This window comes from Salmo salar, chromosome ssa06 (assembly GCF_905237065.1).
Source record: "Salmo salar chromosome ssa06, Ssal_v3.1, whole genome shotgun sequence".
NCBI lineage: Eukaryota > Metazoa > Chordata > Actinopteri > Salmoniformes > Salmonidae > Salmo > Salmo salar.
The window spans coordinates 77,053,822-77,125,910 of NC_059447.1; the positions used below are offsets into that span (position 1 = coordinate 77,053,822).

General features: G+C 43.3%; 2 protein-coding genes across 3 annotated transcripts; one reads left to right on the plus strand and one right to left on the minus strand.

The window, feature by feature from the left end:
* Positions 1-45,438: 45,438 nt before the first annotated feature.
* On the minus strand, positions 45,439-46,049 carry rs29 (40S ribosomal protein S29). The gene is given in 1 exon segment (NM_001141118.1): positions 45,439-46,049. A coding segment is annotated over 1 exon segment (180 nt). The 5' UTR covers positions 45,866-46,049; the 3' UTR covers positions 45,439-45,685.
* A 4,860-nt stretch (positions 46,050-50,909) lies between these two features.
* LOC100195434 (mannosyl (alpha-1,6-)-glycoprotein beta-1,2-N-acetylglucosaminyltransferase) lies at positions 50,910-56,150 on the plus strand. Of its 2 annotated transcripts, none has more exons than XM_014205813.2 (3): positions 50,910-51,118; positions 53,939-54,277; positions 54,621-56,150. In XM_014205813.2, exons 2-3 carry the CDS (start codon positions 54,221-54,223, stop codon positions 55,989-55,991), a joined length of 1,428 nt encoding a protein of 475 aa, XP_014061288.1. In that variant the 5' UTR covers positions 50,910-51,118; positions 53,939-54,220; the 3' UTR covers positions 55,992-56,150.
* The last annotated feature ends 15,939 nt before the right edge of the window (positions 56,151-72,089 follow it).

The window sequence follows — 72,089 nt, forward strand, 5'->3', positions numbered from 1 at the left end:
CTGTCTGTCTGTCTGTCTGTCTGTGTGTGTGTGTGTGTGTGTGTGTGTGTGTGTGTGTGTGTGTGTGTGTGTGTGTGTGTGTGTGTGTGTGTGTGTGTGTGTGTGTGTGTGTGTGTGTGTGTGTGTGTCTTTCTTTCTGTGTGCAGGTTATAAATGTTTATTGTCCCAGAGATAATTCTGAAATTGCGTTGGGATGAGAAAGAGTCACATGGGCTTGCAGGCTGAATATTGGATTTTCCAAAAAGTCAATAGAGGGCTTGATCATTAAAGTAAATAAATATTCTCTCCCCCTCAAACCTGTTCCATGTCTTGTATTTTCCTATGGCTTTGGCTGGGGCATTTCTTGTTATTTACAGTATTGTGCTGACACATACTCTTCTGCCGTGTGGTCTCTCTTATGAAACTGAAAGATGGAAAGATGGCAATAACATACAGACAGCTCTATCAAAACACATTACTTTTCCCACTTTTTCTCTCCTCCTCCTGACTCTCCAAGAAAATATTCAGAAATATAGTTTCTGTCAAGGGTTTTTTGCAAGAGCTGGACTTTTGAATTTAATTCTATAATTTTCCTTGAGGTTACATTTTAGTTAGTCTATAAAGCAAGTAGTTGTCACGCCCTGACCTTAGAGAGACTTTTTATTTCTCAATTTGGTTAGGTCAGGTTGTGATTTGGGTGGGCATTCTAGTTTTTCTATTTCTTTGTTTGCCGGGTATGGTCCACAATCAGAGGCAGCTGTCTATCGTTGTCTCTGATTGGGGATCATACTTAGGCAGCCTTTTTCCCACCTTAGTTTGTGGGATCTTGTTTTTGGTACTGTGCTGTGTAGCCCTACTGAACGTTACGTTTTCGTTTGTATTTGTTTTGTTTCGGTGTTCATTTAATACATTTAAGATGTACGCCTACCACGCTGCACCTTGGTCCAATCCTTCCATCGACGAGCGTAACAGAAGATCCCACCACAAACGGACCAAGCAGCGTGGCCAGGAGGAGCAGACATCCTGGACATGGGAGGATATCTTGGATGGAAAGGGATCCTGGACGTGGGAAGAGATCCGGGCAGGAATGGATCGCCTTCCATGGGAGCAGACGGAGGCAGCGAGGGAGGATCAACAGCGACTTCGAAGTTCACGACCACAACGCAGCCCGAGAGGCAGCCCCCCCCCCCCAAAAATGGGGGGGGCACACAGGGTGGTTGGCGGAGCCAGGTTTCAGACCAGAGCCAACTCCCCGCACTCGCTTTAAGGAGCGTGTGACCGTTCAGGCACCATGTTATGCGATGATACGCACTGTGTCTCCAGTGCGCATTCACAGCCCGGTGCGCTCGGTGCCAGCTCCTCGCACTTGCCGTGCGAAAGTGAGCATCCAGCCAGGTCGGGTTGTGCCGGCTCAGCGCTCCTGGTCTCCAGTACACCTCCTCGGTCCAGGATATCCTGCGCCGGCCCTACGCACTGTGTCACCAGTGCGCCTTCACAGCCCAGTTCGTCCTGTGCCAGCGCCCCACACTTGCCGGGCTAAAGTGAGCATCCAGCCAGGATGGGTTGTGCCAGCTCTACGCTCCAGACCTCCAGTGCGCCTCCACAGCCCAGTATATCCTGTGCCGGCTCCACACACGAAGCCTCCAATGATGATCCATGGCCCGGAGTCTCCAGCGACGGTCGGCAGTCCAGAGTCTCCAGCGACGGTAGGCGGTCCAGAGCCTCCAGCGACAGTCGGCGGTCCAGAGCCTCCAGCGACGGTCGGCGGTCCAGAGCCTCCAGCGACGGTCGGCGGTCCAGAGCCTCCAGCGACGGTCGGCGGTCCAGAGCCTCCAGCGACGGTTGGCGGTCCAGAGCCTCCAGCGACGGTCGGCGGTCCAGAGTCTCCAGCGACGGTCGGCGGTCCAGAGCCTCCAGCGACGGTCGGCGGTCCAGAGCCTCCAGCGGGGGTTCCCAGTCCTTCCGGCGACAATCCCCGCACCAGAGTCACCACCGAAGATGGCGGATCCGCGAGCAGAGCGAGGTCTACGTCCCGCACCGGAGCCGCCACCGAGGCTAGATGCCCACCCGGACCCTCCCCTATAGAGTCAGGTTTTGCTGCCGGAGTCCGCACCTTTGGGGAGGGGTACTGTCACGCCCTGACCTCAGAGAGCCTTTTTATTTCTCTATTTGGTTAGGTCAGGGTGTGATTTGGGTGGGCATTCTAGTTTTTCTATTTCTTTGTTTGCCGGGTATGGTTCCCAATCAGAGGCAGCTGTCTATCGTTGTCTCTGATTGGGGATCATACTTAGGCAGCCTTTTTCCCACCTTAGTTTGTGGGATCTTGTTTTTGGTACTGTGCTGTGTAGCCCTACTCAACGTTACGTTTCCTTTTGTATTTGTTTTGTTTCGGTGTTTATTTAATAAATTTAAGATGTACGTCTACCACGCTGCACCTTGGTCCAATCCTTCCATCGACGAGCGTAACAGTATATGGTAAGAATGGGGTTTTGCAACATAAGCTACAGTCCATGTTAAATACCATCCACCTCATACTCTTTAGATTCCCTTTTGATTTTCAGACATTTCTCATTTCTCAAAGTTTGATAAATTGTCCAAATCTTTCAACAAGCATTTAGAAACCCACTAACAAACAGGTAAATGCCAAAATAAAGGAAACACTGACATAAAGTGTCTTAATAGGGTGTTGGGCCACCAGGAGCCATAACAGCTGAAATGTAACTTGGCATAGATTCTACAAGTGTCTGTAACTCTATTGGAGGGATGCGACTGCATTCTTCCATGAGAAATTCTATAATATGGTGTTTTGTTTATGGTGGTGGAAAATGCTGTCTCCAGAATGATCACTAGAAATAGACGTTGATTTCTGATGTTTGAAAAGGTCTGTGAGAAGCATGGACTCTACAAGGTGTCGAAAGCGTTCCACAGGGATGCTGGCCCATGTTAACTTCAATGCTTCCCACAGTTGTGTCATGTTGGCTGTATGTCCTTTGGGTGGTGGACCATTCTTGATACACATGGGAAACTGTTGAGTGGGAAAAACCCAGCAGCGTTGCAGTTCTTGGCACAAACAGGGCACCTTGCACCTACTACCATACCACGTTTCAAGGCCCTTGCATTTTTTGTCTTGCCCATTCACCCTCTGAACGGCACACATACACAATACATATCTAAACTGTCTCAAGGCATAAACATCCTTCTATAACCTGTCTCCTCCAGTTCATCTACACTGATTGAAGTGGATTTAACAACTGACATCAATAAGGGATCACACTGTAGCTTTCACCTGGAATCACCTGGTCAGTCTGTCATGAAAAGAGCAGGTGTTCTTAATGTTTTGTACACTCAGTGTACACCTACGCTCACCCCAAAAATAACGCTCAGAGCCAGAGTGCGCTACTTAGACCACTACGATACGGCAGTTCACAATGCTTTAGCAAGCCGCAAGAATACTGAAAACACTGATGATGCCTGATGATACTGAGAATACTGATGATACCTGATGATACTGAGAATACTGAGAATACTGATGATACCTGATGGTAATAGTACGTTGTTTTTTAATTATTTTGTTTTAAGCCTTTCGCCAAACCATAGCCCTAACCTTAACCACTCGGAATGAATGCCTAAATTGTTAACCTTTGAATGTTTCTGTTTTAACCCTGTAACTATGCGGAATTAACCCTGTAACCATGCAGAATTGCGACAAAAATAGATGCTCACCAATAATACGTTGAATTTTGAAGAGAAACTATGAGATGTTATTGCTACAGAATCTCCTGTAACTGTTCAATTGGGTTGAGATCTTGTGACTGAAATGGCCATGGCATATGGAAACATCGTTTCATGCTCATCAAACCATTCATAGCACCTCTTTAAACCTAATTCCACTGATGTGCCTCAGCCTCACGTTCCAGTATCTCTTATCATTCCCTTCAATGACCACTGAGGTGGTGACTGTGCTGCTGCTGGTAGGCAGTGGTACATCTCCTATCTGTCAGTTCATTGAAAATATATCTCCCCCTCCATTTGCAGCTCCTCATTGTCTCTCATTATTTACCGAACAGCAAGCCTCTAAACCCAAACAGACAGGAGAGATCTGATTTGTATTCTTCTACGCCTGTGCAGTGAAGGGAGAGGACTAAGTGTGTGTGTGTGTGTGTGTGTGTGTGTGTGTGTGTGTGTGTGTGTGTGTGTGTGTGTGTGTGTGTGTGTGTGTGTGTGTGTGTGTGTGTGTGTGTGTGTGTGTGTGTGTGTGTGTGTTAATGCATCTATGTATGTTTAAATGTGCATGCTCTCCTCCCTTCTAGTAGAGGAAGCAGTAAAGACAGTTCTATTCTCCACGCCGGCCATGCCAAGACCAAGTTAATTACTTTATTTATGAGGGAGGGTGGCGAGAGGAGCGAGCGGTGAGACTTAGCATTGTTACTTACCCAGCTATTAACACAATGGATAGGGCTGGGTAGCGCTGTCCTGGATTGATTACGCTAGAGATAAGACTGAAGCTCAGGCACACACACACACACACACACACACACACACACACACACACACACACACACACACACACACACACACACACACACACACACACACACACACACACACACACACACACACACAAGCACAGAAGCACAGAAGTTTCATTAGTCGTATGTACAGGATACACATGGTATACACCGTCCAATGAAATGCTTACTTGCAGGTTCCTTCTCGACAATGCAACAACAATAAGAAATAATAAAAGTTAAGAACACGAACAAAGTAAATGGCTCAGTAGAATAGAATAGAGATTTTAGTCCAATATCAACACATGTATCAGGGAAGTGGGGATTGTGGGACAAGTGTTTAAATTGTGCAGTATTAGCAATAGTAAATAAGTCTGGTAGCAGCTGTTGTGATGTGTGTGTAGCGTGTGTGTGTGTGTGTGTGTGTGTGTGTGTGTGTGTGTGTGTGTGTGTGTGTGTGTGTATGTGTGTGTGTGTGTGTGTGCTTTCTGCTAAGGTGCTGATATTGGTCAGTCCAGTTTAAGTGTTCAGCAGTCAAATGACTTGTAGATAGAAACTCTTAAACACATGGAGTTTCTCTAATAGTTATTAAAGACTGCAATTTGGGCCCATTTAATTTCCTTTTAATTTTATTGTATAGTCCACTCAGTAACATGTGCCACTGTTGTCCAGGCAGACTTTTTACTGCTCAGGTCACGTCATCAGTCATCACCAGCTGCATCCCCTCAAACGTCTTGTCTCTGATGAAGGTCACTATCCCACCATCCCCTCAAACGTCTTCTCTTGTCTCTGATGACTGTCACTATCCCACCATCCCCTCAAATGTCTTCTCTCTGATGACTGTCACTATCCCACCATCCCCTCAAACGTCTTCTCTTGTCTCTGATGACTGTCACTATCCCACCATCCCCTCAAATGTCTTCTCTCTGATGACTGTCACTATCCCACCATCCCCTCAAACGTCTTCTCTTGTCTCTGATGACTGTCACTATCCCACCATCCCCTCAAACGTCTTCTCTTGTCTCTGATGACTGTCACTATCCCACCATCCCCTCAAACGTCTTCTCTTGTCTCTGATGACTGTCACTATCCCACCATCCCCTCAAACGTCTTCTCTCTGATGACTGTCACTATCCCACCATCCCCTCAAACGTCTTCTCTTGTCTCTGATGACTGTCACTATCCCACCATCCCTGTTTATTGTAAAGCATTGAGCTTGTGAGGCAGGCAGCAGACAGGACAGATGCCTCTCAGGGGGCAGTATTCACTGTGGTGCTGTAAGAACAGCAGGTACCCTGATTTAATATTCCATATTTATTCTCGAGAGGAGGCACTGGCAGACACACACACACACACACACACACACACACACACACACACACACACACACACACACACACACTGACTCAGAGGTGATGTCCCTGAGGGGATCTCTATACAGAGAATGCTAACTGTGTGTGTGTACATGGGTGCGTGTGCCTGTGTGAATGTGTCTAGACAAGTGCATGTGTATGTGGTTATGTCACTAGTACCTGAAGATCGCCACTACATCAGAATGAATGACACCGCCGTCAGTGCCTGACCTTCTCATAATTCTGGGCCGTTGAGAGGCGGCTTGGCTGAGAAATCTGCTGTGGAATTATTTTATGGAACAACTGCCGAAGCGTCGTTATCCTGCCCACTTTGATGTAATGGGCTCTGATTCTCATGGTCCGGGTATTCACATGCAAAATGTACAGGGCCAGTGTAAGACTAAATCTGCTCTCTTGTTCCTCAACGTGGCAATTTTGAGATGTAAGAGATGGAGCTTGTAGCCTTGTACATCAAGCCTACATCCACTCTGAGTAGAAGGGAGTCAAATGCAGCAAACACTTCAATATGAAACCAAGTTCTCAGCCCCCTTAATTTAGCGCTCCTGTGCTGTCGCTGTCCTGGTTATGATGAGTAGAAGCAACCACAGACGCTAGCTCGCTCACACAGACAGACAGACAGACAGACAGACAGACAGACAGACAGACAGACGACAGACAGACAGACAGACAGACAGACAGACAGACAGACAGACAGACAGACAGACAGACGAAGACAGACAGACAGACAGACAGACAGACAGACAGACAGACAGACGAGACAGACAGACAGACAGACAGACAGACAGACAGACAGACAGACAGACAGACAGAAGCATATGGACCAATTTACTACCTCGGTAGGGTCGTCGTCCCTGGGTCCTCACGGCACTGCTGAGTGGCTCCTTTTAAAGGCCTGCATATGAATAAAGAAATACAAAGAAAACGGGCATGCTGTTTACATCTTTAGCCATGAAGATGTAGTACAGCCATTTTGTTTTCTCCAGGCACAGTGATTGGATCACACAACGTAGGCCCTAACAAGTGATGTGCTCATTATGAAGACTTGAGGTGCTAAATATGCTTTCAAATGGTCACCTACTGTATGTTGATGGATGGATACATGTTGCCAAACTGACCCTTAGATTCCTGTAATTCTCTTTCTCAAAACAAACCATTTCACGATCAGTTATGCCATCATCGGATCATTACAATGGGATTTTAGTTTCCAATAAGTGTGTACCAAAGAAAATAAAAAATGGTGTTTGGCACACACACTGAACACTGTTTCATCAATCTTATGACTCTCCTTGGATATCCTGCAATAATTGGCTGTTCAAACTGTTCTGTATTTTTGTTTTATTTACGGTAATTCACTACAAAGCTGTTTTACTGGGGGGGGTAGATCAGCTTTAATATTACAGACAGAAGCCACAATCTATCAATGTAATTGTCTGCATCATTCCCAATCCCCCATATATCTATATATTTTTTTGTAAATAGATTTTCATTCTTTATTATTTTACCCTAACCCTACCACCCCTCTCCTAAGTGGAGTAAAATATTTAGCCTTTATACTTTGTATTCCCCAGGAAAGCCAGTATAGCCAGTATTGAGTGAATATGGCCCTTAGTCTCACCAAACCATTATAGAGAGTCAGATGTGGCTCATGTGTCACGTTTACAGAAGCAGTAGTCATGAGGCGGGACATACTGTGTTATAGTGTGTTACACGCTGGCTCGCTATAAAAGCCATTGTACGACCACGGAGCTTAGATGGCTGTACTGTCTCATTCCAATAGTTTATTGGCCAGGTGACTGTTATGGAGACTACAGGCCTATCAGATCCTACTGGGCAGTGGAGAACAGTTAGGAGGAAATGCAGTGGTCAGGCCTCAGTGTGTGTGTGTGTGTGTGTGTGTGTGTGTGTGTGTGTGTGTGTGTGTGTGTGTGTGTGTGTGTGTGTGTGTGTGTGTGTGTGTGTGAATTAATATCCAAACGTTAGAGTCGATTTCTCTCTGAGAAGCAGATGCAATCAGGCTCCACTGTAAGCTGCTGAAGCGACATTTTACTAAAACCCTCTACAAATCAGCTGGCTAATGCTAGCTCAAACACGCCGTGACACCTCATAGCCATCGCAGTGGGTGAAGATGTCACTGTGGACTGTGGGTCCAGTTTAGACTGGCTTTTCAATTAGCCTACCAATAGTCTTTCTTACTTAGCCGTGAGTCTTGAAGCACATTAGTACATTAGACTACTACAGCTGATGGGAAAGTGGTTCCAATGGCTCAGTCCATTAAAGCACGGTGTTGTTTGCAACATGTTTGTGGATGTAGTTCTCAAATAAGCTTGATCATATGCTGTAGCTGCAGTTGGGGTCGGTGCCATTTAAGATGAGGGAGGAGGATAAAAAAATGATGAGCATGGCCTTATTTCGATTACAGCATATTAGATGACTTCCATTCATATTCCATTCACCCAGCTCAATGTAACGTTGATAGGTTTAGGCTACTACATGATACTCACATTTTCCCTATATCCATCATGAAGTTGCTACAACCTGGCCTATGAATGAAAGTTTACAACGTAGGTGAACAGGTCGAGAGAATTTTGCATAATCAAGGTGACAGACAGTGACACATTCAATACCGCCTTGCACACTCTTGCCTGTATCTAACTGATCTAGATTGTAATCATCAGTCCAACAGTTGCAAATGTGAGTTTCTATTGGACAAATTCAGGTATGTTTATCCCCATTTCGTTCCATTTGCTTCCATTTTAGAAACGTTTTTCAACAGAATCGGTGGAATGAACACACCCGGATCACACGCAAACACAGTTCACTTTCATAGCAGCCACATAAAAACAGCATGATCACTTTACTAGTTGTATATATAATTCCTTCTCACAACTATCTACACACTTTCCTCCTCTCACCTTTTCCATTCGCTTGTGGACTTCAGTGCACAATACATCAGCTGTCTGTGACCGTGCAAAAAAAAAACATTCCAGGCCAAACCATATCATGACTGCTAACCGCTACACACAATCTACATCATTGACACGTCATAGTCAACTAGAACTACTACAACTAACGCGTTAGTAAACAGTCAGAAAGCAGTTTAGCAGTTACACCGGCTGCCCCGGTGGCAATAAATGAATAAAGCCAAAAGCTTACCTTGACTTGACTTAGCTAACATTGCATCCCTCTCTGTTTGAAATAGGTGTTATATTTTTTTCCTAAATGTTTTATTGAATATTAAAACATGCAATCTACCTGCAGTGAAGTCGCTCAACATTTACATTTGTGGTGGATGAATCAGAATTAGTTGGGTAACATAGATAATTAAGATGTTTTATTAGTATAATATGCTTATGTGAGATACTTGTCATTAGAAAGTGTCCTTTGGACTCTGGTTTCTTTCAGTTGCACTTTTCCCTTAGCTGGGGCTCAGTCACTTGGGGCCCAGAGAGGGGAGAGGTCAGACTTGTTTTTTACATGTCTCTGTTGCTATGCAGAATATCAGCAAGAGAGGAGGACAGAATGAAATATTGTTTTCACATGTGAATGTCTTTACCTATTCTTAAACCATGTGAAGGGATGGCGTGATTAACCTGTTAGGGCTAGGGGGCAGTATTGACACAGCCGGATAAAAAACGTACCCGATTTAATCTGGTTACTACTCCTGCCCAGTAACTAGAATATGCATATAATTATTGGCTTTGGATAGAAAACAACCTAAAGTTTCTAAAACTGTTTGAATGGTGTCTGTGAGTATAACAGAACTCATATGGCAGGCCAAAACCTGAGAAGATTCCATGCAGGAAGTGGCCTGTCTGAGAAGTAGTGTTTCATCTTGGCTCTTTTTATTGAAGACTCAGGATCTGTGCAATAACGTGACACTTCCTACGGCTTCCATAGGCTATCAGAGCCCGGGGAAAAAGCTGAACGATATCGAGGCAGGCTCTGGCTGAAACACTTTATCGCTTTTGGCAAGTGGCCACTCAGAGTACTATGGGCTTAGGCGCGTGTCCGCGTCGACCGAATGCTTTCTTTTCCTTTGTCTGTTTACCTAAACGCAGATTCCCCGGTCGGAATATTATCACTTTTTTATGAGAAAAATGGCATAAAAATTGATTTTAAACAGCGGTTGACATGCTTCGAAGTACGGTAATGGAATATTTAGAATTTTTTTGTCACGAATTGCGCCATGCTCGCCACCATTATTTACCCTTTAGGATAGTGTCTTGAACGCACGAACAAAACGCCGCTATTTGGATATAACGATGGATTATTTTGGACCAAACCAACATTTGTTATTGAAGTAGAAGTCCTGGGAGTGCATTCTGACGAAGACAACAAAGGTAATAACATTTTTCTTATAGTAAATCTGACTTTGATGAGTGCTAAACTTGCTGGGTGTCTAAATAGCTAGCCCTGTGATGCCGGGCTATCTACTGAGAATATTGCAAAATGTGCTTTCACCGAAAAGCTATTTTAAAATCGGACATATCGAGTGCATAGAGGAGTTCTGTATCTATAATTCTTAAAACAATTGTTATGCTTTTTGTGAACGTTTATCATGAGTAATTTAGTAAATTCACCGGCAGTGTTCGGTGGGAATGCTAGTCACATGCTAGTCACATGCTAATGTAAAAAGCTGGTTTTTGATATAAATATGAACTTGATTGAACAAAACATTCATGTATTGTATAACATAATGTCCTAGGGTTGTCATCTGATGAAGATCATCAAAGGTTAGTGCTACATTTAGCTGTGGTTTGGGTTTATGTGACATTATATGCTAGCTTGAAAAATGGGTGTCTGATTATTTCTGGCTGGGTACTCTGCTGACATAATCTAATGTTTTGCTTTCGTTGTAAAGCCTTTTTGAAATCGGACAGTGTGGTTAGATTAACGAGAGTCTTATCTTTAAAATGGTGTAAAATAGTCATATTTTTAAAAAATTGAAGTAATAGCATTTCTAAGGTATTTGAATAACGCGCCACAGGATTCAACTGGCTGTTGAGTAGGTGGGACGCAAGCGTCCCACCTAGCCCATAGAGGTTAATGGGGAACCAATTATTTGTCTCCACAATGTCTGTGCGCAGGTCACTCCCCTCAGTGAGCTTGTCCAGGAGTGGGGTCAAGAGGGGTTTGCTTGAGATAGGAGTATCTAGAGTTGACGATTGATATATGCCATCAGATGAAATTGTATTTTTGTTCTATGAAGTATCAGGAACGAGATTAGAACCTCGTCATAGGGATCAAACGGAACGATAATTTATAGCGAAGGCTATCTGGCTGTAGATACTCCTCTCTAAAGTAAAAAGTCTTTCTTTGTGAACCGTTCCTAAATGTCTGTGGTTTGTCATGTCAAAGGGGGGGGTGGATATTTGCTATAAAATATCTCAGTAGTCATTGTGTTGGAACCTTCCTTTTTCAATGGCATCATTGAAGGTCAAGTGCTTTTGCAAAAGTATCTTAATTATTAAAGATGTAGTTAACTCGGACTGGTGTGTTTGTAACTCTCCTCATTTGGTAATGCAGAAATTAGCCACCACACATTACATTCAGTCATCTAACCGTCTCCCGTCCAGAGCGACCCACAGGAGAAACCAGGGTCACCAATGTCGACAGATCTCCCACCAAGTCAAAACGGGGACCCGAACCAGCAACCTATCGGCCACCACCCCAAGCACCCAACCGCCAGGCCACCAACCATCCAAGATCCTCCCACAGTTCCCCAAGAACTGGTCCTCAACCATCCGAGACCCCCCCACAGTCCCCCCCCTAAAAATAATAATAATAATAAATAAAAATCCTCCCTCCATTCCCCACCCCAAGACCCGTTCGAAAGCGAGTGTGTGTACTAACCCTAGCTGTAGCTTATGCTTTCAGTACTAGATTCATTCTCTGATCCTTTGATTGGGTGGACAACATGTCAGTTCATGCTGCAACAGCTCTGATACGTTGGAGGATGTCCTCCGGAAGTTGTCATAATTACTGTGTAAGTCTATGGAAGGGGGTGAGAACCATGAGCCTCCTAGGTTTTGTATTGAAGTCAATGTACCCAGAGGAGGACAGAAGCTAGAAATCCTCCGGCTACACCATGGTGCTACCCTACAGAGTGCTGCTGAGGCTACTGGAAACCTTCATTGCAAAACAGTGTGTTTTAATACATTTTTTGGCGGAGTGAATATATTTTGTATAGTTATATCTAAAAAGGAATACTTTTTTCATGTTTCCCTATTTTTATTTTTATGAAATTCACTGAGGATGGTGCCCTTTCCTCAGTGTTGTTGAAGACATTGGTGTCAGCTATCGTTCCCGTGCTAGTTTGGATATGTAAAACGTATTTTCTTAAAGTTGTCCCCAGTTAAGATAATAACACCAATTAGGTATTCAGGTCCAGTAAGTGAGCTGATGAGCTGTTGTTATCGCCACGCATTAACAAGGTTTCTTTCTCCCCAGCTCCTTCATTAACAGGCTACACACAGTGGGCTGGCACACGCAGAGACATGCATCTGTAGCTCAGATAAGAAGACACATAGGCTGTACACACTCTAATGTCTTTGCACGTATACAAAGACACGTAAACAAAAACATGTATACAAAGACGTGTCTACTGATTTGACACAGTCCGCACCTACAGATCCACACAGCCTTGTCCTGGCATGCAAAAGAAGACATGAGAAACTACAAACACGGCATCTTGGCACAGACAGACACACATCCATAGCTGAAACACTACAAACATCCCTGCAGACCGGTCAGGACCTTTATTGCACAGCTGGTTGTGCTTCAACCTCACCACTTGGGCCTCAATATCTTTTTTACCAGGTAAGTTGACTGAGAACACATTGTCATTTAGAGCAATGACCTGGGGAATAGATTATTGGAAGCTGGGGATGAGTAGGTGTCCGTGATGGTATGACACCAGTGTTAACACCCCTACTCTTACAATAAGTACCATGGGATCTTTATGGAGTCAGGACACCTGTTTAACGTCCCATCCAGAAGACAGCACCCTACACAGGGAAATGTCCCCAATTACTGCCCTGGGGAATTCGGATACTTTTTTTAGACCAGAAGAAAGATTGCCTCCTACTGGCCCTCCAACACCACTTCCAGCAGAATCTGACCCTCCATCCAGGGACTGACCAGGACCAACCCTGCTTAGCTTCAGAGGTAAGCCAGCAGTGGGATGCAGGGTGGCATGCTGGTGTCTTAGACATGACAAGAATCCACCGCTCTACAGCAGAGAGCATACATCCAGCCCAGATTATCCCTCATTCTGTCCAGGCTCATTACCATGTGCCAAGACTACGAGAGAGACCAGAATCATGAGCTGGAAATGACTTGTAGCGTTCATGGACATCAATGAGAGACTGAAGCAGAGAGAATCCACTAAAGCTGCTCGGACACCACAGGTTTTTAGCCTAATCTATGGGCTCCCAATCAGCTCGTGGCACATTTTTCCAAAATCAGAGCAAACTCTGAGTAAAACGTAACGCCGCAACCCGTAAGTACCCCATTTGAAGTTGATGGCTGTCACAAGCTCCTGGCACTCTGCAGGCACTTACGGTGTCCTGATCATTTTCAAACATGTTGAATATATTCGGCCTCAAATTAGCCATGATCGCCAAGTGTGAACAGTGCTCAGAGCAGATGTGAGTCATGCCCCACCGTCAGCCAATCAGCATCTCCGAACGATAAAGGTTCTCTTCACCTACCTCACAAGTCATCACACACACACACACACACTTGAGCTAGCTGGTCTGTTGGTCTATGTTACAAGTCACATTTAAACCTGTTCTTACTTCAAGCTCTTTCTGCAAAATCCCCACATTTTACGGCCTCTGCATCTGATCCCCATAGATGCGGTAAAGAGGTCAATGGAACTCAACGAAAACAATGGAAATGCAATGGAAACACGTTGGTGAAAGATGCTGCTGGGGAAAGATCCCGAATCTCCTCGTTGCCCCCCAGCAAAATGTGCCTACCTTTAGGCTATTGGTTATATGTGTATTTCACACTATGCTGAGGTAAACATCGGAGTATAATGCTTCTATGGATGTCAACCCCAACACATGTTAAAGTCATCGTCACCAATCAACTGCATTACAGTTCAAAAACGACTTTGACTACCACCACTGATTTCTGTATGCCAGCTATGCTTCCAGTTTATACGGACAGGAGTTAGCATTTAGCTGTCACTTCTTCTAAATCTGAAAAATACTTCTAAACTTCTAAATGTTATGCAGCGAAAACAGACAAATATATCAAAATCAGGCTTTAGTGACCACGCTGTGGGCCTGTTACAATACATTAGTCGTGACGGATTTCCACTTTGTTCTATCAGATCTGTTGAATGTGCACCAATCTGGCATCCGTCTTCAATCCCCCCACGGTCTGCGTTCTATTGACCTCTTCACCACATCTATCAGTTTCATGGGAATATGCATTTCTATCTTATTCTTCTTGAATGACGTAGGCTAAGTAGCTAACTGCTGTTAAATCCAATTTTAGAGCAGAGGGAACAGTTAAGAAGCTACACTTCCACTTTTGTTTCAGTAAAAGCATATTAAGCCTAGTGGTATGGGCTGTGGAGTTCTGCTTCATGATAAAACATGTTGGACTATTCAGCACAATCATAACAAAATGTCATAAGTAGCCTAATTCCGTGGTGTTTTTGGTCTAACAGTAGAACCTAACGTTTCACTATGCTATTATATTTGGTTTGTTATGTAGAAAACTAATGAATCATTAAGAGATCTTACGAGACATTAATTCAACTGTAATCTAGACTTTATTGAACAAGCACCATTCTGAGGTTGCGCTGCAACCCTAATAACAATGCACAAAAAGGACTGCAGCATCTTCCTCGGTTGCCATGATGAATTCCTTACTACCCATGTGCAAACCGGCCCAGCAAAAATATAGCCCGATTCTGTCCCGATTGTCCAATCCTACAGACTAGAGCCTGTAAACCCAGAAGAAATCATGTTGTGTATTTCAGCCCTAAGCAGTAGAATCACATTAGTGTCATTATGAGAGATGGAGGGGAAGGATCTGATTGTGAAAGATTGACTGAACATCATTTCCCATAAGTCCCAGGAGTAAGTGGCCAGAATTAATTCTTTATAAACTAATCAGAATCCTTAGAATGAGAAACCAACCAACCGAATCGTTATCCAATCAACCTCTTCTCTTGCGAACCCGACCAACCATATCCTTCTCAATAAGGACTCAGCCTATCCAGTAACTCAACTACAACCACCCCTGACCTTGAATTGACTGCTCATGGCCAGATGTCAAAAGTAAGGAAATAAACATTTTTCTCCTAGGATAATGTGGTGTTTCCATCTACCCCCCCCACCCCACCCCACCCCCCAGGAACTGGGAATGTTTTTACTCTCTCCACCCCCTTCTCACCATCATCCTCTCTCACTACCTCTCAGGGAATGGTTTTTCATGCTTCATTATTCAGTGGGTTCCCATTTAATTCTATTACTTTACAAAGCTCAACGATACACAGTGGTGATGATGTTCTCAAAACCCCATTTAACATTTCATTGTGGTTAAAATGAGCTCTCGCCATCAGGTCATTATGACGTGTGGCCTACTGTAGCACGCTGTGGGCCCTCTGATTTAATTTCACTGGGCAAACAGCGGGACATGTTATAGAAATGTATTTTTAAAAGGTCAGTGTTTACTGTCCCAAACTGATTCATAGGAGCACTGAGGACTACCATATGTCCATTGAGTAACACAGACAGTGTTCACAGACAGTGTTATAACAACAAATAACAAAGACTGTAATTGAGTTATTAAACCATGCTGATGGACGTAGATGAACTGAGGTAGCCTTTCTTCCATGGTGCCTATTAGAGCTGTGGGTTTGATTCACACATACTGACTATGGAAGAAAGAGTCTGCTGCCAAAATAAATAAAAAAATTATTACAACGTAACAGGCCCTCTAAGTTTCCAATCTGAGAAGACTAAGAGGTAATGACTTTATTACAATCTGATAAACCTCTCACGCATACATCCTCCTGTCCCACTCACACATGTAAACGCGCACACGCACACACGCATACACACACACACACACACACACACACACACACACACACACACACACACACACACACACACACACACGCACACAGCCCATCTAAATCCCATTCGGTCATAATCAGCTTTCTCCTCCATATTATCTCCCTGTAAATGATGCCCAATACATTATCATCTACATGACTCCAACCAGATGCTCTGCTGTGTTAGAATAAGGTTGGGAAGGAAGGGTGCATCAAATTAATCTCAATAATTACGCCTTAGCTTGTACAAGGACGTTGTCTCTCTCCTGGATGCAGTTGGGTTTAGATAATGAAGTTATGACCTCTCTGAAGATGAGGTTGACGGGTCCACTCCAACACACAAACACATCCTTACACACACTCATTTACACTCAATTACATACACACACACACACACTTTACATATCTAACCATAACCAGACTAGGACAGTCAGTGCACTAGAACATAAAGCTCATAAATCATAAAAAGCATGTTGTCTCCGTGGTGATACTGATTATTAACACCGCCTTTAGGTCCAGCAGCATTCCATTATTCATGTTCTAATGGAGGTATAAATGAAATCCTGTTTCCATACATGTATAATGTAGAATAATTACCCTCAATAAATCATGCACACGGGGCTCATGGGTAATGTATGGGTGACATCTAGGCGTCAAGATGCCACTGAGATGATGTTGTTTTTCTTTATTATATTTTTGTTATTAGGGAAAAGACTGCACTTCCAGTGTATATATTGACATAGACATGAAGGTGTGGTGGTTAGCGGCAAATGTGACATTAAGAACATTAAGGACACCTGCTCTTTCCATGACACAGACTGACCAGGTGAATCCAGGTGAAAGCTATGATCACTTATTGATGTCACTTGTTAAATCCACTTTAATCAGTGTAGATGAACGGGAGGAGACAGGTTCAAGAAGGATTTTTAAGCCTTGAGACAATTGAGACATGGATTGTGTTTGTGTGCCATTCAGAGGATGAATGGGCAAGACAAAATATTTAAGTGACTTTGAACGGGGTTCTAAGGCGCACCGGTTTGTGTCAAGAACTGCAACCCTGTTTAGTTTTTCATGCTCAACAGTTTCCTGTGTGTATCAAGAATGGTCCACCACACCCAAAGGACATCCAGCCAACTTGACACAACTGTGGAAAGCATTGGAGTCAATATGGGCCAGCATCCCTGTGGAACGCTTTCGACACCTTGTAGAGTCCATGCCCCGACGAATTGAGGCTGTTCTGAGGGAAAAAGAGAGAGGATGCAGCTCAATATTAGGAAGGTGTTCTTAATGTTTTGTACACTAAGCTTATGTTGATAGATTTATTGGAGCAAGTAGAGGAGACCTGGGACAAGGTAATGGACAAAACCTAAATTGTAGTGATAGTAAACGTAATATTTGGTATGTGGGGGTAAGAGTTGGACAAGCTGCTGTTGTTTCTGTCCATGACCTCTCCATCCATTCATGACAAAGTGAAAAGACCTAGGGTGTGACTCAATCCATACGCGAATGTATCGCGGAGCCATGTTAAAATGTAAAGGTCATTTCCGACACCGCTTACCGTGAATGCAGTCTCCACGAACATGGGAATATTGCCTTAATTTGAGCTATATTGCGTATCTTCAGCGATACTTCTGCAATATGGATTGAATCCAGCCCTTAGTTGTCATGGGCAACAGTCAGAGCTGGTTAAGTATTCAATTTCAAACAACATTATTTTTCCCCTGAGGGGTAATTAAGAAAGGCTTTGGCAGGCAGGTCTCAAATAATAACATCCTCCACATATAATGCAAGAACAACAACAAGTACACATATTCAGAGTACAAAAACAGTATGAAAATGTATGCACTTATTACTGTAAGTCACTCTGGATAAGAGCGTCTGCTAAATGACTCAAATGTAAATGTAATAGAAGGTCAGAGAATTGGCAGCGTGGTGCCAGGACAACAACTTCTCCCTCAATGTGAGCAAAACAAAGGAGCTGATTGTAGACTACAGGAAAAGGTGGGCCGAACAGGCCCCCATTAACTGCGACAGGGCTGTAGAGGGGGTCGAGAGTTTCAAGTTCCTTGGTGTCCACATCACCTACAAACTATCATGGTCCAAACACACCAAGACAGTCATGAAGAGGGCATGACAAAATATTTTACCTCTCAGGAGATTGAAAAGATTTGGCGTGGTTCCCCAGATCCTAAAAAAGTTCTACAGCTGCACAATTGAGAGCATCCTGACCGGTTGCATCACCATCTGGTATGGCAACTGCTCGGCATCTGAACGTAAAGCGCTACAGAGGGCTGTGCGTATGGCCCAGTACATCACTGGGGCCGAGCTTCCTGCCATCCAGGACATATATACCAGGCAGTGTCAGAGGAAAGCCCATAAAATTGTCAGAGACATTAGTCACCCAAGTCGTAGACTGTTTTGTCTGCTACCGCATAGCAAGTGGTACCGGAGCGCCAAGTCTAAGACCAAAAGGCTCCTTAATAACAGATTCTACCCCCAAGCCATAAGACTGCTGAACAATTAATCAAATGGCCACCGGACTACTTACATTGACACCCCCCCCGCATTTGTTTTGTGCACTGCTGCTACTCGCTGTTCATTATCTATGTACAGTCACTTCACCCCTACCTACAGTTGAAGTCGGAAGTTTACATACACTTAGGTTGGAGTCATTAATACTTGTTTTTCAACCTCTCCACAAATTTCTTGTTAACAAACTATAATTTTGGCAAGTCGGTTAGGACATCTACTTTGTGCATGACACAAGTAATTTTTCCAACAATTGTTTACAGACAGATTATGTCACTTATAACTCACAATTCCAGTGGGTCAGAGGTTTACATACACTAAGTTGACTGTGCCTTTAAACAGCTTGGAAAATTCCAGAAAATGATGTAATGGCTTTAGAAGCTTCTGATAGACTAACTGACATCATTTGAGTCAATTGCAGGTGTACCTGTGGATGTATTTCAAGGCCTACCTTCAAACTCAGTGCCTCTTCGCTTGACATCATGGGAAAATCAAAAGAAATCAGCCAAGACCTCAGAAAAAAATTGGAGACCTCCACAAGTCTGGTTCATTCTTGGGAGCAATTTCCAAACGCCTGAAGATACCATGTTCATCTGTACAAACAATAGTATGCAAGTATAAACACCATGGGATCACGCAACCGCCATACCACTCAGGAAGGAGACGTGATCTATCTCCTAGAGATGAAAGTACTTTTGTGCGAAAAGTGCAAATCAATCCCAGAACAACAGCAAATGACCTTGTGAAGATACTTGAGGAAACAGGTACAAAAGTATCTATATCCACAGTAAAACGAGTCCTATATCGACATAACCTGAAAGGCCGCTCAGCAAGGAAGAAGCCACTGCTCCAAAACCGCCATAAAAAAGCCAGACTATGGTTTGCAACTGCACGTGGGGACAAAGATCAAACTTTTTGGAGAAATGTCCTCTCGTCTGATGAAACAAAAATAGAACTGTTTGGCCATAATGAACATCGTTATGTTTGGAGGAAAAAGGGGGAGGCTTGCAATCCGAAGAACACCATCCCAACCGTGAAGCACGGGGGTGGCAGCATCATGTTGTGGGGGTGCTTTGCTGCAGCAGGGACTGGTGCACTTCACAAAATAGATGGCATGATGAGGAAGGAAAAATATGTGGATATATTGATGCAACATCTCAAGGCATCAGTCAGGAAGTTAAAACATGGTCGCAAATGGGTCTTCCAAATGGACAATTACCCCAAGCAGCAAAGTCAAGGTATTGGAGTGGCCATCACAAAGCCCTTACCTCAATCCTATAGAAAATTTGTGGGCAGATCTGAAAAAGCATGCGTGAGCAAGGAGGCCTACAAAACCTGACTCATTTACACCAGCTCTGTCAGGAGAAATGGGCCAAAATTCACCCAACTTATTGTGGGAAACTTGTGAAAGAAATAAATCATTCTTTCAACTATTATTCTGACATTTCACATTCTTAAAATAAAGTGGTGACCTAAGACAGGGAATTTTTACTAGGATTAAATGTCAGGAATTGTGAAAAACTAAGTTTAAATGTATTTGGCTAAGGTGTAGGTAAACGTCCGACTTCAACTGTACATGTACAAATTACCTAACCTGTACCCCTGCACACTGACTCGGTACCGGTACCCCCTGTATATAGCCTCGTTATTGGTATTTTATTGGACTTTTTATTTTTTTTACTTCAGTTTATTTGTTAAATATTTTCTTTACTCTTATTGAACTGCGCTGTTGGTTAAGGACATGTAAGTAAGCATTTCATGGTAAGGTCTACACTTGTTGTATTCGGCGCGTGTGACAAATAAAGTTAGATTTTAGATTTTATTTTGAGTACAATAGAATATGCTATTGTCAACATTTCAACATAAGGGTATCCTTTAGCTGCCACAATTCATAAATGCCCAACCGCACACACACACACTCTTATGCCTTTACATGTACAGCCTGTACATGAACACCCTGGTCATCGTCAAGCGTGATGATAAGTTGAACGTCCTGCAGGGCAATGCCTCCGGCCAATATCCTGATTGATAGATCTGTATCTCAGAGTATCCATAGCCTCATAGATAAACCACAGCAGTTATCCCATCATCCTACGGCATGATCTTTTACAGTCTGGAGAGAAACGGCTCTGAGCAGCAGCACTCACCTCATCCAGATCTCTTAATGTGGGCAGATAGAGAGGAGATGAATAGATGTGAATAGAAACTTGAGAGAAGAGTGGATGAACCAACCCGATGACGGAGGAGAGGAGGATGAGAGAAGGAAAAGAGGAGAGGAGGAGGAAGAGCGGCACAGCGGTTGGTGACTTTTAAATTGCTTCTGTGACCAACTTTTACATTTCCCAAACCAGTCGTCATTTTACACCACGGTGATCCTCTCTGACATTTCTGAATGAATAAAATTCAGCAGAATGTCAGCGAATCTATTTGTAGGTTTGCCCTGAGAGCAAACACATATACTTACGCGAACGTGCGCTTTCCTCCTCTCTCATCCTTCCTCCCTTTATCTCTCTCAAACACACACATCAACCAATGCATGCACAAACAAAGACATGTATGTACCCCAAAAAAAAAAAGCCTTAAAAAACGTTCGCGTGGGCAGTCGACACAATGTTGGTAATATTCTCCATAGAGAGAGCAGGCTTTAGCTCCGGCTCTCTGACAGGTTGGATTCACCTTGTCTAAAGAAACAGGAGGTTGGCTCTGACAGAGAGTGGCGCCTTCCATTTTGTTTTCTCGATGTGGCCCGACATGTTTCTGGAATACTGTACCACTATTCTTGCACTCAGAGACTCTCAGGACCGCTTGCCCAGACCCAGATTAAGCCGATTCCTGGACTAAAAATGATTCTCAATTGAGAATTTGCATTGAATTCCAATGCATTTAAATCCAGGACTAGTTTTATCCGGTAAACCAGTCTTCAGAGTTCAGAATAATATCCGCCATGAGACAAGACGATTCACAATATTATTCTAATAATAATTCTCAATGGAGAATTTCCATTTAAGTGCATTTAAATCCAGGACTAGGTTGAATCTGTGTCTAAAACCACGCCTCAGAGATCACCATGATGGGACCAGACAAGATGATCTACAATATCACAATATTCTAATTCACATTCCATCAATTCTAGAAAATAACTGATTTGTAACTTTTGGTCCCAACACAGCATCGATTTAAATTCTAAATCTCAAACCACATTTAAATCTCAAATCACATAACATTAAACTCATGAGCAGAGTGACTGTAGATGTCAGCGTTGAGGTGTGAGACATCTGACTTGCTCTCGTTTCAACGAAATGGACAGTATCTCGGGCTCTGTCTGCATTGTTTCCATTTCTTTGAAACGAGAGCAAGTCGGATGTCTCACACCTCAACGCTGACATCTACAGTCACACTGCTCATGAGTTTAATCTGGCTGTTTCTATTTCATAGCAGGTTAATGGGATCAAATGGGGGTTCTGGATTCCCAGGCACACCCTTGCTCCCGCTGCCTCTTTCCATGCAACTCTGGCATTAGGAGGGTTATGGATGACTCTATTGCTATACTGTCTGCACTCTATACACAAACACATACAGTACATACAAACACACCCTGCCACCATCCCTCTACCAGTAGCCTTGCTGTCACAACAGACATATGTCTGTCCCCACCAACAATGATCAGATCACTCTAACAGACAGTCAGAGTGGTTGTCTGGAGACCAGCGGCAGTAAAACGGTAAAGAGCACAGCATGCTCCTGAGAAAGGTCAGGGGTTGTGTAGGTGCTAGTGACCTCACTTGTCCTCTCGAGTGGAAGTGGAAGGAGCTGAATGTGTGATGTGTGACATGGCAGGGCCAGTTGGAGTGACTCTTCCAGACTCAGAGATAGACATTGTGGTATAAGCATGTTCAGCTGGATTTGAGTACCTACTCCTGACATTTCCACCTGCGACATTTTGAGATTCTCTCTCTCTCTCTCTCTCTCTCTCTCTCTCTCTCTCTCTCTCTCTCTCTCTCTCTCTCTCTCTCTCTCTCTCTCTCTCTCTCTCTCTCTCTCTCTCTCTCTCTCTCTCTCTCTCTCTCTCTCTCTCTCTGTCTCTTTTCTCTCTCTGTCTCTCTCTGTCTCTCTCTCTCTGTCTCTCTCTGAAAAATACTCTCTCAGGTGATTTGAACTGTGTCTGTTCTTAGAATCAAACCCTATTCCTGTTTTTATCATATTTACTTTGTCAAGTGAAACAGAGAAGTGGAGTGATTCCTGTTTGTTGTAGCGACACACACTGGTCCACAGAGCTAACACCAGATGTTCTTGCTACTGATGAAGACCTGATGCACCCCACCTCTCATCTGAGACCTGAGGAGTCAACATGACAGAGGCTGATAGACCCTGACAGAGATAGATAAGCAGTCTCCTGGAGTATCGCACACGCTAGCTAGTTCACTGTCCAGTCCTCTGTGGTGCTTTATCGCTCAAAATCCTGCCGCCATGCCAGCCTGTTCCCTACAGTGTCCACCCCATCCTGTCTACCCACCCAGGCTACTTCCTGCCAATCTCTTGTCCCACCATTCCACACTTTAAGGCTGGCTTGGTGCAATAGGTGAACTGGTGAGACGGAAAGAGGTGATAGAGAGGTGACAGTCATTGGGCTCAAACTTTACTATTTTTATCACTGGTTTGACCATGTCCTGGTTTTTAATGCACGATTACAGATCTGGCCTAACGCATGAGTATCGCTTCAATGCATTAATATGCATCAAAAAGAAAGGAGGACCAAGGCACTATTCATATCATTAATTAAAATGCCTTTATTTGCATGGCATGTTCAATGGAAACAAAGTTTATAAACTCCAATAATATACATGTCTTACATGTCTCACAAGTCCCTACTTTATGCATTCCATTCCCCAAGGATCTTTGACCAGACACCTACTTACCGTGATACTGCGCTGCCATGTCTCCCATTCACCATGACCAAAACGGATGCCTTCATTCAAATCAATAACAGCTCTTAACTCGCCCGGTGCGGTGCTCATCCCATCAGCGATCACTCTTCTCTTTAAAATGGTTATAATTTCCATTGACCTCTCTCTATTGATCTGTCTATCTGTTTGTACATTGCACTAATCAATGAGAACCTGCCTCTTATCTGATCTCTATCTATTACTCCCATCACCACCCCCTTCCACACACACACACACTCCAGTCCTCCGCTCCTTTAAAGGGATACTTCAGGATTTTGGCAATGAGGTCCTTTATCTACTTCCCCAAGAGTCAGATGAACATGTGGATACCATTTTTATGTCTCTGTGTGCAGCATGAAGGAAGTTAGACGTAGTTTCGCAAGCCAATGATAACTAGCGTTAGCGCAATGACTGGGGAAGTAGTGTAAATAAAGGTCCTTATTGACAAATCCCGAGGTATTCCTTTAAATATGTGGACACTGCATCATGGCGCCGTACCCTGATGGCGCCAGGGGGTAGGGCTGCCGTCTTATCGGCTCTTAACCAACTTGTTTTGTATATAATGTTGCTACTACCGTCTCTTATGACCGAAAAGAGCTTCTGGACATCAGAACTGGGATTCACGGAAAGAGATCAGGACGCCTTGAAAGGATCAGGCAACGAGTGGCTAATCTGCCCTTGCCTTCCATTCTGCTAGCTGGAAAATAAATGGGATGAACTGAAAGCACATATATCCTGCCAATGGGACAATAAAAATGTAATATCTTATGTTTCACCGAGTCGTGGATGAACGACGACATTAAGAACATACAGCTGGTGGGTTATACACTCTATCGGCAAGATAGAACAGCAGCCTCTGGTAAGACACGGGGTGGGGGCTTATGCATATTTGTAAACAATAGTCGGTGCACAATATCTAAGGAAGTTTCAGGGTTTTGCTCGCCTGAGGTAGAGTACCTCATGATAAGCTGTAGACCACACTATCTACCTAGAGAGTTTTCATCTGTATTTTTCGTAGCTGCCTACATACCCCACAGACCGAGGCTGGCACTAAAACCACACTCAATGAGCTGTATTCCGCCATAAGCAAACAGGAAAACGCTCATCCAAAGGTGGCGCTCCTAGTGGCCAGGGAATTTAATGCAGGGAAACTTCAATAAGTTTTTACCTAATTTCTATCAGCATGTTAAATCTGCAACCAGAGGGAAAAAAATTCTAGACAACCTTTACTCCACACACAGAGATGTGTACAAAGCTCTCCCCTCTCCATCCATTGGGCAAATCTGACCATAACTCTATCCTCCTGATTCCTACTTTCCAGCTAAAATTAAAGCAGGAAGCACAAGTGACTCGGTCTATAAAAAAAAGTGTTCAGATGAAGGAGATGCTAAACTACAGGACTGTTTTGCTAGCACAGATAGGAATATGTTCATGTTCTTCGATGGCATTTAGGAGCACACCACATCAGTCACTGGCTTTAACAATAAGTGCATCGATGACGTCGTCCCCACAGTGACTGTACGTACCGTACATACCTCAACCAGAAGCCATGGATTACAGGCAACATTCGCACTGAGCTAAAGGGTAGACCTGCCGCTTTCAAGGAACGGGACTCTAAACCGGACGCTTATAAGAAATCCTGCTATGCTCTCCGACGAACCATCAAACAGGCAAAGCATCAATACAGGACTAAGATTGAATCGTACCTCACCGGCTCCGACGCTCGTCGGATGTGGCAGGGCTTGCAAACTATTACAGACTACAAATGGAAGCACAGCCGAGAGCTGCCCAGTGACATGAGCCTACCAGACAAGCTAAATAACTTCTATGCTCACATCGAGGCAAGTAACACTGAAACATCCATGAGACATTCAGCTGTTGCTGACGACTGTGTGGTCACGCTCTCCGCAGCCAATGTGAGTAAAACCTTTAAACAGGCCAACATTCACAAGGCCGCTGGGCCATACGCACTACCAGGACGTGTACTCCGAGCATTCGCTGACCAACTGGCAAGTGTCTTTACTGATATTTTCAACCTCTCCCTGTCTGAGTCTTTAATACCAACATGTTTCAAGCAGACCACCATAGTCACTGTGCCCAAGAACACTAAGGTAACCTGCCTAAATGACTACCGACCCGTAGCACTTACGTCTGTTGCCATGAAATTCTTGAAAGGCTGGTCATGGCTCACATCAACACCATTATCCCAGAAACCCTAGACCCAATCTAATTTGCATACCACACCAACATAAACGCAGATGATGCAATCTCTATTGCACTCCACATTGCCCTTTCCCACCTGGACAAAAGGAACACCTACAGTGAGGGAAAAAAGTATTTGATCCCCTGCTGATTTTGTACGTTTGCCCACTGACAAAGAAATGATCAGTCTATAATTTTAATGGTAGGTTTATTTGAACAGTGAGAGACAGAATAACAACAACAAAAAATCAGAAAAACACATGTCAGAAATGTTATAAATTGAATTGCATTTTTGAATTGCATTTTAATGAGGGAAATAAGTATTTGACCCCTCTCAATCAGAAAGATTTATGGCTCCCAGGTGTCTTTTATACAGGTAATGAGCTGATATTAGGAGCACACTCTTAAAGGGAGTGATCCTAATCTCAGCTTGTTACCTGTATAAAAGACACCTGTCCACAGAAGCAATCAATCAATCAGATTCCAAACTCTCCACCATGGCCAAGACCAAAGAGCTCTCCATGGATGTCAGGGACAAGATTGTAGACCTACACAAGGCTGGAATGGGCTACAAGACCATCGCCAAGCAGCTTGGTGAGAAGGTGACAACAGTTGGTGCGATTATTCGCAAATGGAAGAAACACAAAATAACTGTTAATCTCCCTCGGCCTGACCTCGGCCAAGATCTCACCTCGTGGAGTTGCAATGATCATGAGAACGGTGAGGAATCAGCCCAGAACTACACGGGAGGATCTTGTCAATGATCTCAAGGCAACTGCATCTTGGACTTCCTGACGGGGCACCCCCAGGTGGTAAGGATAGGTAACAACACATCCGCCACGCTGATCCTCAAAACGGGGGCCCCTCCTGTACTCCGTGTTCACTTATGACTGCACGGCCAGGCACGACTCCAACACCATCATTACATTTGCTGATGACACAACAGTGGTAGGCCTGATCACCGACAATGATGAGACAGCCTATAGGGAGGAGGTCAGAGACCTGACCGTGTGGTGCAAGGACATCAACCTCTCCCTCAATGTGATCAAGACAAATGAGATGATTGTGGACTACAGTTAAAGGAGGACCGAGGACACCCCCATTCTCATCGACCGGGCTGTAGTGGAGCAGGTTGAGATCTTCAAGTTCCTTGGCGTCCACATCACCAACAAACTAACATGGTCCGAGCACACCAAGAGAGTCGTGTAGAGGGCACAACAAAGCCTATTCCCCCTCAGGAGACTGAAAAGATTTGTCATGGGTCCCTAGATCGTCAAAAAGGTTTTACAGCTGGACCATCGAGAGCATCCTGACGGTTGCATCACTGCCTGGTATGGCAATTACTCGGCCTCCGACCGCAATGCACTACAGAAGGTAGTGCGTACGGCCCAGTACATCACTGGGGCCATGCTTCCTGCCATCCAGGACCTCTATACCAGGCGATGTCAGAGGAAGGCCCTAAAAATTGTCAAAGACTCCAGCCACCCTAGTCATAGACTGTTCTCTCTGCTACCTTACAGCAAGCAGTTCTGGAGCGCAAAGTCTAGGTCCAAGAGTCTTCTAAACAGCTTCTACCCCCAAGCCATAAGACTCCTGAACAGCTAATCAAATGGCTACCCAGACTATTTGCATTGCCCCCCCCCCCGCTACTCTCTGTTATTATCTATGCATAGTCACTTTCTCTACCTCTGTGTACATAATTACCTCAAAACCGGTGCCCCCCCCACACATTGGTTCTGTACCGGTACCCCCTGTATATAGCCCCGCTATTGTTATTTACTGCTGCTCTTTAATTATTTGTTATTCTTATCTCTTACTTTTTTAGGGATTTTCTTAAAATTGCATTGTTGGTTAAGGGCTTGTATGTAAGCATTTCACTGTAAGGTCTACACCTGTTGTATTCGCCGAATGTGATAAATCAAATTTGATTTGATAACTGGTATGATAACTGATAACTGGTTAACTGGTATTGGATCCTCCAGCAGGTCAACACACTGAAATCAATAATCACAGAGAGAGGAGAGGAGAAAGGGTCTTTCTCTCTCTGTACCAGGCAGAGATGCAAAGATCTGATAGGCAGAGGTGGAGGTGGGTGGATGCCAGAGGCACAGCAAATCTACTGGGAGCTTCACATATCACAACACCACCACAAGAACAACTACCTAGCCAGGGTCTCTCTGACTGCTCTGCTGCAATGTGTCTTAATCTCACACCTGTCTGTCGCGCAGCAGGCATGAATCTCTTTGCTTACCCCACAGGGGTGGGGGGCGACTAGCCTATGTAAGAGAGCTTCAAATGATTCCTCATAAGTATCAAAATGCATAGGCTATCTAGCTATGGCAAAACATGAAAAAACACATGAAGAAAATGAACAAAATTCATAACTGTAGCAATTCAATGGCTGTCATTTTTACAAGAGGCTCGTATCAGTCCCCATTGAAATAACAACTTTGGAAGGGAATAGATCTCTTCAGTGAGGCAAAGCTATTTCAGAAATGCAGTTTAAGAAGCTCTTGATCCAGGCGTCCTTGAGTTTGGACTCCTGCTTCATAAAACATCATCCACCAACAAGCAGCGACAGGTCGCCATGGTGGGGCATCATGAGTGTGTGCAAGAGAAAAGGCATTTCCATGGCGATCGGCGGCTGGCTGACCTGCATTTCAAATGCAAACGGTGAGTGGTGGTGAGTAACCACGCAAGTCACCAAATTATTCATCCATGGGTCAAGGGTAGAGTGAGTGACTCATAAACTATTCATCTTTAAATCTCGTCTCTGGACTCTAGACAGGCGGATGTGATATTCACAGTTCTGACCGAGAGAAAAAGGAAGGAGAACGCTTCTGAAAGTGACATGTTTTCAAAGTGTAGTCCCACTGTTTTTCAGCATGCGTCTATTCTGATATAACCTACATTTCCTAGGAAAGGATCCCGGCCTCTTCTTTGCAGTCTTCCATGTGAGTCTTCTAAAAGGGAAGAATCTCTGAATCCTTTGCAGTTATAGTGGCAGTGGTAGTGGTAATAGTTGCGGATACATTAGTGGTAGTAGAAGTAATAGTGGTGGCAGTAGTAGGAGTAATTGTCACTGAGGTCACTGGTTGAAGCACCACTCTGATTGTAGAGAGAAAGTACTGCTCGTGTCCCTTGTGTTTGAATATCCTTCTATTCTCCATACAGCATCTATGAGTCAGCCCTAAACTCATTCCCCCCTCTTCAAAATTGAAGGTTGAAATTTAGACAAGAGAACAACGCCTCCTTATGCCTTTCTCTCAGGAACAATCTCCTGGCTCTCAATGGCAGAGATGTTGTCACGGAAACCAGTCCGGCAGCCACTTTAGAACCGTCAACATGCGTGACAGCTAATTTTCTACCCTGAATTTTTGGACTTTTAAATTAATTAAACAGCCATTGATTCTCAAAGAATATGACATAAATGTCTAACAAGCTTAGTTGAACTGTCTTACCCATCAGAACCCCAACTATATGCTTGCTTTAGCCAATTGTTTGGAAACCAAATAATTGTAAACAATGTATAGCTTCAAAACATGATTAAAACTATCATTTTGATCTCATGTATAGTCAGTCCTTGCATCAGCCCCATCACTCAGCTCTTTAGCAAAAAAATGTTGGGGCGGCCGTTTTGTTGTTGTTTGAATCCCCGGATTGCCCCTTTAATAGAACTGCTAGCATTGACATGTGAATAGAGAAAGTGAAGGCCATAACTGGCCGCTGACAGAGCACTGGGACAGTCACAGACATATCACTATATACTGCAGACAGAGGGAAATATTCAATACTGTAAATGTGTGGGCGGCAGAAACCTTGAATGTCCATCATGTCGAGCGTGATGGACATGTTTCCAGTAATTCAGCTGTAGCAATTATCATGTGAATCAAAGCTGGGCCAGTACAGTCCACAGGCACGTATTGGTTTAATGTAAAAACGTACATGTAAACCATGTTCAATCTTTAATGTCACAGAGGTTCAAAAGGTTAAGATCAGAAACAACGTCAGGAGGATTTCACAAGAGGACAATTGAATTCCCACTTTATGGTTATTGGCAGGTATAGTCCTCTATTATGTAAGACAGCTCTGGTAGTAGGCCTAACGATAGGTGATAGTCAGGTTACAATGCATATATTCAAAAATATTCAAGAGGGATTCACTGACATGGAGGTATATATGTGGTTCTAGGTTAGTCTCATGTGGAACATGACATTTAGCTGAACACGTAGCACATCGACATGCTTCACACACATCATCTGGCCAGAAGCAGAAACAGCTCCAGCTGGATGACGGCTGTGGCCGATCCATTAAGGTATATGGTATGATTATCCATCCATGGCCAGTAACACAGAAATAAATGAGAGAGAGAGAGAGAGAGCTGGCAGAGTACCACATGCTCCCAGGCAGCCTAGGGACAATGATCAGACTGAGAGGGGACCGTGTGCTGTGACACCATTCCTGTGCATATTGTTAAATGTCACTTCTTGATCTATTCCATTTACGAGTAGCCTAGTAGCGTTGGGACAGTAACAGAAAGGACGCCGGTTTGAATCCCAGAGCCGTCTAGGTGAAAAAGCTATCAATGTGCCCTTGAGCAAGGCGCTTAACCCTAATTGATCCTGTAAGTCGCTCTGGATAAGACGTCTACTAAAATGTAATTTTGCTGGGTGTGAGGGTTTAAGAGTGAGGTTATGTAGCACATTCAGAGAACAAGCCTCTCTCCCTTTTTATCTAACCAGAGAACTCCTGTAGATAAATTCTCAATAGCAAATATCTCTCCCCTGAGCCCTTTCTACATCACACTGAAGAATGTATGACCAGGTTTATAAACTCAGCAAAAAAAAAAGTCCTCTCACTGTCAACTGCACTTATTTTCAGCAAACTTAACATGTGTAAATATTTGTATGAACATAACAAGATTCAACAACTGAGACTTAAACTGAACAAGCTCCACAGACATGTGACTAACATACATGGAATAATGTGTACCTGAACAAAGGGGGGGTCAAAATCAAAAGTAACAGTCAGTATCTGGTGTGGCCACCAGCTGCATTAAGTACTGCAGTGCATCTCCTCCTCATGGACTGAACCAGATGTGCCAGTTCTTGCTGTGAGATGTTACCCCACTCTTCCACCAAGGCACCTGCAAGTTCCCGGACATTTCTGGGGGGAATGGCCCTAGCCCTCACCCTCCGAACCAACAGGTGCCAGACATGCTCAATGGGATTGAGATCTGAGCTCTTCGCTGGCCATGGCAGAACACCAACATTCTTGTCTTGCAGGAAATCACACACAGAACGAGCAGTATGGTTGGTGGCATTGTCATGCTGGATGGTCATGTCAGGATGAGCCTGCAGGAAGGGTACCACATGAGGGAGGAGGATGTCTTCCCTGTAACGCACAGCGTTGAGATTGCCTACAATTACAACAAGCTCAGTCCGATGATGCTGTGACACACCGCCCCAGAACATGACAGACCCTCCACCTCCAAATCGATCCCACTCGGTGTAACGCTCATTCCGTCGACGATAAACGCGAATCCGACCATCACCCATGGCGAGACAAAACCGCGACTGGTCAGTGAAGAGCATTTTTTGCCAGTCCTGTCTGGTCCAGGAACGGTGGTGATGTCTGGTGAGGACCAGCCTGACAACAGGTCTACTAGCCCTCAGTCCAGCCTCTCTCAGCCTGAGCACTGATGGAGAGATTGTGCGTTCCTGGTGTAACGCTCAGGCAGTTGTTGTTGCCATCTTGTACCTGTCCAGCAGGTGTGATGTTCGGATGTACCGATCCTGTGCAGCTGTTGTTACACGTGGTGTGTCACTGCAAGGACGATCAGCTGTCCATCTTGTCTTCCTGTAGCGCTGTCTTAGTCGTCTCATAGTACGGACATTGCATTTTATTGCCCTGGCCACATCTGCAGTCCTAATGCCTCCTTGCAGCATACCTAAGTCACGTTCACGCAGATGAGTAGGGACCCTGGGCATCTTTCTTTTGGTGTTTTTCAGAGTCAGTAGAAAGGCTTCTTTAGTGTCCTAAGTTTTCATAACTGTGACCTTAATTGCCTACCGTCTGTAAGCTCTTATTGTCTTAACGACCATTCCACAGGTGCATGTTCATTAATTGTTTATGGTTCATTGAACAAGCATGGGAAACGGTGTTTAAACCCTTTACAATGAAGATCTGTGAAGTTATTTGTATTTTTACGAATTATCTTTGAAAGACAAGGTCCTGGAAAAGGAACGTTTCTTTTTTTGCTGAGTTTAGTTTCAGTGTGGATAGATGGCGAACAGAATTTTACTCTCTATATGTCTCTCCTCACCCTCTCTGTGTCTATTATTGTGCTTAGTTTAATTCATTAGTCCTCTCTGTGTCTCTTCTTGTGTCTACTCTGATTCATTAGTCCTCTCTGTGTCTCTTCTTGTGTCTACTCTGATTTATTAGTCCTCTCTGTGTCTCTTCTTGTGTCTAGTCTAATTCATTATACACAAGAAGAGACACTGAGAGGACTAATGAATTAGACTATACACAAGAAGAGACACTGAGAGGACTAGTCTAATGCATTAGTCCTCTCTGTGTCTCTTCTTGTGTCTACTCTGATTCATTAGTCCTCTCTGTGTCACTTCCTATGCTTAGTCTAATTCATTAGTCCTTTCTGTGTCTCTTCCAATGCTTAGTCTAATTCATTAGTCCTTTCTGTGTCCTCTCCTATGCTTAGTCTAATTCATTAGTCCTCTCTCTTCTTGTGCTTTGTCTAATTCTTTAGTAACCACAGCTTATGCTGCTTTGACTATACATTCTCTCACACACACCTGCTTGTTCCATGACACAGACTGACCAGGTGAATCCAGGTTAAATCTACAGTATGATCCCTTGTTGATGTCACTTGTTAAATCAACTTCAATCAGTGTAGAATAACGGGAGTTTTTCACACTCAATAGTTTCCTGTGTGTATCAAGAATAGTCCACCACCCAAAGGACATCCAGCCAACTTGACACAACTGTGGGAAGCATTGGAGTCAACATGGGCCAGCATCATTGTGGAATGCTTTTGACATCTTGTAGAGTCACTGCCCTGACGAATTGAGGCTGTTCTAAGGGAAGGGGGGGGGCGGCAACTCAATATTAGGAAGGTGTTCATAAGGTTTGGTACACTCAGTGTATATGCATGCATACACACACACAGGCGCGCACCCGTACTTCACAGTGGAATCAGATAAGACACACACCTCACACAGATCAGTGATAGATACATTACATCATGTCCACCCTTTGACTCGTCCCCTCCTCGTTGTTTGGTTTTAGCTGCCCCCTTTCCCCCCCAATTTGCCCCCTTCCCTGCGGTCTCACCCATCTGCTCCCTCTCTGTGCGGTAGTTCAAATGGTGTGTAGCATTCAATTAGCTATGCCAAAGCCGACAGCCTTATAAAGGCTGACTCTTATCAGTCGGCATTTGCATGTATTTCTTAACAATGGGAAGAGAGCCTCTCCCCAGGGAGCTGGGCAGGCCCGCGTCGAGTCACTCTTTGAATGTTCCAAGCCTATTGTCTTGAATTGTTGGGTTTCAGCCGTGGTGCACCACTGCCCCCTCAGGCGGAGTGTTTTATTTGCATGCAGCATTTGAATGAGAATTCAATTCAAATCATATCAAATGTTGTTTGTCACATGCAAAAGAATTAAAGAGCAGTAAAATAACAAAAGCGAGGCTATATACAGGGGGTACCGGTACAGAGTCAATATGCGGGGGCACCGGTTAGTCGAAGTAATTGATGTAATATGTACATGTAGGTAGAGTTGTTAAAGTGACTATGCATAAATAATAACAGAGAGTAGCAGCAGTGTAAAAGACATGGGGGGCAATGCAAATAGTCTGGGTAGTCATTTGATTAGATGTTCAAGAGTCTCATGGCTTGGGCGTTGAAGCTGTATTTAGAAGCCTCTTGGACTGAGACTTGGTGCTCCGGTACCGCTTGCCATGTGGTAGCAGAGAGAACATTCTATGACTAGGGTGGCTGGAGTCTTTGACAATATTTAGGGCCTTCCTCTGACACCGCCTGGTATAGAGGTCCTGGATGGAAGGAAGCTTGGCCCCAGTGATGTACTGGGCCGTATGCACTACCCCCTGTAGTGTCTTACGGTCAGAGGCCGAGCAGTTGCCACACCAGGCAGTGATGCAACCAGTCAGGTGCTCGCGATGGTGCAGCTGTAAAACCTTTTGAGGATCTGAGGACCATTGCCAAATCTTTTCAGTCTCCTGAGGGGGAATAGGTTTTGTCGTGCCCTCTTCACGACTGTCTTGGTGTTCTAGGACCATGTTAGTTTGTTGGTGATGTAGACACCAATGGACTTGAAGCTCTCAATCTGCTCCACTACAGCCCCATCGATGAGAATGGGGGGCGTGCTCGGTCCTACTTTTCCTGTAATCCACAATCATCTCCTTTGTCTTGATCACGTTGAGGGACAGGTTGTTGTCCTGGCACCACACGGGCAGGTCTCTGACCTCCTTATAGGCTGTCTCCTCGTTGCCGGTGATCAGGCCTACCACTGTTGTGTCATCTAAAACTTAATGATGGTGTTGGAGTCGTGCCTGGCCGTGCAGTCATGAGTGAACACGGAGTACAGGAGGGGACTGAGCACGCACCCCTGAGGGGCCCCCATGTTGAGGATCAGTGTGGCAGATGTGTTGTGACCTACACTTACCACCTGGGGGCGGCCCATCAGGAAGTCCAGGATCCAGTTGCAGAGGGAGGTGTTTAGTCCCAGGGTCCTTAGATTAGTGATGAGCTTTGAGGGCACTATGGTGTTGAACGCTGAGCTGAATTCAATGAATAGCATTCTCACATAGTTGTTCCTTTTGTCCAGGTGGGAAAGGGCAGTGTGGAGTGCAATAGAGTGCATCATCTGTGGATCTGTTAGGGAGATATGCAAATTGCAGTGGGTCTAGGGTTTCTGGGATAATGGTGTTGATGTGAGCCGTGACCAGCCTTTCAAAGCACTTCATGGCTACGGACGCTACGGGTCGGTAGTCATTTAGGCAGGTTACCTTAGTGTTCTTGGGCACAGGAAATATGGTGATCTGCTTGAAACATGTTGGTATTAAAGACTCAGACAGGGAGAGGTTGAAAGTGTCAGTGAAGACATTTGCCAGTTGGTCAGTGCATGCTCAGAGTACACGTCCTGGTAATCCATCTGGCCCAGCGGCCTTGTGAATGTTGACCTGTTTAAAGTTCTTACTCACAGCGGCTGCGAAGACCGTGATCACACAGTCATCGGCAACAGCTGATGCTCTCATGCATGTTTCAGTGTTACTTGCCTGGAAGCGAGCATAGATGTAATTTAGCTCGTCTGGTAGGCTCGTGTCACTGGGCAGCGCTCGGCTGTGCTTCTCTTTGCAGTCTATAATAGTTTGCAAGCCCTGCCACATTCGACGAGTGCCGGAGCCGGTGTAGTACGATTCGATCTTAATCCGATATTGACACTTTGGCTTTTTGATGGTTCATCGAAGGGCATAGTGGGATTTCTTATAAGCTTCCGGGTTAGAGTCCCGCTCCTTGAAAGCGGCACCTCTACCCTTTAGCTTAGTGTGGATGTTGCCTGTAATCCATGGCTTCTGGTTGGGGTATGTACGTACAGCCACTGTGGGGACGACTTCATCGATGCACTTATTGATGATGCCACTGACTGATGTGGTGTACTCCTCAATGACAGTCTGTGCTAGCAAAACAGTCCTGTAGCTTAGCATCTGCTTCATCTGACCACTTTTTTATAGACTGAGTCACTGGTGCTTCCTGCTTTTATTTTTGCATGTAAGCAGGAATAGGCAGGACAGAATTATGGTCAGATTTGCCAAATGGAGGGCGAGTGAGAGCTTTGTACGTGTATCTGTGTGTGGAGTAAAGGTGGTCTAGAGTTTTTTTTCCTCTGGTTGCACATTTAATCATGCTGGTGGAAATTTGGTAAATCGGATTTAAGTTTCCCTGCATCAAAGTTCCGACCACTAGGAGCGCCGCCTCTGGATGAGCGTTTTCCTGTTTGCTTATGGCTGTATACAGCTCATTGAGCGCGGTCTTAGTGTCAGCATCGGTCTGTGGTGGTACGTAGACAGCTATGAAAAATACAGATGAAAACTCTCTAGGTAGATAGTGTGGTCTATAGCTTATCATGAGATACTCTACCTCAGGTAAGCAAAACCCCGAGACTCCCTTAGATATTGTGCACCAGCTGTTGTTTACAAATATACATAGACAGCCAGCCTTTGTCTTATCAGAGGCTGCTGTTCTAACCTGCTGATAGTGTAAAACCCGCCAGCTGTATGTTGTTTAGGTCATCAATTGTATTTTATTTTATTTTAAAACGTCAGCCATTCTCTACATACCATTTTGTAATTGCAATTCATACAAAATGTTACGAATTACAATTCGTACAATATGTTACAAATTTATGACAATTTGTTGTGGCTGATGTTAGCTAGGTGGCTAAGTGGCTAACATTAGCTTGCTCTAGGGGTTAGGGATTAAGGTTAGGGTTAAGGTAAGGAGTTGGGTTAAAGGGTTAAGGTTAGTGTTAGGGGAAGGGTTAAGGTAAGGGTTGCTAACATGCTATGTCATTGCAAAGTAGCTAAAAAGTAGTAAGTAGAAGCAAAGTTGCTAAATAGCTAAAATGCTAAAGTTGTACATGATGTTATACGCCCAACCAGCCACCCTCCTTTTGTTGTTGCCTTAGGTAACCTATCTTATGTGCCCATACCAAACGTTACATCTCATGCTAATTTGAGTGTCCTGGATTTACAGTGCATTTGAAAAGTATTCGGTCCCCTTCCCATTTTCCACATTTTGTTACCTTACAGCCTAATTCTAAAATGGATTAAGTTACAATGTATTCCTCATCAATCTACACACAATAAATCAAATCAAATTAAATGTATTTATATAGCCCTTCTTACATCAGCTGATATCTCAAAGTGCTGTACAGAAACCCAGCCTAAAACCCCAAACAGCAAGCAATGCAGGTGTAGAAGCACGGTGGCTTGGAAAAACTCCCTAGAAAGGCCAAAACCTAGGAAGAAACCTAGAGAGGAACCAGGCTATGAGGGGTGGCCAGTCCTCTTCTGGCTGTGCCGGGTGGAGATTATAACAGCACATGGCCAAGATGTTCAAATGTTCATAAATGACCAGCATGGTCAAATAATAATAATCATAGTAGTTGTCGAGGGTGCAACAAGTCAGCAACACAAGAGTAAGTGTCAGTTGGCTTTTTCTATAGCCGATCTTTGAGAGTATCTCTACCGCTCCTGCTGTCTCTAGAGAGTTGAAAACAGCAGGTCTGGGACAGGTAGCACGTCCGGTGAACAGGTCAGGGTTCCAGCAGTACCCCACGACAATACCCCACGATGACAAAGCAAAACAGTTTTTTTTATATTTTTGCAAATGTATTAAACATTTTAAAAAACACAAATACCTTATTATATATGTATTCAGAACCTTTGCTATGAGACTCAAAATTGAGCTCAAGTGCATCCTGTTTCTATTGATCATCCTTGAGATGTTTTAACAACTTGATTGGAGTCCACCTGTGGTAAATGAAATTGATTGGATAGGAATTGGAAAGGCACACACCTGTCTATATAAGGTCCCACAGTTGACAGTGCATGTCTGAGCAAAAACCAAGCCATGAGGTCGAAGGAATTATCCATGGAGCTTTGAGACAGGATTGTGTCGAGGCACAGATCTGGGGAAGGGTACTAAAACATTTCTGCAGCATTGAAGGTCCCAAAGAACACAGTGGCCTCCATCATTCTTAAATGGAAGAAGTTTGGAACCACCAATACTTTTTCTAGAGCTGGCCACCCAGCCAAACTGAGCAATCAGAGGAGAAAGTCCTTGGTCAGGGAGGTGACCAAGAACCTGATGGTCACTCTGACGGAGCTCCAGAATTCCTCTGTGGAGATGGAATAACCTTCCAGAAGGACAACCATCTCTGCAGCACTCCACCAATCAGGCCTTTATGGTAGAATGGCCAGGTGGAAGCCACTTCTCAGTAAGAGGCACATGACAGCCCGCTTGGAGTTAGCCAAAAGGCACCTAAAGGACTCTCAGACCATGAGAAACAAGATTCTCTGGTCTGATGAAACCAGGTTGAACTCTTTGGCCTGAATGACAAGTGTCATGTCTGGAGGAAACCTGGCACCATCCCTACAGTGAAGCACGGTGGTGGCAGCATCATGCTGTGGGGAAGTTTTTCAGCGGCAGGGACTGAGAGAATCGAGGGAAAGATGAACGGAGCAAAGTACAGAGAAACCTGCTCTAGAGCACTCAGAACCTCAGACTGGGGCGAAGGTTCACCTTCCAACAGGACAACAACCCTAAGCACACAGCCAAGACAACGCAGGAGTGGCTTCAGGACAAGTCTCTGAATGTCCTTGAGTGGCCCAACCAGAGCCCGATCGAACATCTCTGGAGAGACCTGAAAATAGCTGTGCAGCGACACTCCCCAACCAACCTGACAGAGATTGAGACAATCTGCAGAGAAGAATGGGAGAAACTCCCCAAATACAGGTGTGCCAAGCTTGTAGTGTCATACCCAAGAAGACTCGAGGCTGTAATCTCTACCAACTGTGCTTCAACAAAGTACTGAGTAAAGGGGCTGACTTACGGACTTACGGAAATGTGATATTTCACTTTGTCATTATGGGGTATTGTGTGTAGATTGATGAGGGGTCTAAATACTTTCCGAGTGCAATGTACATTAACTATGTTACCTCTAGTCTATGAGACCAGGCTGAAAATCATCATGGTTGCAGCAGGAAAGGGAGAACTGACTGTATATATGAACGGACAAAGCCATCGATCAGATGACACCATTCATTCCTATGTGAAGAGTCACTATTGCATTGAAGCCAAAGATGGCGTCTCATGGAGACATAACATGCACAGTTTAAGCTACTCCAGGAAGTGACAGTTTTGCCCCCTCGCATTAAGTAACTCAGCATTGCAAGTGCTGAGTTACTCAATATGTTGAATTAGAAGCAATTATCGGTACCATGATTGTCTACGGATTTATTATATTTTTTACACAAAGATTAACCACAAAGATTGCCATTTTGCCATTCATTATAATGGAGGATCCTGTTTTCTGTTAACAATACCGTGGTCGGCCTTGAACTTCTGTGGCTTCAATGAGAAGGGCAGCCGTTCTCCCCTGAGACGGAGGGAGTAGCACACACTGTCCTGAAATTAGCATATTTCGTGAAGGATAGAGTCACAGTGGTAGAGTAACACTATGGATGATTTACTGAGTTAGATCTTAAATTGGGATGATCAACAAGAATAGCAATAGATTCACTGAATAGAAAGACTGTGCCAGTGAGAGGTATCTTGAGATGGAATATGTCTACACACAGTAAACACGCTGCATTGCCCGATCTAAGATAGTGTTTGAATATGACATTCGTTGATTGAGTCTGTGGTGGAATGATAAATTAGCCTTAGGATCTCTCATTGGGGAATAAAATGGCTTGACGGAGCCCCTCAAGGAACTGGAATACTGTCCTCTCAAGTCTAGACTAGAGGCACTCCAAATAGAACTGAATGGAAGACTTCATTCGACAGGCAGACATAGTAATGCACAGATGAATATGTAATAAGAAATATCATATGCAAGTGAAGTGGCCACGACTAATGTAATGTAACTTGAGTATTGACTGTATTCAGATTTTTTACCTGTAGATCTCCACTTTTAGCCAACATGAAATAATCACTGTCTTTTGACCAGTTGATGGTTTTTAATTTGAAATATAATAAATTCTGCTTATAGCTTTTTGATTCCTAATGTAGTCTTTTTATTAGCCCTGGCATTTATTCTGATGGAAACCTAATATTGGGGAGACTGTGACAGACTGACAGTCAGGGAGCTTTGGAAAAGCATGAATGAGAACTCCGATCAGTGATTAGTTCTCACAGACCTTTAGAACAAAAAATAATAATAATTACGGAATAGGTTTATATATATATACACACACACACACAGTACCCGTCAAAAGTTTGGACACACCTAGTCATTCAAGGGTTTTTGTTTATTTTTACTATTTTCTACATTGTAGAATAATATTGAAGACATCAAAACTATGAACTAACACATATGGAATCATGTGGTAACCAATAATGTGTATAACAAATCAAAATATATTTTATATTTGAGATTCTTCAAAGTGGCCACCCTTTGCCTTGATGACAGCTTTGCACACTCTTGGCATTCTCTCAACCAGCTTCACCTGTAATGCTTTCCCAACGGTCTTGAAGGAGTTTCCACATATGCTGAGCACTTGTTGTGGTTAAATGTGTCTTGAATTCTAAATAAATCACTGACAGTGTCACCAGCAAAGCACCCCCACACCATAACACCTCTTCCTTCATGCTTCACGGTGGGAACAACACATGCAGAGATCATCCGTTCACCTACTCTGCGTCTCACAAGGACACAGCGGTTGGAACCAAAACTCTCAAATTTGGACTCATCAAACCAAGGGACAGATTTCCAATGGTCTAATGTCCATTGCTTTTGTTTCTTGGACCAAGCAAGTCTCTTCTTCATATTGGTGTCCTTTAGTAGTGGTTTCTTTTTAGCAATTCAACCATGAATAACTGATTCACGCAGTCTCCTCTGAACAGTTGATGTTGAGATGTGTCTGTTACTTGAACTCTGTGAAGCATTTATTTGGGCTGTAATTTGAGGCTGGTAACTAGGGATGCACAATATATTGGTGAAGTTATTGGAATCGGACGATATTATCTATAAATGCCAACATCGACATCGGCCGGATGTCTAGTTTAACGCTGATGTGCAAAACCGATGTCAAAGCTGAAGTACATACCTATATAACGTAGGTACATAACATAATGACGCAACGTAAAATTCTGCGCTACACGTGCAACACAGCTTTCCTAACCTACCCCACAATGTCTGTTGTGTGGATCGAGGAGTCAACAAGTCAAGCAGTCATTTGAAAGAGTAAGAAAATTTCAGCGAGACAACTCAGAGGCGCAATACATTAACTCCAAGATAATGGAATTCATTGCCCTTGACAATCAACCGTTCTCTGTGGATGATGTTGGCTTTTGCCGACTGGTCGAGCACCGGTACACACTACCAAGTGCGCTATTTTTCAGATGTTGCCCTACCGGAGTTACACAGTAATAGTGTCACTGCTATAAATAAAAAAAATAAAAAAAAATAAATAAACATTGCGTCACTGCTATTAGCTTCACGACTGACATTTGGACCAGCAATATCAGCCACATGAGCATGCTGAGTCTGACAGCACAGTGGGTCGTCGAGGATTTCATACCGAGGAAAGTCGTATTTCATGCTCATGAATGTGCTGGTTGCCATATCGCTGCTGCCATTTCAATGGCATTTGAGAACATGTATGAAACCTGAACACACTAGCTAGCTCCATTTGAACAACTGACTGGAGAAATAAGCTCATCAACTGTGCCTGCAACAGACATGATACCCTCTGTCATGGCATTGAAATGCCTGCTTAACAGGCATTCTCTCTTTACTGTGTCACCACCATGCTCGATGCTATGTACAGTACAAGGACCGCCACTTCGATGCAGACAAGAAACAGGGTTTACGTGAAATGTTAGACATAGCTGGACAAGATGGAAATGGACACAGTGACAGTGCGCACCGAGGAAGAGAGGCCACGGACAGACAGAGCTGAAACTTCACTGCTTGACATGTATGATGAAATCCTGGTTGAGAATGAAACGACTGAACAAATGAACAATGAAACAGCACAGCAAGTAGGTGAAAGAAATAGGTTTCGATTATGTTTTACTGGTAATGGGGACATACGTAAATGCCAACAAAATAACTTTTTGGTCAGTGTGGTGTGTGTGTGTAACCTTTATTTAACAAGGCAAATCAGTTAAGAACAAATTCTTATTTACAATGAAGGCCTACCCCGGCCAAACCTGGACGACGCTGGGCCAATTGTGCGCCGCCCTACGGGACTCCCAATCATGGCCGGATGTGATCCAGTCTGGATTCGAACCAGGGACTGTAGTGACGCCACTTGCACAGAGATGCAGTGCTGTAGACCGCTGCGTCCATAACTATTTAACTGTACTAGAATGCTTAAAAGGCCACAAAAATTGTAAATATCGTTTATCGGTACTGTTGTTTTTGCAAGGAAAATATCGGATATCGATTTCAGCCAAAAATGTCATATCGGTGCATCACTACTGGTAACACTAATTAACTTATCCTCTGCAGCAGAGGTAACTCTGGGTCTTCCTTTCCATGCACTTGAAGAAAATGTCTAAGTTCTTGAAATTGTCCAAATTGACTGACCTTCAGGTTTTAAAGTAAAGATGGACTGTCATTTCTCTTTGCTTGTTTGAGCTGTTAATTGCCATAATTTGGACTTGGTCTTTTACCAAATAAGGCTATCATCTGCATACCACCCCTACCTTGTCACAACTCAAGAAATTCCACAAAATAACTTTTGACAAGGCACATCTGTTACTTGAAATGCATTCCAAGTCATAAAGCTGTTTGAGAGAATGCCAAGAGTGTGCATAGCTGTCATCAGGGCAAAATGTGAATACTTTGAAGAATCTCAAATAAAAAATATATTTTGATTTGTTTAACACTTTTTTGTTTACTACAGGATTCCATATGTGTTATTTCATAGTTTTGATGCCTTCACTATTATTCTACAATGTAGAAAATAGTTTTAAAAAATTAAGAAAAACCCTGGAATGAGTAGGTGTGTCCAAACCTTTGACTAGTACTGCAGATATAGATATGTGCTTGTTCCGTTCACATATTATAATTGAAAAGTATGCATTAAGGTGTCTGGAATAGAATATACTTGTTAAAAACTAATGTACACATTAAATAAATCTGTTTTTAAGCTTCCAAAATAGAAGAGTACAAAAATTGCTTCGCAATGGCTTCAATACAGCGCCCTCTGTCAGTCACCTACAGAGAGCTTAACCTAGAGAAGAGTAAACTGGTCCTGGCGCTCTGTTCAGAAACACAAACAACCCAACAGAGCCCTAGGACGGCAACCAAATTATGGCAAAACAAAAATATAATTACCTGAAACACTGGAAAGAACTAACCAAAAAAACTGAGCAAACTAGAATGCTATTTGGCCCTAAACAGAGAGTACACCGTAGCAGAATACCTGACCACTGTGACTGACTCAAAATTAAGGAAACGTTTGACTATGTAGAGACACCGTGGGAAGACCTGACTCTCAAGAGAAGAAAGGCTATGTGCACACACTGCCCACAAAATTAGGTGGAAACTGAGCTGCACTTCTTAACCCCAAGGCAAATGTATGACCATATTAGAGACATATTTCCCTCAGATTACAAAGACCCAAAAATAAACAGATTACATTAAACAGATGATTACTTCAGGCAAAAACTAAAGTAGGGTTGTTGGTAGGGGTGGACATATAACACAAACATCTAGCAACCCAAAGGTTGAGAGTTCAAATCTCATTAAGGACAACTTTTCAAATACTTAGCATATTAGCTAACTAATTCTTTTAGCTAACCCTTCCCCTAACCTATCTCGTAAACTGAACCACTAGCCTAACTAAGGTTAGCCAGCTAGCTAACTTTAGAAACCTAGCTAGAATTAGTAAAATATCATATACCAAATGGTATGTTTTGCAAATTCGTAACATAGTATGAATTGTAATTTGTAACAGATCATACAAAATGGGTGAACATCCACAATTTAATACATACCATATGCAAGGTAACATATACTCAATGGAGTACCTCAGATTTACATACAAAATAATAAGAAATGCTCTGAGACCAGGTTGCATATTTATCTTTATTTTCCCTTTTGTACTTCAACTATTTGCACAATTACAACACTGTACATAGCCATTTGTCATTTGAAATGTCACTATTACTTCGAAACTTTTGAGTGTTATGTTTACTGTTCATTTTATGTTTATTTCACTCTTGTTAATAATCTATTTCACTTGCTTTGGAAATGCAATCATGTTTCCCATGCCAATAAGGTCCTTTGAATTGAGAGGGGGCCCCTGAGCACCTCCACAATACATTGTTAGGATACATTTAAAAATACAGCGCCTGTGCCATCTAGTGGCAAAAAAAATCACCAACACACAAAGACTGATTTGTAGACATCAGACAACTAGTATACTGAACAAAAATATAAACATTATGTAAAGTGTTGGTCCCATGTTTCATGAGCTGAAACACATTTCCCATAGGCAAAAAAAAGCATATTTCTATTAAAATGCAAAAATTTGATTACATCCGTTAATGAGAATTCCTCCTTTGCCAAGATAATCCATCCACCTGAAACATGGCATATCACAAAGCTGATTAAACAGCATCATTACACAGGTGCACCTTGCACCAGGGACAATAAAAGGCCACTTAAAATGTGCAGTCACAACACAATGCCACAAGTTTCGAGGAAGCGTGCAATTGACATGCTGACTGCAGGAATGTTCACCAAAGCTGTTGCCAGAGAATTGAATGTTCCTGCCTCTACCATAAACTGCCTCCAGTTGTTTGTAATAACGCCATTTTGTGGGGGGAAACTAATTCTGATTGGGTGGGCCTATGGCTGCACCTCTGCCCAGGAATGTGAAATCCATAGATTAGGGGCTAATTTATTTCGGTGGACTGATTTCCTTATATGAACTGTAACCCAGTGAAATCTTAGAAATTGTAGCGTTCATATTTTTGTTCAGTATAGGCCTGTCTCAGACACCTCTCAAATCAAATGTAATTACTGAAGTGATTGTACATTTTGAGGCAGTATTATAAACATTTCAAATGCACAAAGATCAGGAGTTAATTTCACCACATCCTGTTACTCCCATCTTTCTAACGCCTAGTTGTTACTTTGAATCTCATTATCACAAACTACAAAGACATCTGTGCCCACCTAGTTGAAAAAACCTTGCTACATCCCAATTCTTTCCTCCCAAAGTGTTCACTCGCTCATTCCCTTTTATAGTAAACTTCAGGGGATATTAGGACACCACTCAATGTGTGGGTGAGCATCATGCATGCAATTTGCTACTAATCAGGATCAATTGCACTTTGAAAGGATTGTCTGCACTAACGTTTTTTCCTTCTTCCTAAACCAGAAATGGCTGAAGTATGCAAAAATTGGTAAAGTATGCCTAGTTTACACTGGCAGCCAAATTCTCTTTTATTTGGTATTTTGATCAATCAGATCAGCGCTGAAAAAGATGCGATTGCTGAAAATACCAATTAGTTGGGGGGGGCAATCAGAAATGGGCTACCTGTGTAAACAGCCTTGTACATAACAAATATATCAAATTAGTTATTTAAACCTCAAGTACTGGTACAGAGTGATTACTTGCAGTGGCCCTCGATGTTATCCAGAAAGAGGTTCAAAGCTCTTCCACAATACCAGCAAGGAATACTCAAATTAACCAACAAAATATTGAATTAGTTTCAACCTTGGAATAAGCTTAACACAAGTGGCCATATACTAAGAATTTTTACACTCGATTGTACATGAGTGAATAGGCCACAATTGTAAGTAAACCCATGTGACATTGTAATTGAACCAGTTTATCCTGAGTCACCATCTAACTCCCTCCCTGAGTATCAGAGGGTTTAGTTTTCCCTTTCCATTAGACCTAGACAACCACATAAGGTCCTTACTAATCAGTGACCTTAATCAAATACAAGGGTGGGGCGAAAACCCGCAGACACTATGATCTCAGTGGAACAAGTTAGACAATGTAGACCAACAAAAAACAAGACAAATATGTTGGACTAAAACATTTATTTGCAATAATGCAACATCCCATGTTGGTTTCGCATCCAGTGGGGAACCTTCAGCATCCAATGCAGTTAGTCCAGCTGTGTACATAAAGCATCAGGGTTAGAATGGATTACAAGGAATTGTAATTGTGGAAAACATGAACATTGTAGCCTATCCCCTGTATAGTACATCGTCCAGATGAAGAATGCGTTACCTTCTTTTCACCCCTTATATTAGCATACACCATCGGTAATGTCAACTAAAAGCAAGAGTATAGTACAAACAAATACTTGCCTTGACAAAGCCGATGTCATTCGCGTACTGCCTGAAGCACTGGCGGCACATGTTGAGCCCGTATTTACGGATCAGACCGTGTCTGTTCGAGCATACCCGGCTGAAAAACAAATGTGCGTATTAGAGAAACACGGCGAACATGATTTAATAAAATGTCCAGCAAGTTCAAGCGCATTCAAATTTACCAAGATAGCTGGTTAGCCGACATCAGTTTCACATAGCCAATGTTACCTTCAAGCCAATTTAACGAACTCCTGCACTACCTACTAACGTTAGAAACTAACTATTTAGGCCGCGAAGTTGTAGCGGTGGATAAACCGGCAATATTCAGATTGGGGGGTATATTGATGGCTGGAAATACATTTTTACTAGAAACATTACTAGAAATTGCAAACTGCTAAATGTAACATGCGAGAAGAATGTGAGGGTCGGGTGTTAATCCACATCGGCCGCCATATTAGGTCGAGCGAAGACTCCATGTGGTTCGAATTGTACACTAAGAATTTGGGTCCGTGAAAAACTTCCGAACTCTGAAATGTACTCGACATTGAATAATAACAAATACTAAACAATATATTGAACAATACTGACCAGGATCGGGATCCCTGACCGAACTTTCTTGGGTGACTCCAGTAGAGGCTCTGATGTCCCATCTTGTCTCGTTCGAGTAGAATGTCGAAAAGGAAGAAAAACGGGTGCGCATGCGTTAATAAAACTACTCTTCTGGGCTTCTTCCGCCCGCAATGCATAGTGGGAAACATCGCGTTGCATGCATTCTTGTAGTACGCCACTAGATGACGCCAACAACATGCAGCAGCAACATCAACACATCAATCGCTCCATCTGGACCGTTGTGCGGCTGCGGACTTACATAGATTCTGAAGGTACAGGTTTTCAGTTATCCCCCATATCAGGATAATTATTTTGTTGAAGAGCTCAACAAATCATTTGCACAAGCAGAAATCATTCATTCAAAACGAAACATGCAATGTATACATACAATATTAGATACACATAACTAGTCTACCCATCTTTCTCCATCTCAAATCAAATGTATTTGCCACATACACATGGTTAGGAGATGTTAATGCGAGTGTAGCGAAATGCTCTCAAATGGACCCAAGTGGCCCCGATGATCTGGTTTTGATGCAGGGTCCTGGTCCAATCATACATTAAATAACATGCATGAAAAAACTGCCTTAAATGTGATATATCAATCGCTTTGGCACATTTTTACGATGTATACCGAACAAAAATATAAACGCAACATGCAACAATTTGAATGATAGTACTGAGTTACAGTTCATATAAGGAAATCAGGGCATAGGCCCACCCGCATGGGAGGGCATAGGCCCACCCGCATGGGAGACTGGCCCACCCACCGGGGAGCAAGGCCCAGCCAATCAGAATTTGTTTTTCCCCACAAAATTATTATTACAGACATAAATACTCAGTTTCATCAGCTGTCTGGGTGGCTGGTCTCGGACGATCACGCAGGTAAAGAAGCTGGATGTGGAGGTCCTGGGCTGCTGTGGTGGTTCTAGACCATTTCAACTGGGGGGGGGCTAAGCTGGGGTCAGTTGTACTTATTAGAGGGGCCAGTTACATTAGACGTTACTGTTGTCATATCATTTTGCATGTGGTACGATACTGTTGTGTTCCGCCTAAGCCGTCCCTCTAGAAAATGTGTGGGTTAAATTAGTGTTCCACGTTGCCACTGTCTAATAACGGATGTAAAAAAAGAACGATAGCAAAAATTTGTCATGAAACAATTATTTCATACTCCACATTTAAGGGGGGGCCACAAGGGGGTCCAAAATTGTTGTCACAGGGTCATTGCCCCCCCCCAGAACCGCTAGTGCTGGGCTGGCGTGGTTACACATGGTCTGCAGTTGTGAGGCCGGTTGGACGTACTGCCAAATTCTCTAAAATGTCTTTATGGTAGAGAAATTAAAATTCAATTATCTGGCAACAGCTCTGGTGGACATTCCTGCAGTCAGCATGCCAATTGCACGCTCCCTCAAAACTTGAGACATCTGAGGCATTGTGTTGTGTGACAAAATTGCACATTTTAGAGTGACCTTTTATTGACCCCAGCACAAGATGCACCTGTGTAATGATCATGCTGTTTAATCAGTTTTTTGATATGCCACACCTGTCAGGCAGATGGATTATCTTGGCAAAGGAGAACCGCTCACTAACAGGGAGAATAATAGTAGAAAAAAATACAAGATACACATTTCTTTTTGAAGTGCTGAATAGAAAGAATAGTAGATGGTAAATATAATTTTCCATACAGAATTTGACTATAACTTGACATGGAGAACTTTTTTATAATTTATTTCCAACGGCAGGTTGTGAGCATGTTGACAAATATGTCAGTCTTACATTTCGTTATCCTTATACAGTAAATATGTAGGACAAATCATCAGAAATAGGGGTGTTGTAAAGGAGTTGGCTACTGTAAAAACGTAACACGGTATTGTATGGCCTTTCTGCCCCATGCAAATTTATACAAGATCACCTTTTCTACATGACTTGCTTGAAATTCATTAGATTACAGTGTATCAATGAATTTCAGATAATGAGTGGAATGCATTGTCACATACACTAACTGGTCAGTATATTAGGTACACCCTATAGTACCAGGTCAGACCCCCCTTTGCCTCCAGAAGAGCCTGAATTCTTCGGGGCCTTCTACAAGGTGTCGGAAACGTTCCACAGGGATGTTGGTCCATGCTGACGCGACGGCATCACGCAGTTGCTGCAGATTGGACAGCGGTACATTCATGCTGTGAACAGCCTGTACCATTGCATCCTAAAGATGCTCTATAGGGTTGAGGTCTGGGGACTGCGCAGGCCACTCAAGTAAACTGAACTCACTGTCATGTTCAAGGCAATGTTTTTCCACTCCTCAACTCTCCAGTGTTGGTGATGGCGTGCCCACTGGAGCCGCTTCTTCTTGTTTTTAGCCAATAGGAGTGGAAACCGGTGTGGTCGTCTGCTGCAATTTGCCCATCTGTGACAAGGATCAATGACTTGTGTGTTCCGAGATGCCGTTCTGCACACCACTGTTGTACTGCACCATTATTTGTCTGTTTGTGGCCACCTGTTAGCTTGCACGATTCTTGCCTTTCTCCTTCGACCTCTCTCATCAACAAGCTGTTTTTGCCCACAGGACTGCCGCTGACTGGATGTTTTTTGTTTGTCGCTCCATTCTCGGTAAACCATGGCGACACTGTCATGCGTGAAAAGCCCAGCAGGTCGGCCGGTTCTGAGATACTGGATCCGGCGCACCGGGCACCAACGATCATACCATGCTAAAAGTCGCTTAGGTCACTTGTTTTGCACATTCTAACATTCAATCGAACAGTAACTGAATGCCTCGATGCCTGCCTGCCTGCTTTATATAGCAAGCCACGGCCACGTGACTCACTGTCTGTAAGAGCGATCTATTTTTGTGAACGGGGTGGTGTACCTAATAAACTGATTGGTGAGTGTATAACCCAGGCATTTCAGCAGTGCATTGTACACAACACAATTCAGTGGGTTTAGAGGCTAGTCAAAGACCACTCACCTCTTCTCTCCCCGACACACTCAACCCTCTTCATTTCGCTTCCCACCCGGACAAATCCACGGACGACGCAATCGCCATTGCATTGCACACTGCACTCTAAGCTCACCAGAAAGCTCACGGCCCTGGAAGTGAACTCCACCCTATGCAACTGGGTCCTGGACTTCCTGGCGGGCCACCCCCATGACTACATGGCCTCACACAGTCCCAACTTCATCGTCAAGTTTGCTGAGGACACGACAGTAACAGGCCTGATTACCAACAACGACGAGGCGGCTTACAAGGAGGAGGTAGGAACTCTGATGGTGTGGTGCCAGGTAAACAACCTCACCCTCAACATCAGAAAAATAAAGGAGCTGATTGTGGACTTCAGGAGGAACCAGGCTGGGCACGACCCCATTCTTTTCAAGTTCCTCGGAGTACACATCTCCAAGGAGCTAAAATGGTCAAACCACATGGACACCGTGGTGAATAAGGAACGACAGTGACTCTTCAACCTCAGGATGCTAAAGAAATTCAGCTTGTCCCCGAGGGCCCTCACAGTGTTCTACAGGAGCACCATCGAGAGCATTCTGCCGGGCTACATCACAGCCTGGTACTCCACCGCTGCAGACCGTAATGCGCTACAGAGGGTGGTACGCTCAACTGTAACACTGGCCAATAGCTTCTACCCCAAGACCATCAAGCTGCTGCTGAATAGCCACCAATAGTCAGGTACCTGCTCCCCCTGTCCCAAACCTGCCCCCCCCCCAACTTCCTGGTTCAGTAGTTAGTTATCCGGTTTGAGCAATTTGATTAAGTGATATAGTAAATTGTATTGTTAAACAAATGACAAGAAAATTATATCAAAAGTAAAGTGAATATTGCATTTTGAAAAGTAGATACTTAGATTGAATATGTATCCAAATTGAGTGACTTGGTGTTATCAACAATTGACTTTGTGTGTTGAAAATTTTAAATGTGCTTAGAGTTTTGAAACATGAGCCATTTTGATGATCTGTATAGATTTTTGTGCTTAAGAGTTGTGAAAATGTACCACTTACTTGTGAAAATTGCACCAAAGTGATTGAAAAAAATGGTAATTATGCCAATAGTATGTGAATCAATAGCAAAGTATGTAAGAAAATCAACAAGATTAAATTTGTTTCATAGTATATAATAAGAAAAACAAATACAACAGAACATACTGTGTACAACAACTACCAACACAGAAGTGTTCCAGTAAAAGTAATGCCAATTGCACCATCATTTATTTTTCATGATTTCTTGAATATTTAACAATAATGGCCTGAAGTTAGGCTAGTAGTGATACTCCTTTTGCCTGTCTTTTGTATAGAATATAATCAAGAATAATGTAATATACCGACAATAATATCCAACTGGTTTAGATTATTATCATAGTGGCATATATCATTTTCTTTGTAAGAAAACAGATCAGAAGAAGCCTTTGTTTATCTACAAACAAACTAGTAATTCTAAATAAATATTATACCGACTACATGTAAGATCTCCATATTGTTACATTGTTATAAGCTACAATTCAATGGTTCAGTTGAATGCAACATTGTAGCACACTAGCCTAATATATCAATTCATGTTTTATGTCTTGAGAGTCCCTATGGAGTAATGCATTGTGGGAGTCACAGCCAGGCAGTGCTATTTGGTACTTTGTGCTAGCTAGCTAGCTAGCTGGCTGGCTAATGTGTTATTTTGCCCAGAAATTGGGAGCAGGAGAGAAGGAATGGAGGAGAATGAATACCTCGATTCATCGCAATGTTAATTTCGGCAGAGAAAGCTGCATAGCACGACTAATATTTTAGGTAACTATACAAACGCATTTTTTGTCACACTATGAAAGTGGTTGCGACAGTCTGTTTTGGCCAATGATTGAGGCGCGACTATGGAGTGCTTGCTTTTAAATATAATACGCTCGCTCCAGCTAACTTCTACGAGACAAATGTAGCTTGCTAGCTAGCTACCAGCTGCTATTAGCTACCATAACATCACTCGGTGAACAATGTTTAAGCTTCTAAATATAGCTAGCTAACTAGTTGTGAATGATGTAACGTTACACCGACACGGCACGAATCCCGAGCGAAATGGGGTTGGTGGTTTGATGTCGGTGTCCACCGCTCCAGGCGCTAACAAGACGATTGCTACCTTCGGGAGGAGGAAGCTACTTTCACTTACATGAACTAGATTTGGCTAGAGAACCCCCATTTCCTTCTTGTCCAACATGTGCCATGGGAAGGAGGACATGTTATACCGAAATGTTTATTACATCAATGTTCAGAAACATAAGAAAACGGTCTAGATTGAAATGATAGGTAGTGGCTAGCTTAGCTCTATATCTTGTTAACTGTGTGTATCGTGTCATGTAGTGAAAGTTAGCACAGGCGTGTAATGTACACTGTTAAGTACATAAGGACACCGTAGGCTGATGGCTACAATGTATTTGAAGTGCATGTTTAGCAAAAAACAACAACTTCATTGCTGTGTTTTAGGCAAGGGAGGCTGATCCAGTGCAAAGGCTATTTAGCTTTCCATTTTGTGGATGTCTTGATATGTGTATTGATTGTGACAGTGCCTCTGGGCAGTAGACACAGATGAGCCAGTTCAACCAAGAAACGCTGCAAAGATAAGAAGAGAATAGGGAACTAATCATAGAATGTTAACGTGGATCACAGGCTGGTATGGGAGGGCAAGTGTGTGGAAATTAACAATCTAAATCGTGATGACTGGCTGCAGATACTTTTATATTCACAAAGTATTAGGCCTAAATGATGATCATGTTTCTTACAGTTTGACATTTAGGCTACTGGTTATCAGGAACGTTTTGTCAATGTATGTGGCGTTGGCAGTGGTGCATTTTGTACATGGGTTGTCACTTACAGTGCATTCAGAAAGTATTCAGACCCCTTCCCCTTTTCCACATTTTGTTATGTTACAGCCTTATTCTAAAATTAATTAAATAAACATTTTCCTCATCAATCTACACACAATACCCCATCATGACAAAGCAAAAACAGGTTTCTAGAAATATTAGCATATATGAAAACAAACACAAATACCTTATTTATATTAGTATTTAGACCCTTTGCTATGAGACTCTAAATTGAGCTCAGGTGCATCCTGTTTCCATTGATCATCCTTGAGATGTTTCTACAGCTTGATTGGAGTTCACCTGTGGTAAATTCAATTGATTGGACATGATTTGGAAAGGCACAATCCTGTCTATATAAGGTCCCACAGTTGACAGTGCATGTCAGAGCAAAAACTAAGCTATGAGGTTCAATTAATTGTCCGTAGAACTCGGAGACAGGATTGTGTCGAGGCACAGATCTGGGGAAGGGTACCAAAATATTCCTGCAGGTTTGAAGGTCCCAAAGAACACCGTTGCCTCCATCATTCTTAAATGGAAGTTTGGACCAATCAAGACGACTCTTAGAGCTGGCCGCCCGGCCAAACTCAAAAATCGGGGGAGAAGGGCCTTGGTCAGGGAGGTGACCAAGAACCCGATGGTCACATTGACAGGGCTGCGGAGTTCCTCTGTGGAGATGGGAGAGCCTTCCAGAAGGACAACCATCTCTGCAGCACTCCACCAATCAGACCTCTGTGGTAGACTGGCCAGACGGAAGCCACTTCTCAGTAAAAGGCACATGACGACAGCCTGCTTGGAGTTTGCCAAAAGGAACCTAAAGACTCTCAGACCATGAGAAACAAGATTCTCTTATCTGATGAAACCAAGATTGAACTCTTTGGCCTGAATGCCAACTGTCACGTCTGGAGGAAACCTGGCACCATCCCTACGGTGAAGCATGGTGGCAGCATCATGCTTTGGGGATGTTTTTCGCCGCTAGTCAGGATCGAGGGGAAAATGAACACAGCAATGTACAGAGAGATCCTTGATGAAAACATGCTCAAGAGCGCTCTGACTGTGGTGAAGGTTCACCTTCCAACAGGACATTGACCCTAAGCACAGAGCCTAGACATTGCAGGAGTGGATTCGGGACAAGTCTCTGAATGTCCTTGAGTCGCCCAGCCAGAGCCCGGACTTGAACCCAATAAACATCTCTGGAGAAACCAGAAAATAGCTGTACAGCGACGCTCCCCATCCAACCTGACAGAGCTTGAGAGGATCTGCAGAGAAGAATGGGAGAAACTCCCCAAATACAGGTGTGCCAAGCTTGTAGCGTCATACCCAAGAAGACTCAAGGCTGTAATCACTGCCAAAGGTGCTTCAACAAAGTACTGAGTAAAGGGAATGAATACTTATGTAAATGTGATATTTCATGTTCTTTTATTATACATTTGCAAAAATGTCTAACCTGTTTTTGCTTTGTCATTATGGGGTGTTGTTTTTGATTGAGGGGGAAAAAACAATTTAAAACAATTTAGAATAAGGCTGTAACGTAACAAAATGTGTAAAAAGTCATGGAGTCTGAATACTTTCCGAAAGCACCGTATCCACTCTTATCATAAAATAAGTTGTTTTATTTTACTGAAAAATTGTATATGGACTCCGATAACAGCCATTGTTTTATTATTTATGGTATGAATGCGGGTTACATTTAATAAAGTAGCCATGTTTAGTAAAGACAATAAGAAATGGTAAAATGTTCTCTTATTTTGTTTTCTAGTGGGTTCCATGCACAACTCTACGCTGCAGCCTCTGAGACCAACATGCCTTATGGGAATCTCACCAGGCGTCACTTATATTCCACAAAGACACATGTCTACATTCTAAAAATTTGCGCTAGCAACAAGTGTTAGCAACCAACAGAATTTTAAACTGTTTTCTACCAAGACTCCCTGCCTGCCTCCCCCAAGCACAGCAGTGCCATTAGAAATTGCAAACCTGCCTTTTTTCAGTTTCTCTACAATCAACTCCTCTCCCTTCCCAAGGGGGGTGACTGCCTGTCATGAGATTCCGAGTCTACAAGAGGAAGGTACAATACACGACGAGTCCCAAGTCATGTGTATGTGCTGCATGTTTCTGTACTGGGCATGTTTTAAATGGAACAAACAAAACAAATGTATTTGAAAACAGTCATAGACAATAAAATGTCATATATTGTGACATATTTAGTTCAGTTGAAGAAGCCGGACCCACTGGATCAATTGAATGATCGAATAACTTATTAACTCCTGTAAACTCATATGAACTCTGTTACATAATCTTACTGTATCGTATCTGTATTTCAAAAAAGATAATATAAATAACAACGCCAATGACGACATTAGTAAAATAACTGCAATAGCAGGCAGGATAGAGTCCAAAACTGGGCACAGGATATGATATGATTTGTATTTTATCTCCAGGTGGTGATACTGACGCTGGTGGTGGTGGTGTGTGGCCTAGCCTTCTGGACCAGTGGGAAGCAGAAGAAGAGTAGTGGGGTGGTGGTCCTGAAAGAGGCTGAGGGGGCGAGGAGAAGCAGCAGTAGCCAGGTACAGCCACAGCCGCAGGCCACACCTGAAGTCAGCCGGATACCTAACGTACCACCCATCGCACCTGTCAACGAGACACACCCGAAGAACCAGCCTGAAAAGCACCTGGAGAAAGAGGAGGTGGTAAAACCAGAGGTGGACAACACCACCCAGGTCTACCGTGGCATTGTGTTCCAGCTCAACTTTGACCAGACAGTGAGACATGAGGAGAAGTTCAGGGCAGCGAGGAAGAAGGACGATCTGGTGGTGGTGGTCCAGGTGCACAACAGACCTGACTACCTGAGGCTGCTGGTGGAGAGTCTGAGGAAGGCCAGGGGCGTGGAGAGCATCCTGCTCATCTTCAGCCACGACTTCTGGTCCCCTGAGATCAACCAGGTGGTGGCCTCAGTGGACTTCTGCCAGGTCCTCCAGATCTTCTTTCCCTTCAGCATCCAACTGTACCCCCAGGAGTTCCCGGGCCACGACCCCAGGGACTGCCCCAGAGACATTTCCAAGATAGACGCCTTAAAGCTGGGTTGCATCAACGCAGAGTACCCCGACTCGTTCGGCCACTACCGCGAGGCCAAGTTTTCCCAGACCAAGCACCACTGGTGGTGGAAGCTGCACTTTGTGTGGGACAGGGTCCGGGCCCTGAAGGACCACCGGGGTCTGGTGCTTCTCATCGAGGAGGACCACTTCCTCTCCCCTGACTTCCTCCACTTCCTCAAGCTGATGTCGATCCTGAAGAGGGAGAATTGCCCCGACTGTGACATCCTATCTCTGGGGAGCTACGGCCACATCAGCTACCCCAGTAAAGCTAACAAGGTGGAGGTGAAAGCCTGGAAGTCCACCGAGCACAACATGGGCATGGCTCTGAGCAGGGAGACCTACCAGAAACTCATCCAATGCACCGACGCCTTCTGCACCTATGACGACTACAACTGGGACTGGTCCCTGCAGCACCTGACCGTGACCTGTTTGCCCTCCTACTGGAAGGTCATGGTGAGCGAGGCGCCCCGGGTCTTCCACGCCGGGGACTGCGGGATGCACCACAAGAAGTCTGTGTGCATGCCGTCCAGCCAAAAGTCCAAGATAGATACCATCCTACAGAGCAGCAGCAATCAGCTGTTCCCCAAGAACCTGCTGATTACTAAGAGACTTCCGGCTAACGGGGCAGGGGGGGTGGCGCCCCACGTGAAGAACGGCGGTTGGGGGGACATTAGGGACCATGAACTCTGCAAGAGCTACCCTCGATTACAGTGACCTTATTATAATTGTTAGGCCTATATCGTTACTATTCTCTTTTTTGCATCCTCTGAATTTAAGAAAAAGAAAGCCTTTTGAAAATAATCTTCATGGAATATTTCTTCATATTGCCTGTTTTATCTGACTCTTCCAAATAAAAAGTATGATGGGTTTTGGCTTCTTTGTCACATGTCTCTTTATATATCCAGGACATAGATTTTTATTTATTTATATGCATGTAGATAGTTGAAGTCGGAAGTTTACATAATTTTAGGTTGGAGTCATTAAAACTCGTTTTTTCAACCACTCCACAAATTTCTTGTTAACAAACTATAGTTTTGGCAAGTCGGTTAGGACATCTACTTTGTGCATGACACAAGTCATTTTTCCAACATTTCTTTACAGACAGATTATTTCACTTATAATTCACTGTATCACAATTCCAGTGGGTCAGAAGTTTACATACACTAAGTTGACTGTGCCTTTGAACAACTTGGAAAATTCCAGAAAATTATGTCATGGCTTTAGAAGCTTTTGATAGGCTAATTGACATAATTTGAGTCAACTGGAGGTGTACCTGTAGATGTATTTCAAGGCCTACCTTCAAACTCAGTGCCTCTTTGCTTGACATCATGGGAAAATCAAAAGAAATCAGCTAAGACTTCAGAAAGAAAATTTGGGACCTCCACAAGTCTGGTTCATCCTTGGGCGCAATATCCAAACGCCTGAAGCTACCATGTTCATCTGTACAAACAATAGTACGCAAGTATAAACACCATGGGACCACGCAGCCGTCATACCGCTCAGGAAGGAGACGCATTATGTCTCCCAGAGATGAACGTACTTTGGTGCGAAAAGTGCAAATCAATCCCAGAACAACAGCAAAGGACCTTGTGAAGATGCTGGAGGTAACAGGTACAAAAGTATCTATTTCCACAGTAAAACTAGTCCTATATCGACATAACCTGAAAGGCCGCTCAGCAAGGAAGAAGCCACTGCTCCAAAACCGCCATAAAAAGCCAGACTACGCTTTTCAACTGCACGTGGGAACAAAGATCGTACTTTTTGGAGAAATGTCCTCTTGTCCGATGAAACAAAAATGGAACTGTTTGGCCATAATGACCATCGTTATGTTTGGGGGAAAAGGGGGAGGCTTGCAATCCGAAGAACACTACCCCAACTGTGAAGTATGGGGGTGGCAGCATCATGTGGTGGGGGTGCTTTGCTGCAGGAGGGGCTGGTGCGCTTCACAAAATAGATGGCATTATGAGGTAGGAAAATTATGTGGATACATACATTGAAGCAACATCTCAAGACATCAGTCAGGAAGTTAAAGGTTGGTCGCAAATGTGTCTTCCAAATGGACAATGACCCCAAGCATACTTCCAAAGTTGTGGCAAAATGGCTTAAGAACAACAAAGTCAAGGTATTGGAGTGGCCATCACAAAGCCCTGACCTCAATCCCATAGAAAATTTGTGGGCAGAACTGAAAAAGCATATGCGAGCAAAGAGGCCTACAAACCTGACTCCGTTACACCAGCTCTGTCAGGAGGAATGGGCCAAAATTAACCCAACTTATTGTGGGAAGCTTGTGGAAGGCTACCCGAAATGTTTGACCCAAGTTAAACAATTTAAAGGCAATGCTACCAAATACTAATTGAGTGTATGTAAACTTCTGACCCGTTGGGAATGTGATGAAAGAAATAAAAGCTGAAAGAAATAATTCTCTACTATTATTCTGACGTTTCACATTCTTAAAATAAAGTGGTGATCCTAACTGACCTAAAACTGGGAATTTTTACTTTGATTAAATGTCAGGAATTGCATCTCAATATTAGGAGGTGTTCTTAATGTTTTGTACACTCAGTGTATGTAAAGAATCATATATATGTGTATATATATACTGCTCCAAAAAATAAAGCGAACACTTACACAACACATCCTAGATCTGAATGAAAGAAATAATCTTATTAAATACTTTTTTCTTTACATAGTTGAATGTGCTGACAACAAAATCACACAAAAATAATCAATGGAAATCCAATTTATCAACTCATGGAGGTCTGGAATTGGAGTCACACTCAAAATTAAAGTGGAAAACCACACTACAGGCTGATCCAACTTTGATGTAATGTCCTTAAAACAAGTCAAAATGAGGCTCAGTAGTGTGTGTGGCCTCCACGTGCCTGTATGACCTCCCTACAACGCCTGGGCATGCTCCTGATGAGGTAGCGGATGGTCTCCTGAGGGATGTCCTCCCAGACCTGGACTAAAGCATCCGCCAACTCCTGGACAATCTGTGGTGCAACGTGGCGTTGGTGGATGGAGCGAGACATGATGTCCCAGATGTGCTCAATTGGATTCAGGTCTGGGGAACGGGCGGGCCAGTCCATAGCATCAATGCCTTCCTCTTGCAGGAACTGCTGACACACTCCACTCCATGAGGTCTAGCATTGTCTTGCATTAGGAGGAACCCAGGGCTAATTGCACCAGCATATGGTCTCACAAGGGGTCTGAGGATTTCATCTCGGTACCTAATGGCAGTCAGGCTATCTCTGGCGAGCACATGGAAGGCTGTGCGGCCCCCCAAAGAAATGCCACCCCACACCATGACTGACCCACAGCCAAACCGGTCATGCTGGAGGATGTTGCAGGCAGCAGAACGTTCTCCACGGCGTCTCCAGACTGTCACGTCTGTCACATGTGCTCAGTGTGAACCTGCTTTCATCTGTGAAGAGCACAGGGCGCCAGTGGATTTGCCAATCTTGGTGTTCTCTGGCAAATGCCAAACGTCCTGCACGGTGTTGGGCTGTAAGCACAAGCCCCACCTGTGGACGTCGGGCCCTCATACCACCCTCATGGAGTCTGTTTCTGACCGTTTGAGCAGACACATGCACATTTGTGGCCTGCTGGAGGTCATTTTGCAGGGCTCTGGCAGTGCTCTTCCTGCTCCTCCTTGCACAAAGGCGGAGGTAGCAGTCCTGCTGCTGGGTTGTTGCCCTCCTACGGCCTCCTCCACGTCTCCTGATGTACTGGCCTGTCTCCTGGTAGCGCCTCCATGCTCTGGACACTACGCTGACAGACACAGCAAACCTTCTTGCCACAGCTCGCATTGATGTGCCATCCTGGATGAGCTGCACTACCTGAGCCACTTGTGTGGGTTGTAGACTCCGTCTCATGTTACCACTAGAGTGAAAGCACCACCAGCCAAAAGTTTGGATACCTACTCATTCAAGGGTTTTTCTTTATTTTACTATTTTCTACATTGTAGAATGGCAGTGAAAACATCAAAACTATGAAATAACACATATGGAATCATGTAGTAACCAAAAAAGTGTTAACCTCTATGGGACCCCTTCCCGTTCTCATCCCGTTAACGGGATTGATTTTGACAACAGCCAGTGGAAAATCAGAGCGCCAAATTTAAAACAGCTAAAATCTCATAATTCCATTTTCTCAAACGATCAACTATTTTACACCATGTTAAAGATAAACTTCTCGTTAATCTAACCACATTGTCCGATTTCAAAAAGGCTTTACGGCGAAAGCATAAAATTAGATTATGTTAGGACATAAACTTCACAAGAAACACCACACAGCCATTTTCCAAGCAACAAGATGCATCACAAAACCCCAAAACACAGCTAAATGAAGCACTAACCTTTGACGATCTTCATCAGATGACACTCCTAGGACATTATGTTACACAATACATGTATGTTTTGCTGGATAATGTTCATATTTATATCCAAAAACAGCATTTTACATTGCCGCGTAATGTTGAGAAATGTTTTCCCTCCAAACCTTCTGATGATTCAGCACAATGAGCACACAGTATGTAAAATTCTCATTGTAAACATTGATCAATATAGAAGTGTTATGCACAGAATTATAGATACACTTCTCCTAAATGTAATCGCTTTGTCCGATTTCAAAAAAGGTTCACGGCGAAAGCACAATTTGCAATAATCTGAGTACAGCCCAGATGACACTAACAACTAGCAAACAGAAACCCGCCATCTTGGAGTCAATAAAACTAAGAAATTACATTATAAATATTCACTTACCTTTGATTATCTTCATCAGAAGGCACGCCCAGGAATCCCAGCTCCACAATAAATGTTCGATAAAGTTCATATTTATTTCCAAATAATCCATTTTGTTCGCACGTTAGGTTCACTATCCAAATCCACTACGCACGTGCTTACTTAGTCCAGACGAAAAGTAAAAAAAGTTATACTACAGTTTGTAGAAACATGTAAAACGATGTATAGAATCAATCTTTAGGTTGTTTTTATCACATACCTTGAATAAAATTCCAACCGGACCTATCCGTTCTCTTTAGGAGTGAATATGAACTCAGCTCGCTCCCAAGTCATTGCGCGTGACTTGAGCCCATGCCTTATAATGGGACACCAGTTTACCACAGCTGGTATTCCCTTCAAATTCACCATAGAATCTTCAAACACCATTCTAAAGACTGCTGACATCTAGTGGGAGCTTTGGGAAGTGCAAAATTAACCCTAAGTCACTGTGTACAGTCAAGGCAATCACTTGAAAGGACTACAAGCACCAGACTTCCCACTTCCTGCGTGACTTTTTCTCAGGAATTTGCCTGCCATATGAGTTCTGTTATACTCACAGACACCATTCAAACAGTTTTAGAAACTTCAGAGTGTTTTCTATCCAAATCTACTAATAATATGCATATTCTAGTTTTTGGGACAGAGTAGTAACCTGTTTAAATTGGGTACGTTTTTCATCCGGCCGTGAAAATACTGCCCTCTAGCCCTAAGAGGATTTATTAAACAAATCAACATTTATTTTATATTCTTCAAAGTAGCCACCCTTTGCCTTGATGACAGCTTTGCACAATCTTAGCATTCTCTCAACCAGCTTCACCTGGAATGCTTTTCCAAAGGTCTTGAAGGAGTTCCCACATATGCTGAGCCCTTGTTGGCTGCTTTTCCTTCACTCTGCGGTCTAACTCATCCCAAACCATCTCTTGGGTTGAGGTTGGGTGATTGTGGAGGCCAGGTCATCTGATGCAGTTCTACATCACTCTCATTCTTGGTCAAGTAGCCCTTACACAGCCTGGAGGTGTGTTGTGTCATTGTCCAGTTGAAAAACAAATGATAGTCCCACTAGGCGTAAACCAGATGGGATGGTGTATCGCTGCAGAATGATGTGGTAGCCATGCTGGTTAAGTGTGCATTGAATTTTTTTTTAAATCACAGTGTCACCAGCAAAGTAAAATCACACCTCCTCCTCCATTGAACCACACATGCGGAGATCATCCGTTCACCTGCTCTGCGTCTCACTAAGACACGGCGGTTGAAACCCCACATCTCAAAATCCATGAGACCAAAGGACAGATTTCCACCGGTCTAATGTCCATTGCTCGTGTTTCTTGGCCCAAGCAAGTCTCTTCTTCTTATTGGTGTCCTTTAGTAGTGGTTTCTTTGCAGCAATTCGACCATGAAGGCCTGATGCACGCAGTCTCCTCTGAACAGTTGATGTTGAGATGTGTCTGTTACTTGAACTCTGTGAAGCATTTATTTGGGCTGCAATTTCTGAAGTTGGTAACTAATGAACTCATTCTCTGCAGCATAGGTACCTCTGGGTCTTCCATTCCTGTGGCGGTCATCATGAGAGCCAGTTTCATCATAGCGCTTGATGGTTTTTGTGACTGCACTTGAAGGAACTTTCAAAGTTCTTGATATTTTCCGTATTGACTGACCTTCATGTCTTAAAGTAATGATGGACTGTTGTTTCTCTTTGATTATTTCAGCTGTTCTTGCCATAAAATGGACTTGGTATTTTACCAAATAGGGCTATCTTCTCTATACCATCTTTACCTTGTCACAACACAACTGATTGGCTCAAACACATTAAAAAGGAAAGAAATTCCACAAATTCACTTTTAACAAGGCACACCTGTTAATTGAAATGCATTCCAGGTGACTATCTCATGAACCCGGTTGAGAGAATGCCAAGAGTGTGCCAAGCTGTCATCAAGGCAAAGGGTGGCTACTTTGAAGAATCACACATTTAAAATATGTTTTGATTTGTTTTACAGGTTTTTGGTTACTACATGATTCCATATGGGTTATTTCATAGTCTTGATGTCTTCACTATTATTTTACATACAGTGTAGAATATATTAAAAATAAAGACTAAAAATAAATTCCTTGAATGATTAGGTGTGTCCAATCTTTTGACTGGTACTATACATATTATTAAAGTAATTATTTAAATTCATGGTTTAATATGTGGATGAATCCCAGACAACATTCACCGCATTGAGATGAATTATAAATTCCTGGTGTTGGTGCTGTAGCAGAAACATTTACATCTGAAGTGATTAGGATGCAGCTCTCTAGTGACAGTTTCCTCTAGGCCAAGCTAGCTTGGTGGCTTCTCTGAGGCTGCATTGATTTCCATTCCCTTACCCCCGCCTAAAGCAATGGTTTAAAGCTAGGCCTGCCTGCCTGAGCACTGTATATAAGATCTATCTGGGATAACTGCAGAGTGAAGGCCGACTCAGTTTCTCATCTCCATAAGTGTAAATCTACTACAGTTGTGGTCAAAAGTTTTGAGAATGACACAAATATTAATTTTCACAAAGTCTGCTGCCTCAGTTTGTATGATGGCAATTTGCATATACTCCAGAATGTTATGAAGAGTGATCAGATGAATTGCAAAGTCCCTCTTTGCCATGCTAATGAACTGAATCCCCCAAAACATTTCCACTGCATTTCAGCCCTGCCACAAAAGGACCAGCTGTCAGTGATTCTCTCGTTAACACAGGTGTGAGTGTTGACGAGGACAAGGCTGGAGATCACTGTCATGCTGATTGAGTTCGAATAACAGACTGGAAGCTTCAAAAGGAGGCTGGTGCTTGGAAACATTGTTCTTCCTCTGTCAATCATGGTTACCTGCATGGAAACATGCCTTCATCATTGCTTTGCACAAAAAGGGCTTCACAGGGAAGGATATTGCTGCCAGTAAGATTGCACCTTAATCAACCATTTATCGGATCATCAAGAACTTCAAGGAGAGCGGTTCAATTGTTGTGAAGAAGGCTTCAGGGCGCCCAAGAAAGTCCAGCAAGCGCCAGGACCGTCTCCTAAAGGTGATTCAGCTGGGGATCGGGGCACCACCAGTACAGAGCTTGCTCAGGAATGGCAGCAGGCAGGTGTGAGTGCATCTGCACGCACAGTGAGGCGAAGACTTTTGGAGGATGGCCTGGTGTCAAGAAGGGCAGCAAAGAAGCTACTCTCCAGGAAAAACATCAGGGACAGACTGATATTCTGCAAAATGTACAGGGATTGGGGACTGAGGACTGGGGTAAAGTCATTTTTTCTGATTGTTTGGGGCATCCGGAAAAAAGCATGTCCAAAGAAGACAAGGTGAGTGCTACCATCAGTCCTGTGTCATGCCAACAGTAAAGCATCCTGAGACCATTCATGTGTGGGGTTGCTTCTCAGCCAAGGGAGTGGGCTCACTCACAATTTTGCCTAAGAACACAGCCATGAATAAAGAATGGTACCAACACATCCTCCGAGAGCAACGTCTCCCAACCATCCAGGAACAGTTTGGTGACAAACAATGCCTTTTCCAGCATGATGGAGCACCTTGCCATAAGGCAAAACTGATAACTAAGTAGCTCAGTGAAAAAAACATCGATATTTTGGGTCCATGGCCAGGAAACTCTCCAGACCTTAATCCCATTGAGAACTTGTGGTCAATCCTCAAGAGGCAGGTGGACAAACAAAAACCCACAAATTCTGTCAAACTCCAAGCATTGATTATGCAAGAATGAGCTGCCATCAGTCAGGATGTGGCCCAGAAGTTAATTGACAGCATGCCAGGGCAGATTGCAGAGGTCTTGAAAAAGAAGGGTCAACACTGCAAATTTTGACTCTTTGCATCAACTTCATGTAATTGTCAATACAAGCCTTTGACACTTATGAAATGCTTGTAATTATACTTCAGTTTTCCATAGTAACATCTGACAAAAATATCTAAAGACACAGCAGACTTTGTGGAAATTAATATTTGTGTCATTCTCAAAACTTTTGGCCACGACTGTAGTCTAAGGACACATAATACTTACTTTCAATCTGTTGTTTATTTACCTTTTTCAAGAAGATTGGTATCTAATAAACTCACAGTGTTTACATATTTTACCAATTTATCAATAATTATTGATGGTCTACTCTACACCCTCACTTCTTGTATGATACAAGTTATATCAGTATTGAGGAGTCTGTAAACACTGTATATTTTTTCACAATCACAACCCAACCAACCCCATCAACAACATTTTGGCAAGGACTATTCAAAGAAGGAATCTTTGAGGACAGAATAGAACTCAATGTGTTGTGCTTATGTGCAAAACAAAGGGTTGATTTAACTCCTAATCATGTGTGGCTTTGTGTAAAAGCATGGGACAGTGCTGCTGGGGGGGGGCATATGACCTATGAATGGTGCATAGAGTAAGATGATACAACATCTGTGGCTAAGGAAACCTTTTGGGGAAGCCTGCTCAGAATATGAGATCTCTACAAGGAGTACCCTATCTCCTCACCCAAACACACAGCAAGTGTGTCTGCTTAACATAAGGACAATAGCAGGTCAAATCATTACTGGGTATACACCACAGCAGTGTTTCCCAACCCTGGTCCTTCAGTGCCCCCAACAGTACACAGCCCTTGACAAACACGCCTCGTTCAACTCATTGAAGTCTTGATGATTAGTTGACAAGTTGAATCAGGTGTGTTTGTCCAGGGTTACAATAAGAATATGTACTGTTGGGGGTACTGGAGGAGCAGGGTTGGGAACACTACCACAGACCTGTGTTTTATATTTCCACCAGCCCAAGCCATCAGGGCTCTGGTGAGAGTGTATGCTTTTTAATGATTGATAGCTACACACAGTGTAGGGTAAACACAACGCCAGGTCATTGCAGAGTTACACACTAAGGGAGCAACTTTACAGAGAGAGAGGGGTGAGTAATGCTGAAGCACGTTGCCAAATCAATCAATTGCCATAGTCTTTCAATCAATTGGATCCCAAGACCTGCATATCTTTCTATATCCATAATACAGATTTAGCTTCATTATTATGCGTTCAACCCTGTGACATCATTTATGCCTAATGTGGAGCAAAACCACTGAACCCTACTGTAAATTTCAAATCTGAGTATTTTTGTTCATGAATTTTCTACCCAGATTGTCTAACCTGATTAGTAATAGTTGATTCAGAATCCTCTATTACCAGAAAATCCACTATGAATTAGAGTTATTGGATAAGAGGATTGACCTCCTCTCTCCCTGAAGAGACACTTCACTGTGATGAGTGATTTGCCTGAGAGGATGCAGTGGGATCTCATCCCTATCATGCCTCTTTCTCTCCCTGCTTTCTCTCTCTCTTTCTCTCTCTCTTTCTCTTTCTCTTTAGACATCTGACTAACTTGTTGCCAATCTTCTAGTGACCACCAACGGAAGACCAAAAGTTTATTTTTTGGACATGAAATTGTGCATGTGTGGATGTATGCATAATAAAATAACCTTTGTTTGATAAATCATGTCACTGTCTTTAGCGCCTATCCTTATTAGGGGTTTTTGAGAAGTCTTGTTTTGACTGGGATATACTGTATGGGTATTTGTATTCAGAATGTTCACAATTAAGTCAAGACAAATGTTTATAAATGGTTATAATTCAGTAGCCCATAAGCTATTTCAAATTGTATAGACGTTTATTTATTAATTTCACATTTCAAAATATGTGCAATAACTTCATCTGCTGTCCAAGTGAAAATGAAAAACGATCTATTGGGTGAATTTGGAAAGAGTGGGACACAATATAAACTGGGACAGCTTAATCCTGACGTGTTTATTTATTAGAGAATCTAAACTGTTGTTACTAAACCCTTGCAGAGAAACCACATGATCAAAATTACATCACTTCATTGGTGTGACATCATAGAGGGTGGCAGAGCAAGCTTCAAACATGAAGCTCACCCCTCAAAGCACAAGGTGTGATGTTAAGGTTATAAAACTGTCATAAATAATGCACTGTGCCAAATTGTGATGTACACTGAACAAAAATATAAACGCAACATGTAAAGTGTTGGTCCCATGTTTTATGAGCTGAAATAAAAGATCCAAGAAATGTTCCATAAGCACAAAATTATTATTTCTCTCAAATTTTGTGCACAAATTTGTTGACATTCCTGTTAGTGAGCATCTCTCCTTTGCCAAGATAATCCATCCACCTGACAGGTGTGGTATATAAAGAAGCTGATTAAACCGCATGATCATTGCACAGGTGCACCTTATGCTGGGGACAATAAAAGGCCATTCTAAAATGTGCAGTTTTGTGACACAACATAATGCCACAGATTTCGGAAGTTTTGAGTGAGCGTGCAGTTGTCAATTTGACTGCAGGAATGTCCACCAGAGCTGTTGCCAGATAATTTAATGTTCATTTCTCTACCATAAACTGCCTCCAACTTTGTTTGGAGAATTTGGTAGTACGTCCAACCGGCCTCACCAAGTGTAACCACACCAGCCCAGGACCTCCATATCCGGCTTCTACACCTGCAGGATCGTCTGAGACAAGCCACCCGGACAGCTGATGAAACTGTGGGTTTGCACAACTGAAGAATTTCTGCACAAACTGTCACAAACTGTCTCAGGGAAGCTCGTCTGCGTACTCGTTGTCCTCACCAGCAAATACTCACCTTCGATGGCCACTGGCACACTGGAGAAGTGTGCTCTTCACGGATTAATCCCGGTTTCAACTGTACCGGGCAGATGGCAGACTGCATGTGGTGTTGTGTGGGCGGGTGGTTTGCTGATATCAATGTTGTGAACCATGAGTGCCCCATGGTGGCGGTGGGATTATGGTATGGGCAAGCATAAGGTATGGACAATGAACACAATTTCATTTTATCGATGGCAATTTGAATGCACAGAGATACCGTGACGAGATCCTGAGGCCCACTGTCGTGCCATTCATCCGCCGCCATCACCTCATGTTTCAGCATGATAATGCATGGCCCCATGGCGCAAGGCTCTGTAAACAATTCCTTGACGCTGAAAATGTCCCTGTTCTTCCTCACCAGACATGTAACCCATTGAGCATGTTTGGGATGCTCTGGATCGACATGTTTGACAACGTATTCCAGTTCCCGCCAATATCCAGCAACTTCTCACAGCAATTGAAGAGTAGTGGGACAATATTCCACAGGCCACAATCAACAGCCTGATCAACTCTATGAGAAGCAGATGTGCATGAGACAACTGGTGTTCACACCAGATACTGACTGGTTTTCTGATCCATGCCCTTACCTTTTTTAAAAAGGTATCTGTGACCAACAGATGCATATCTGTATTCCTAGTCGTGTGAAATCCAAAGATTTGTGCACAATTAATGTATTTCAATTGACTGATTTCCTTATATGAACTGTAACTCAGTAAAATATGTTTAATTGTTGCATGTTGCGTTTACATTTTTGTTCAGTGTAAATATGCATACTATGTGCTGGTGCATCAAAATACATAAAGTTGCCAATATTATGCTACATTTTGTAATTCGGTAATTTTTTTCTTCCCCCGCTTTACCAACCATCGCTAGCTAAAGTAGGACAGTGTGGAGTAGCTAAAGTGGGACAGTCTTATAGACTTTTCCAATGTATGAAAGAGGCCCAGTTTACATTAGGGACCCCTGTACTTAGGTTAGGCAGGGATCAGCTTCTGTAATACTACAAGGTTTCCCAAAGTCGGTCCTCAGGACCATTTACTAACATTTATTTTCAGAATAAATATTCTGCTTCATTATGGCAACTGTTTCTTAGTAGAAGACAATCAATTTGGGCCTATCTCACATTTGAGAATTATACTGCCTCCTACTGAAGAATGGAGTAAATTACTGAATAAAACCCCAATGGGAAATACAATGTTTTTGAACTCGGTCAAACTCTGGAGTGAATCAAAATGAAACATTCAGTAAAGATTTATTTCCATTTTATTAAGTATATCACTTTAGTCAATATAATTTGAAACAAGAGAAATGCAGGAAAGAATTGCCATGAGTTTATCTGCAAAGCTAAATGTTTGGCAAAGAAGCTACTATCATCCTAAAAGAAAACATAAAAACAGTGTTCTACCTTATCCATCTAGTAAATAAAAAACTATTTTAGTGGCCTGTGTGGTCCAGCTGTTCACTTGTATACAGTGCATTCGGAAAGTATTCAGACCCCTTGAATTTTCTTATTTTGTTACATTACAAACTTATTCTAAAATGGATTCAATAAAACATTTCTCATCAATCTACACACAATACCCCACAATGACAAAGCAAAAACAGGTATTTAATTTTTTTAATAAATGTGCAAAAAAATCTAAACAGAAATACCTTAATCACATAAGTATTCAGACCCTTTGCTATGAGACTCGAAATTGAGCTCAGGTGCATCCTGTTTCTATTGATCATCCTTGAGATGTTTCTACAAGTTGATTGGAGTGCACCTGTGGTAAATTCAATTGATTGGACATGATTTGGAAAGGCACACACCTGTCTATATAAGGTCCCACAGTTGACAGTGCATGTCAGAGCAAAAACCAAGCCATGAGGTGGAAGGAATTGTTCGTAGATCTCCGAGACAGGATTGTGTCGAGGCACAGATCTGGGGAAGGGTGCCAAAAAATGTCTGCAGCATTGAAGGTCCCCAAGAACACAGTGGCCTCCATCATTCTTAAATGTAAGAAGTTTTGAACCACCAAGACTCTTCCTAGAGCTGGCTGCCCGGCCAAACTGAGCAATCGGGGGAGAAGGGCCTTGGTCAGGGAGGTGACCAAGAACCAGATAGTCACTATGACTGAGCTCCAGAGTTCTTCTGTGGAGATTGTCCTTCTGGAAGGTTCTCTAATCATCTCTGCAGCACTCCACCAATCAGGCCTTTATGGTAGAGTGGCCAGACAGAAGCCACTCCTCAGTAAAAGGCACATGACAGCCTGCTTGGAGTTTGCCAAAAGGCACCTAAAGGACTCTGAAAATGAGAAACAAGATTCTCTTGTCTGATGAAACCAAGTATAAACTATTTGGCCTGAATGCCAAGTGTATCATCTGGAGGAAACCTGGCACCATCCCAACGTGGTGGCAGCATCATGCTGTGGGAGGGACTGGGAGACTAGTCAGGATCAAGGAAAGATGAATGGAGCAAAGTACAGAGAGATCCTTGATAAAAACCTGCTCCAGTGTGCTCAGGACCTCAGACTGGGGCGATGGTTCACCTTCCAACAGGACAACAACCCTAATCACACAGCCAAGACAACGCAGGAGTGACTTCGGGACAAGTCTCTGAATGTCCCGAGTGGCCCAGCCAGAGCCCGACTTGAACCCGATCGAACATCTCCGGAGAGACCTGAAAATAGCATTGAAGCGACGCTCCCCATCCAACTTGACAGAGCTTGAGAGGATCTGCAGAGCAGAATGGGAGAAACAGATGTGCCAAGCTTGTAGTGCCATACCCAAGAAGACTGTAGTTGTAATTGCTGTCAAAAGTGCTTCAACAAAGTACTGAGTAAAGGGTATGAATTTACTAATGTACATGTGATATTTCCATACTTTTTTTATGAACTCAGCAAAAAACGTAACGTCCCTTTTTCAGGACTCTGTCTTTCAAAGATAATTAGTAAAAATCCACATAACTTCACAGATCTTCATTGCAAAGGGTTTAAACACTGTTTCCCATGCTTTTTCAATGAAACATAAACAATTAATGAACATGCACCTGTGGAATGGTTGTTAAGACACTAACAGCTTACAGACGGTAGGCAATTAAAGTCACAGTTATGAAAATTTAGGACACTAAAGAGGCCTTTCTACTGACTCTGAAAAACACCAAAAGAAAGATGCCCAGGGTCCCTGATCATCTGCGTGAACATGCATTAGGCATGCTGTAAGGACTGCAGATGTGGCCAGGGCAATAATTTGCAATGTCCGTACTATGAGATGCCTAAGACAGTGCTACAGGGAGACAGGACGGACAGCTGATAGTCCTCGCAATGGCAGACCACCTGTAACGACACCTGCACAGGATCAGTACATCCGAACACCACACCTGCGGGACAGGTACAGGATGGCAACAAGAACTGCCCGAGTTACACGAGGAACGCAAAATCCCTTCATCAGTGCTCAGACTGTCCGCAACAGGCTGAGAGAGGCTGGACTGAGGGCTTGTAGGCCTGTTGTCAGGCAGGTCCTCACCAGACATCACCGGCAACAACGTCGCCTATGGGCACAAACCACCGTTGCTGGACCAGACAGGACTGGCAAAAAGTGCTCTTCACTGACGAGTCAAGGTTTTGTTTCACCAGGGGTGATGGTCGGATTCGTGTTTATCGTCGAAGGAATGAGCGTTACACCGAGGCCTGTACTCTGGAGCGGGATCGATTTGGAGGTGGAGGGTCCGTCATGGTCTGGGGCGGTGTGTCACAACATCATCGGACTGGGCTTGTTGTCATTGCAGGCAAGCTCAGTGCTGTGCGTTACAGGGAAGACATCCCCCTCCCTCATGTGGTACCCTTCCTGCAGGCTCATGCTGACATGACCCTCCAGCACCGAGTACAGGCCTCGGTGTAACGCTCATTCCTTCGATGATAAACGCGAATCCGACCATCACACCTGGTGAGACAAAACTGCGACTCGTCAGCGAAGAGCACTTTTTGCCAGTCCTGTCTGGTCCTGTCTGGTCCAGCAATGGTGGGTTTGTGCCCATAGGTGACGTTGTTGCCGGTGATGTCTGGTGAGGACCTGCCTTACAACAGGCCTACAAGCCCTCAGTCAAGCCTCTCTCAGCCTATTGCGGACAGTCTGAGCAGTGATGGAGGGATTGTGCATTCCTGGTGTAAAACCTGTACCTGTCCCGCAGGTGTGATGTTCGGATGTACCGATCCTGTGCAGGTGTTGTTACACGTGGTCTGCCACTGGGTGGAGCTGTTCGTCCTGTCTCCCTGTAGCGCTGTCTTTGGCGTCTCATAGTACGGACATTGCAAATTATTGCCCTGGCCACATCTGCAGTCCTCATTCCTCCTTGCAGCTTGCTAATGCACGTTCACGCAGATGAGCAGGGACCCTGGGCGTCTTTCTTTTTCGTGTTTTTCAGAGTCAGTAGAAAGGTCTCTTTAGTGTCCTAAGTTTTCATAACTGTGACCTTAATTGCCTACCGTCTGTAAGCTGTTAGTGTCTTAACGACGTTCCACAGGTGCACATTCATTAATTGTTTATGGTTCATTGAACAAGCATGGGATACAGTTTTTAAACCCTTTACAATGAAGATCTGTGAAGTTATTTGGATTTTTACTAATTATCTTTGAAAGACAGAGTCCTGAAAAAGGGACGTTTCGAATTTTGCTGAGTTTATTTCCACACTATGACGTTGGAATAATACTGTGAGATTGTGAACTTGATGATAATGTCCTTTTCATGTAAGAGCTATTTGAGCTATTTGAAAGATCGCCTGATGATAGACAGCAAACAATAATGCATACACTAGAGATGGGGGTGTGAGCATGTGGGTCTGGGCAGATGAGATGTAGTCGTTGTTTGTGTGTGTCTGTAAGTTGTTGTTCGTATGTGTATGTTTGTATCTGGTGTGGAGAAAAAAATTATGTATAAATTAACGAAATATATATATATATATATATATATATATAAAATTTTATTTTATTATTATTATTATTAACATAAAAATGAAAGACGGCCTTAAATTTCTGCCTGTTTTTGGTGTGATGGAGTTTTAGCTTTCCATAGTGACATCACCATGCTATAAAATAGTTCATAGACAGAGTTCCAAATCTTTCTGCTAATAGAAGACGTTTTCAAATTTATACAGCATGAAAGTTAAGTGAACAAGTATGTGTGTAATTTTCTATTTATTTCATTCAACGATTATGATGAACTATAGGCTACATAACTATAGAACGTTGGTGAGCATCCACACTAGAGGAAAGTTGATCATGTATCGTTCTACAGTCCTACTCCTGTCAGTCGACTGATCAACACATCCTACTGCAGAGCTGCCTATAAAAACAAGACCTCTCA

Coding starts and splice junctions, on each gene's coding strand:
- LOC100195434 (XM_014205813.2), top strand. CDS start 54,221: ATGAGATTCCGAGTCTACAAGAGGAAGGTACAATACACGACGAGTCCC. Junction 54,278..54,620: donor CGACGAGTCCCAAGTCATGT/GTATGTGCTGCA, acceptor TTTTATCTCCAG/GTGGTGATACTGACGCTGGT.